A 72,089-nucleotide genomic window follows, 5' to 3' on the forward strand; every position below is an offset into this window, starting at 1 on the left:
CACTCTGTTTTAGAGAAAACAGCATTCTTTCACTCTACTGTGTTTCCTATAGGGCCAGTAAGTGAGCTAGCTCAGAACAAAAGAACTTTGCTTTCTACACAAACAGGGCATATCTAGTTCAACTCAGTATTGGAAACTGAGTAAAACAGGAGCTTCTCTTCAGTCCAATACACTGTACTGTCTCAGAACAGACGCGAATGCTATTTACACTGTATATGGCCAGAAAAGCACAAGTGTGCTATTCTTAGCCTGAATGAACACTTGCTGCTAGAACTTGAATCTCAACGTGATTCAACTTCGTTTAGGAACTTTAATTAAACCCTAGTGTGCCATGCAAGAAAAACACTCTGTTTTAGAGAAAACAGCATTCTTTCACTCTACTGTGTATCCTATAGGGCACGTACAGTGAGCTAGCTAAGAACAAAAGAACTGTGCTTCCTACACAAACGGGGCATATCTAGTTCAACTCAGTATTGGAAACTGAGTAAAACAGGAGCTTTCTTCAGTCAAATACACTGTACTGGCTGGGAACAGAGGCGAATGCTATTTGCACTGTATATGGCCAGAATAGCACAAGTGTGCTGTTCTTAGCCTGAATGAACACTTGCTGCTAGAACTTGAATCTCAACGTGATTCAACTCCGTTTAGGAAGTTTAATTGAACCCTAGTGTGCCATGCAAGAAAAACACTCTGTTTTAGAGGAAACAGCATTCTTTAACTCTACTGTTTTTCCTATAGGGCCCGTACAGTGAGCTAGCTCAGAACAAAAGAACTGTGCTTTCTACACAAACGGGGCATATCTAGTTCAACTCAGTATTGGAAACTGAGTAAAAGAGGAGCTTCTCTTCAGTCCAATACACTGTACTGGCTGGGAACAGACGCGAATGCTATTTGCACTGTATATGGCCAGAATAGCACAAGTGTGCTGTTCTTAGCCTGAATGAACACTTGCTGCTAGATCTTGAATCTCAATGTGATTCAACTCCGTTTAGGAAGTTTAATTGAACCCTAGTGTGCCATGCAAAAAAAGCACTCTGTTTTAGAGAAAACAGCATTCTTTCACTCTACTGTGTTTCCTATAGGGCCCGTACAGTTAGCTAGCTCAGAACAAAAGAACTGTGCTTTCTACCCAAACGGGGCATATCTAGTTCAACTCAGTATTGGAAACGGAGTAAAACAGGAGCTTCTCTTCAGTCCAATACACTGTACTGGCTGATAACAGACGCGAATGCTATTTGCACTGTATATGGCCAGAAAAGCACAAGTGTGCTGTTCTTAGCATGAATGAACACTTGCTGCTAGAATTTGAATCTAGAAGTGATTCAACTCCGTTTAGGAACTTTAATTAAACCCTAGTGTGCCATGCAAGAAAAACACTCTGTTTTAGAGAAAACAGCATTCTTTCACTCTACTGTGTTTCCTATAGGGCACATACATTGAGCTAGTCAGAACAAAAGAACTGTGCTTCCTACACAAACGGGGCATATCTAGTTCAACTCAGTATTGGAAACTGAGTAAAACAGGAGCTTCTCTTCAGTCCAATACACTGTAATGGCTGGGAACAGACGCGAATGCTATTTGCACTGTATATGGCCAGAATAGTACAAGTGTGCTGTTCTTAGCCTGAATGAACACTTGCTGCTAGAACTTGAATCTCAACGTGATTCAACTCCGTTTAGGAAGTTTAATTGAACCCTAGTGTGCCATGCAAGAAAAACACTCTGTTTTAGAGAAAACAGCATTCTTTCACTCTACTGTGTTTCCTATAGGGCACGTACAGTGAGCTAGCTCAGAACAAAAGAAATGTGCTTTCTACACAAACGGGGCATATCTAGTTCAACTCAGTATTGGAAACTGAGTAAAACAGGAGCTTCTCTTCAGTCCAATACACTGTACTGTCTCGGAACAGACGCGAATGCTATTTACACTGTATATGGCCAGAAAAGCACAAGTGTGCTGTTCTTAGCCTGAATCAACACTTGCTGCTAGAACTTGAATCTCAACGTGATTCAACTCTGTTTAGGAACTTTAATTAAACCCTAGTGAGCCATGCAAGAAAAACGCTCTCTTTTAGAGCAAACAGCATTCTTTCACTCTACTGTGTTTCCTATAGGGCACGTACAGTGAGCTAGCTCAGAACAAAAGAACTGTGCTTCCTACACAAACGGGGCATATCTAGTTCAACTCAGTATTGGAAACTGAGTAAAACAGGAGCTTCTCTTCAGTCCAATACACTGTACTGGCTGGGAACAGACACGAATGCTATTTGCACTGTATATGGCCAGAAAAGCACAAGTGTGCTGTTCTTAGCCTGAATGAACACTTGCTGCTAGAACTTGAATCTCAACGTGATTCAACTCCGTTTAGGAAGTTTAATTGAACCCTAGTGTGCCATGCAAGAAAAACACTCTGTTTTAGAGAAAACAGCATTCTTTCACTCTACTGTGTTTTCTATAGGGCACGTACAGTGAGCTAGCTCAGAACAAAAGAAATGTGCTTCCTACACAAACGGGGCATATCTAGTTCAACTCAGTATTGGAAACTGAGTAAAACAGGAGCTTCTCTTCACTCCAATACACTGTACTGGCTGGGAACAGACGCAAATGCTATTTGCACTGTATATGGCCAGAATAGCACAAGTGTGCTGTTCTTAGCCTGAATGAACACTTGCTGCTAGAACTTGAATCTCAACGTGATTCAACTCCGTTTAGGAACGTTAATTGAACCCTAGAGTGCCATGCAAGAAAAACACTCTGTTTTAGAGAAAACAGCATTCTTTCACTCTACTGTGTTTCCTATAGGGCCCGTAAGTGAGCTAGCTCAGAACAAAAGAACTGTGCTTTCTACAAAAACGGGGCAAATCTAGTTCAACTTAGTATTGGAAACTGAGTAAAACAGGAGCTACTCTTCAGTCCAATACACTGTACTGTCTGGGAACAGACGCGAATGCTATTTGCACTGTATATGGCCAGAAAAGCACAAGTGTGCTGTTCTTAGCCTAAATGAACACTTGCTGCTAGAACTTGAATCTCAACGTGATTCAACTCCGTTTAGGAAGTTTAATTGAACCCTAGTGTGCCATGCAAGAAAAACACTCTGTTTGACAGAAAACAGCATTCATTCACTCTACTGTGTTTCCTATAAGGCCCGTAAGTGAGCTAGCTCAGAACAAAAGAACTGTGCTTTCTACACAAACGGGGCATATCTAGTTCAACTCAGTATTGGAAACTGAGTATAACAGGAGCTTCTCTTCAGTCCAATACACTGTACTCACTGGGAACAGACGCGAATGCTATTTGCACTGTATATGGCCAGAATAGCACAAGTGTGCTGTTCTTAGCCTGAATGAACACTTGCTGCTAGAACTTGAATCTCAACGTGATTCAACTCCGTTTAGGAAGTTTAATTGAACCCTAGTGTGCCATGCAAGAAAAACACTCTGTTTTAGAGAAAACAGCATTCTTTCACTCTACTGTGTTTCCTATAGGGCCAGTAAGTGAGCTAGCTCAGAACAAAAGAACTGTGCTTCCTACACAAACGGGGCATATCTAGTTCAACTCAGTATTGGAAACTGAGTAAAACAGGAGCTTCTCTTCAGTCCAATACACTGTACTGTCTCGGAACAGACGCGAATGCTATTTACACTGTATATGGCCAGAAAAGCACAAGTGTGCTGTTCTTAGCCTGAATGGACACTTGCTGCTAGAACTTGAATCTCAACGTGATTCAACTCCGTTTAGGAACTTTAATTAAACCCTAGTGTGCCATGCAAGAAAAACACTCTGTTTTAGAGAAAACAGCATTCTTTCACTCTACTGTGTTTTCTATAGGGCACGTACAGTGAGCTAGCTAAGAACAAAAGAACTGTGCTTCCTACACAAACGGGGCATATCTAGTTCAACTCAGTATTGGAAACTGAGTAAAACAGGAGCTTCTCTTCAGTCCAATACACTGTACTGGCTGGGAACAGACGCGAATGCTATTTGCACTGTATATGGCCAGAAAAGCACAAGTGTGCTGTTCTTAGTCTGAATGAACACTTGCTGCTAGAATTTGAATCTAAACGTGATTCAACTCCCTTTAGGAAGTTTAATTGAACCCTAGTGTGCCATGCAAGGAAAACACTCTGTTTTAGAGAAAACAGCATTCTTTCACTCCACTGTGTTTCCTATAGGGCCAGTAAGTGAGCTAGCTCAGAACAAAAGAACTGTGCTTTCTACACAAACGGGGCAAATCTAGTTCAACTCAGAATTGGAAACTGAGTAAAACAGGAGCTTCTCTTCAGTCCAATACACTGTACTGTCTGGGAACAGACGCGAATGCTATTTGCACTGTATATGGCCAGAAAAGCACAAGTGTGCTGTTCTTAGCCTAAATGAACACTTGGTGCTAGAACTTGAATCTCAACGTGATTCAACTCCGTTTAGGAAGTTTAATTGAACCCTAGTGTGCCATGCAAGAAAAACACTCTGTTTTAGAGAAAACAGCATTCATTCACTCTACTGTGTTTCCTATAGGGCCCGTAAGTGAGCTAGCTCAGAACAAAAGAACTGTGCTTTCAACACAAACGGGGCATATCTAGTTCAACTCAGTATTGGAAACTGAGTAAAACAGAAGCTTATCTTCAGTCCAATACACTGTACTGGCTGGGAACAGACGCGAATGCTATTTGCACTGTATATGGCCAGAAAAGCACAAGTGTGCTGTTCTTAGCCTGAATGAACACTTGCTGCTAGAACTTGAATCTCAACGTGATTCAACTCCGTTTAGGAAGTTTAATTGAACCCTAGTGTGCCATGCAAGAAAAACACTCTGTTTTAGAGAAAACAGCATTCTTTCACTCTACTGTGTTTCCTATAGGGCCAGTAAGTGAGCTAGCTCAGAACAAAAGAACTGTGCTTTCTACACAAACGGGGCATATCTAGTTCAACTCAGTATTGGAAACTGAGTAAAACAGGAGCTTCTCTTCAGTCCAATACACTGTACTGTCTCAAAACAGACGCGAATGCTATTTACACTGTATATGGCCAGAAAAGCACAAGTGTGCTGTTCTTAGCCTGAATGAACACTTGCTGCTAGAACTTGAATCTCAACGTGATTCAACTCCGTTTAGGAACTTTAATTAAACCCTAGTGTGCCATGCAAGAAAAACACTCTGTTTTAGAGAAAACAGCATTCTTTCACTCTACTGTGTATCCTATAGGGCACGTACAGTGAGCTAGCTAAGAACAAAAGAACTGTGCTTCCTACACAAACGGGGCATATCTAGTTCAACTCAGTATTGGAAACTGAGTAAAACAGGAGCTTCTCTTCAGTCAAATACACTGTACTGGCTGGGAACAGAGGCGAATGCTATTTGCACTGTATATGGCCAGAATAGCACAAGTGTGCTGTTCTTAGCCTGAATGAACACTTGCTGCTAGAACTTGAATCTCAACGTGATTCAACTCCGTTTAGGAAGTTTAATTGAACCCTAGTGTGCCATGCAAGAAAAACACTCTGTTTTAGAGAAAACAGCATTCTTTCACTCTACTGTTTTTCCTATAGGGCCCGTACAGTGAGCTAGCTCAGAACAAAAGAACTGTGCTTTCTACACAAACGGGGCATATCTAGTTCAACTCAGTATTGGAAACTGAGTAAAAGAGGAGCTTCTATTCAGTCCAATACACTGTACTGGCTGGGAACAGACGCGAATGCTATTTGCACTGTATATGGCCAGAAAAGCACAAGTGTGCTGTTCTTAGCATGAATGAACACTTGCTGCTAGAATTTGAATCTAGAAGTGATTCAACTCCGTTTAGGAACTTTAATTAAACCCTAGTGTGCCATGCAAGAAAAACACTCTGTTTTAGAGAAAACAGCATTCTTTCACTCTACTGTGTTTCCTATAAGGCACATACAGTGAGCTAGTCAGAACAAAAGAACTGTGCTTCCTACACAAACAGGGCATATCTAGTTCAACTCAGTATTGGAAACTGAGTAAAACAGGAGCTTCTCTTCAGTCCAATACACTGTACTGGCTGGGAACAGACGCGAATGCTATTTGCACTGTATATGGCCAGAATAGCACAAGTGTGCTGTTCTTAGCCTGAATGAACACTTGCTGCTAGAACTTGAATCTCAACGTGATTCAACTCCGTTTAGGAAGTTTAATTGAACCCTAGTGTGCCATGCAAGAAAAACACTCTGTTTTAGAGAAAACAGCATTCTTTCACTCTACTGTGTTTCCTATAGGGCACGTACAGTGAGCTAGCTCAGAACAAAAGAAATGTGCTTCCTACACAAACGGGGCATATCTAGTTCAACTCAGTATTGGAAACTGAGTAAAACAGGAGCTTCTCTTCAGTCCAATACACTGTACTGGCTGGGAACAGACGCAAATGCTATTTGCACTGTATATGGCCAGAATAGCACAAGTGTGCTGTTCTTAGCCTGAATGAACACTTGCTGCTAGAACTTGAATCTCAACATGATTCAACTCCGTTTAGGAACTTTAATTGAACCCTAGTGTGCCATGCAAGAAAAACACTCTGTTTTAGAGAAAACAGCATTCTATCACTCCACTGTGTTTCCTATAGGGCCCGTAAGTGAGCTAGCTCAGAACAAAAGAACTGTGCTTTCTACACAAACGGGGCATATCTAGTTCAACTCAGTATTGGAAACTGAGTATAAAAGGAGCTTCTCTTCAGTCCAATACACTGTACTCAATGGGAACAGACGCAAATGCTATTTGCACTGTATATGGCCAGAATAGCACAAGTGTGCTGTTCTTAGCCTGAATGAACACTTGCTGCTAGAACTTGAATCTCAACGTGATTCAACTCCGTTTAGGAAGTTTAATTTAACCCTAGTGTGCCATGCAAGAAAAACACTCTGTTTTAGAGAAAACAGCATTCTTTCACTCTACTGTGTTTTCTATAGGGCACGTACAGTGAGCTAGCTAAGAACAAAAGAACTGTGCTTCCTACACAAACGGGGCATATCTAGTTCAACTCAGTATTGGAAACTGAGTAAAACAGGAGCTTCTCTTCAGTCCAATACACTGTACTGGCTGGGAACAGAGGCGAATGCTATTTGCACTGTATATGGCCAGAAAAGCACAAGTGTGCTGTTCTTAGCCTGAATGAACACTTGCTGCTAGAACTTGAATCTCAACGTGATTCAACTCCGTTTAGGAAGTTTAATTGAACCCTAGTGTGCCATGCAAGAAAAACACTCTGTTTTAGAGAAAACAGCATTCTTTCACTCTACTGTGTTTCCTATAGGGCCAGTAAGTGAGCTAGCTCAGAACAAAAGAACTGTGCTTTCTACACAAACGGGGCATATCTAGTTCAACTCAGTATTGGAAACTGAGTAAAACAGGAGGTTCTCTTCAGTCCAATACACTGTACTGTCTCAGAACAGACGCGAATGCTATTTACACTGTATATGGCCAGAAAAGCACAAGTGTGCTGTTCTTAGCCTGAATGAACACTTGCTGCTAGAACTTGAATCTCAACGTGATTCAACTCCGTTTAGGAACTTTAATTAAACCCTAGTGTGCCATGCAAGAAAAACACTCTGTTTTAGAGAAAACAGCATTCTTTCACTCTACTGTGTATCCTATAGGGCACGTACAGTGAGCTAGCTAAGAACAAAAGAACTGTGCTTCCTACACAAACGGGGCATATCTAGTTCAACTCAGTATTGGAAACTGAGTAAAAGAGGAGCTTCTCTTCAGTCCAATACACTGTACTGGCTGGGAACAGACGCGAATGCTATTTGCACTGTATATGGCCAGAATAGCACAAGTGTGCTGTTCTTAGCCTGAATGAACACTTGCTGCTAGATCTTGAATCTCAATGTGATTCAACTCCGTTTAGGAAGTTTAATTGAACCCTAGTGTGCCATGCAAAAAAACACTCTGTTTTAGAGAAAACAGCATTCTTTCACTCTACTGTGTTTCCTATAGGGCACATACAGTGAGCTAGTCAGAACAAAAGAACTGTGCTTCCTACACAAACGGGGCATATCTAGTTCAACTCAGTATTGGAAACTGAGTAAAACAGGAGCTTCTCTTCAGTCCAATACACTGTACTGGCTGGGAACAGACGCGAATGCTATTTGCACTGTATATGGCCCGAATAGCACAAGTGTGCTGTTCTTAGCCTGAATGAACACTTGCTGCTAGAACTTGAATCTCAACGTGATTCAACTCCGTTTAGGAAGTTTAATTGAACCCTAGTGTGCCATGCAAAAAAAACACTCTGTTTTAGAGAAAACAGCATTCTTTCACTCTACTGTGTTTCCTATAGGGCACGTACAGTGAGCTAGCTCAGAACAAAAGAAATGTGCTTCCTACACAAACGGGGCATATCTAGTTCAACTCAGTATTGGAAACTGAGTAAAACAGGAGCTTCTCTTCAGTCCAATACACTGTACTGGCTGGGAACAGACGCAAATGCTATTTGCACTGTATATGGCCAGAATAGCACAAGTGTGCTGTTCTTAGCCTGAATGAACACTTGCTGCTAGAACTTGAATCTCAACATGATTCAACTCCGTTTAGGAACTTTAATTGAACCCTAGTGTGCCATGCAAGAAAAACACTCTGTTTTAGAGAAAACAGCATTCTTTCACTCCACTGTGTTTCCTATAGGGCCCGTAAGTGAGCTAGCTCAGAACAAAAGAACTGTGCTTTCTACACAAACGGGGCAAATCTAGTTCAACTCAGTATTGGAAACTGAGTAAAACAGGAGCTTCTCTTCAGTCCAATACACTGTACTGTCTGGGAACAGACGCGAATGCTATTTGCACTGTATATGGCCAGAAAAGCACAAGTGTGCTGTTCTTAGCCTAAATGAACACTTGCTGCTAGAACTTGAATCTCAACGTGATTCAACTCCGTTTAGGAAGTTTAATTGAACCCTAGTGTGCCATGCAAGAAAAACACTCTGTTTGACAGAAAACAGCATTTATTCACTCTACTGTGTTTCCTATAAGGCCCGTAAGTGAGCTAGCTCAGAACAAAAGAACTGTGCTTTCTACACAAACGGGGCATATCTAGTTCAACTCAGTATTGGAAACTGAGTATAACAGGAGCTTCTCTTCAGTCCAATACACTGTACTCGCTGGGAACAGACGCGAATGCTATTTGCACTGTATATGGCGAGAATAGCACAAGTGTGCTGTTCTTAGCCTGAATGAACACTTGCTGCTAGAACTTGAATCTCAACGTGATTCAACTCCGTTTAGGAAGTTTAATTGAACCCTAGTGTGCCATGCAAGAAAACCACTCTGTTTTAGAGAAAACAGCATTCTTTCACTCTACTGTGTTTCCTATAGGGCCCGTAAGTGAGCTAGCTCAGAACAAAAGAACTGTGCTTTCAACACAAACGGGGCATATCTAGTTCAACTCAGTATTGGAAACTGAGTAAAACAGAAGCTTCTCTTCAGTCCAATACAGTGTACTGGCTGGGAACAGAGGCGAATGCTATTTGCACTGTATATGGCCAGAAAAGCATAAGTGTGCTGTTCTTAGCCTGAATGAACACTTGCTGCTAGAACTTGAATCTCAACGTGATTCAATTCCGTTTAGGAAGTTTAATTGAACCCTAGTGTGCCATGCAAGAAAAACACTCTGTTTTAGAGAAAACAGCATTCTTTCACTCTACTGTGTTTCCTATAGGGCCAGTAAGTGAGCTAGCTCAGAACAAAAGAACTGTGCTTTCTACACAAACGGGGCAAATCTAGTTCAACTCAGAATTGGAAACTGAGTAAAACAGGAGCTTCTCTTCAGTCCAATACACTGTACTGTCTGGGAACAGACGCGAATGCTATTTGCACTGTATATGGCCAGAAAAGCACAAGTGTGCTGTTCTTAGCCTAAATGAACACTTGGTGCTAGAACTTGAATCTCAACGTGATTCAACTCCGTTTAGGAAGTTTAATTGAACCCTAGTGTGCCATGCAAGAAAAACACTCTGTTTTAGAGAAAACCGCATTCATTCACTCTACTGTGTTTCCTATAGGGCCCGTAAGTGAGCTAGCTCAGAACAAAAGAACTGTGCTTTCAACACAAACGGGGCATATCTAGTTCAACTCAGTATTGGAAACTGAGTAAAACAGAAGCTTATCTTCAGTCCAATACACTGTACTGGCTGGGAACAGAGGCGAATGCTATTTGCACTGTATATGGCCAGAAAAGCACAAGTGTGCTGTTCTTAGCCTGAATGAACACTTGCTGCTAGAACTTGAATCTCAACGTGATTCAACTCCGTTTAGGAAGTTTAATTGAACCCTAGTGTGATATGCAAGAAAAACACTCTGTTTTAGAGAAAACAGCATTCTTTCACTCTACTGTGTTTCCTATAGGGCCAGTAAGTGAGCTAGCTCAGAACAAAAGAACTGTGCTTTCTACACAAACGGGGCATATCTAGTTCAACTCAGTATTGGAAACTGAGTAAAACAGGAGCTTCTCTTCAGTCCAATACACTGTACTGTCTCAGAACAGACGCGAATGCTATTTACACTGTATATGGCCAGAAAAGCACAAGTGTGCTGTTCTTGGCCTGAATGAACACTTGCTGCTAGAACTTGAATCTCAACGTGATTCAACTCCGTTTAGGAACTTTAATTAAACCCTAGTGTGCCATGCAAGAAAAACACTCTGTTTTAGAGAAAACAGTATTCTTTCACTCTACTGTGTATCCTATAGGGCACGTACAGTGAGCTAGCTAAGAACAAAAGAACTGTGCTTCCTACACAAACGGGGCATATCTAGTTCAACTCAGTGTGGAAACTGAGTAAAACAGGAGCTTCTCTTCAGTCAAATACACTGTACTGGCTGGGAACAGAGGCGAATGCTATTTGCACTGTATATGGCCTGAATAGCACAAGTGTGCTGTTCTTAGCCTGAATGAACACTTGCTGCTAGAACTTGAATCTCAACGTGATTCATCTCCGTTTAGGAAGTTTAATTGAACCCTAGTGTGCCATGCAAGAAAAACACTCTGTTTTAGAGAAAACAGCATTCTTTCACTCTACTGTTTTTCCTATAGGGCCCGTACAGTGAGCTAGCTCAGAACAAAAGAACTGTGCTTTCTACACAAACGGGGCATATCTAGTTCAACTCAGTATTGGAAACTGAGTAAAAGAGGAGCTTCTCTTCAGTCCAATACACTGTACTGGCTGGGAACAGACGCGAATGCTATTTGCACTGTATATGGCCAGAATAGCACAAGTGTGCTGTTCTTAGCCTGAATGAACACTTGCTGCTAGATCTTGAATCTCAATGTGATTCAACTCCGTTTAGGAAGTTTAATTGAACCCTAGTGTGCCATGCAAAAAAACACTCTGTTTTAGAGAAAACAGCATTCTTTCACTCTACTGTGTTTCCTATAGGGCACATACAGTGAGCTAGTCAGAACAAAAGAACTGTGCTTCCTACACAAACGGGGCATATCTAGTTCAACTCAGTATTGGAAACTGAGTAAAACAGGAGCTTCTCTTCAGTCCAATACACTGTACTGGCTGGGAACAGACGCGAATGCTATTTGCACTGTATTTGGCCCGATTAGCACAAGTGTGCTGTTCTTAGCCTGAATGAACACTTGCTGCTAGAACTTGAATCTCAACGTGATTCAACTCCGTTTAGGAAGTTTAATTGAACCCTAGTGTGCCATGCAAGAAAAACACTCTGTTTTAGAGAAAACAGCATTCTTTCACTCTACTGTGTTTTCTATATGGCCCGTAAGTGAGCTAGCTCAGAACAAAAGAACTGTGCTTTCAACACAAACGGGGCATATCTAGTTCAACTCAGTATTGGAAACTGAGTAAAACAGAAGCTTATCTTCAGTCCAATACACTGTACTGGCTGGGAACAGAGGCGAATGCTATTTGCACTGTATATGGCCAGAAAAGCACAAGTGTGCTGTTCTTAGCCTGAATGAACACTTGCTGCTAGAACTTGAATCTCAACGTGATTCAACTCCGTTTAGGAAGTTTAATTGAACCCTAGTGTGATATGCAAGAAAAACACTCTGTTTTAGAGAAAACAGCATTCTTTCACTCTACTGTGTTTCCTATACGGCCAGTAAGTGAGCTAGCTCAGAACAAAAGAACTGTGCTTTCTACACAAACGGGGCATATCTAGTTCAACTCAGTATTGGAAACTGAGTAAAACAGGAGCTTCTCTTCAGTCCAATACACTGTACTGTCTCAGAACAGACGCGAATGCTATTTACACTGTATATGGCCAGAAAAGCACAAGTGTGCTGTTCTTAGCCTGAATGAACACTTGCTGCTAGAACTTGAATCTCAACGTGATTCAACTCCGTTTAGGAACTTTAATTAAACCCTAGTGTGCCATGCAAGAAAAACACTCTGTTTTAGAGAAAACAGTATTCTTTCACTCTACTGTGTATCCTATAGGGCACGTACAGTGAGCTAGCTAAGAACAAAAGAACTGTGCTTCCTACACAAACGGGGCATATCTAGTTCAACTCAGTATTGGAAACTGAGTAAAACAGGAGCTTCTCTTCAGTCAAATACACTGTACTGGCTGGGAACAGAGGCGAATGCTATTTGCACTGTATATGGCCTGAATAGCACAAGTGTGCTGTTCTTAGCCTGAATGAACACTTGCTGCTAGTACTTGAATCTCAACGTGATTCATCTCCGTTTAGGAAGTTTAATTGAACCCTAGTGTGCCATGCAAGAAAAACACTCTGTTTTAGAGAAAACAGCATTCTTTCACTCTACTGTTTTTCCTATAGGGCCCGTACAGTGAGCTAGCTCAGAACAAAAGAACTGTGCTTTCTAAGCAAACGGGGCATATCTAGTTCAACTCAGTATTGGAAACTGAGTAAAAGAGGAGCTTCTCTTCAGTCCAATACACTGTACTGGCTGGGAACAGACGCGAATGCTATTTGCACTGTATATGGCCAGAATAGCACAAGTGTGCTGTTCTTAGCCTGAATGAACACTTGCTGCTAGATCTTGAATCTCAATGTGATTCAACTCCGTTTAGGAAGTTTAATTGAACCCTAGTGTGCCATGCAAAAAAACACTCTGTTTTAGAGAAAACAGCATTCTTTCACTCTACTGTGTTTCCTATAGGGCACATACAGTGAGCTAGTCAGAACAAAAGAACTGTGCTTCCTACACAAACGGGGCATATCTAGTTCAACTCAGTATTGGAAACTGAGTAAAACAGGAGCTTCTCTTCAGTCCAATACACTGTACTGGCTGGGAACAGACGCGAATGCTATTTGCACTGTATTTGGCCCGAATAGCACAAGTGTGCTGTTCTTAGCCTGAATGAACACTTGCTGCTAGAACTTGAATCTCAACGTGATTCAACTCCGTTTAGGAAGTTTAATTGAACCCTAGTGTGCCATGCAAGAAAAACACTCTGTTTTAGAGAAAACAGCATTCTTTCACTCTACTGTGTTTCCTATAGGGCACGTACAGTGAGCTAGCTCAGAACAAAAGAAATGTGCTTCCTACACAAACGGGGCATATCTAGTTCAACTCAGTATTGGAAACTGAGTAAAACAGGAGCTTCTCTTCAGTCCAATACACTGTACTGGCTGGGAACAGACGCAAATGCTATTTGCACTGTATATGGCCAGAATAGCACAAGTGTGCTGTTCTTAGCCTGAATGAACACTTGCTGCTAGAACTTGAATCTCAACATGATTCAACTCCGTTTAGGAACTTTAATTGAACCCTAGTGTGCCATGCAAGAAAAACACTCTGTTTTAGAGAAAACAGCATTCTTTCACTCCACTGTGTTTCCTATAGGGCCCGTAAGTGAGCTAGCTCAGAACAAAAGAACTGTGCTTTCTACACAAACGGGGCAAATCTAGTTCAACTCAGTATTGGAAACTGAGTAAAACAGGAGCTTCTCTTCAGTCCAATACAGTGTACTGGCTGGGAACAGAGGCGAATGCTATTTGCACTGTATATGGCCAGAAAAGCATAAGTGTGCTGTTCTTAGCCTGAATGAACACTTGCTGCTAGAACTTGAATCTCAACGTGATTCAACTCCGTTTAGGAAGTTTAATTGAACCCTAGTGTGCCATGCAAGAAAAACACTCTGTTTTAGAGAAAACAGCATTCTTTCACTCTACTGTGTTTCCTATAGGGCCAGTAAGTGAGGTAGCTCAGAACAAAAGAACTGTGCTTCCTACACAAACGGGGCATATCTAGTTCAACTCAGTATTGGAAACTGAGTAAAACAGGAGCTTCTCTTCAGTCCAATACACTGTACTGTCTCGGAACAGACGCGAATGCTATTTACACTGTATATGGCCAGAAAAGCACAAGTGTGCTGTTCTTAGCCTGAATGAACACTTGCTGCTAGAACTTGAATCTCAACGTGATTCAACTCCGTTTAGGAACTTTAATTAAACCCTAGTGTGCCATGCAAGAAAAACACTCTGTTTTAGAGAAAACAGCATTCTTTCACTCTACTGTGTTTTCTATAGGGCACGTACAGTGAGCTAGCTCAGAACAAAAGAACTGTGCTTCCTACACAAACGGGGCATATCTAGTTCAACTCAGTATTGGAAACTGAGTAAAACAGGAGCTTCTCTTCAGTCCAATACACTGTACTGGCTGGGAACAGAGGCGAATGCTATTTGCACTATATATGGCCAGAATAGCACAAGTGTGCTGTTCTTAGCCTGAATGAACACTTGCTGCTAGAACTTGAATCTCAACGTGATTCAACTCCGTTTAGGAAGTTTAATTGAACCCTAGTGTGCCATGCAAGAAAAACACTCTGTTTTAGAGAAAACAGCATTCTATCACTCTACTGTTTTTCCTATAGGGCCCGTACAGTGAGCTAGCTCAGAACAAAAGAACTGTGCTTTCTACACAAACGGGGCATATCTAGTTCAACTCAGTATTGGAAACTGAGTAAAACAGGAGCTTCTCTTCAGTCCAATACACTGTACTGGCTGGGAACAGACGCGAATGCTATTTGCACTGTATATGGCCAGAAAAGCACAAGTGTGCTGTTCTTAGTCTGAATGAATACTTGCTGCTAGAATTTGAATCTAAACGTGATTCAACTCCCTTTAGGATGTTTAATTGAACCCTAGTGTGCCATGCAAGAAAAACACTCTGTTTTAGAGAAAACAGCATTCTTTCACTCCACTGTGTTTCCTATAGGGCCCGTAAGTGAGCTAGCTCAGAACAAAAGAACTGTGCTTTCTACACAAACGGGGCAAATCTAGTTCAACTCAGAATTGGAAACTGAGTAAAACAGGAGCTATTCTTCAGTCCAATACACTGTACTGTCTTGGAACAGACGCGAATGCTATTTGCACTGTATATGGCCAGAAAAGCACAAGTGTGCTGTTCTTAGCCTAAATGAACACTTGGTGCTAGAACTTGAATCTCAACGTGATTCAACTCCGTTTAGGAAGTTTAATTGAACCCTAGTGTGCCATGCAAGAAAATCACTCTGTTTTAGAGAAAACAGCATTCATTCACTCTACTGTGTTTCCTATAGGGCCCGTAAGTGAGCTAGCTCAGAACAAAAGAACTGTGCTTTCAACACAAACGGGGCATATCTATTTCAACTCCGTATTGGAAACTGAGTAAAACAGAAGCTTATCTTCAGTCCAATACACTGTACTGGCTGGGAACAGAGGCGAATGCTATTTGCACAGTATATGGCCAGAAAAGCACAAGTGTGCTGTTCTTAGCCTGAATGAACACTTGCTGCTAGAACTTGAATCTCAACGTGATTCAACTCCGTTTAGGAAGTTTAATTGAACCCTAGTGTGCCATGCAAGAAAAACACTCTGTTTTAGAGAAAACAGCATTCTTTCACTCTACTGTGTTTCCTATAGGGCACGTACAGTGAGCTAGCTCAGAACAAAAGAACTGTGCTTTCTACACAAACGGGGCATATCTAGTTCAACTCAGTATTGGAAACTGAGTAAAACAGGAGCTTCTCTTCAGTCCAATACACTGTACTGTCTCAGAACAGACGCGAATGCTATTTACACTGTATAGGGCCAAAAAGCACAAGTGTGCTGTTCTTAGCCTGAATGAACACTTGCTGCTAGAACTTGAATCTCAACGTGATTCAACTCCGTTTAGGAAGTTTAATTGAACCCTAGTGTGCCATGCAAGAAAAACACTCTGTTTTAGAGAAAACAGCATTCTTTCACTCTACTGTGTTTCCTATAGGGCACGTACAGTGAGGTAGCTCAGAACAAAAGAACTGTGCTTCCTACACAAACCGGGCATATCTTGTTCAACTCAGTATGGGAAACTGAGTAAAACAGGAGCTTCTCTTCAGTCCAATACACTGTACTGGCTGGGAACATACGCGAATGCTATTTGCACTGTATATGGACAGAATAGCACAACTGTGCTGTTCTTAGCCTGAATGAACACTTGCTGCTAGAACATGAAACTCAAAGTGATTCAACTCTGTTTAGGAAGTTTAAATGAACCCTAGTGTGCCATGCAAGAAAAACACTCTGTTTTTGAGAAAACAGCATTCTTTCACTCTACTGTGTTTCCTATAGGGCACGTACAGTGAGCTAGCTCAGAACAAAAGAACTGTGCTTCCTACACAAACGGGGCATATCTAGTTCAACTCAGTATTGGAAACTGAGTAAAACAGGAGCTTCTCTTCAGTCCAATACACTGTACTGGCTGATAACAGACGCGAATGCTATTTGTACTATATATGGCCAGAAAAGCACAAGTATGCTGTTCTTAGCATGAATGAACACTTGCTGCTAGAATTTGAATCTAGAAGTGATTCAACTCCGTTTAGGAACATTAATTAAACCCTAGTGTGCCATGCAAGAAAAACACTCTGTTTTAGAGAAAACAGCATTCTTTCACTCTACTGTGTTTCCTATAGGGCACGTATAGTGAGCTAGCTCAGAACAAAAGAACTGTGCTTCCTACACAAACGGGGCATATCTAGTTCAACTCAGTATTGGAAACTGAGTAAAACAGGAGCTTCTCTTTAGTCCAATACACTGTACAGGCTGGGAACAGACGCGAATGCTATTTGCACTGTATATGGCCAGAAAAGCACAAGTGTGCTGTTCTTAGCCTGAATGAACACTTGCTGCTAGAACTTGAATCTCAACGTGATTCAACTCCGTTTAGGAAGTTTAATTGAACCCTAGTGTGCCATGCAAGAAAAACACTCTGTTTTAGAGAAAACAGCATTCTTTCACTCTACTGTGTTTCCTATAGGGCACATACAGTGAGCTAGCTCAGAACAAAAGAACTGTGCTTCCTACACAAACCGGGCATATCTAGTTCAACTCAGTATTGGAAACTGAATAAAACAGGAGCTTCTCTTCAGTCCAATACACTGTACTGGCTGGGAACAGACGCGAATGCTATTTGCACTGTATATGGCCAGAATAGCACAAGTGTGCTGTTCTAAGCCTGAATGAACACTTGCTGCTAGAACTTGAATCTCAACGTGATTCAACTCCGTTTAGGAAGTTTAATTGAACCCTAGTGTGCCATGCAAGAAAAACACTCTGTTTTAGAGAAAACAGCATTCTTTCACTCTACTGTGTTTCCTATAGGGCCCGTAAGTGAGCTAGCTCAGAACAAAAGAACTGTGCTTTCTACACAAACGGGGCATATCTAGTTCAACTCAGTATTGGAAACTGAGTAAAACAGGAGCTTCTCTTCAGTCCAATACACTGTACTGGCTGATAACAGACGCGAATGCTATTTGTACTATATATGGCCAGAAAAGCACAAGTGTGCTGTTCTTAGCATGAATGAACACTTGCTGCTAGAATTTGAATCTAGAAGTGATTCAACTCCGTTTAGGAACATTAATTAAACCCTAGTGTGCCATGCAAGAAAACACTCTGTTTTAGAAAAAACAGCATTCTTTCACTCTACTGTGTTTCCTATAGGGCACATACAGTGAGCTAGCTAAGAACAAAAGAACTGTGCTTCCTACACAAACGGGGCATATCTAGTTCAACTCAGTATTGGAAACTGAGTAAAACAGGATCTTCGCTTCAGTCCAATACACTGTACTGGCTGGGAACAGACGCGAATGCTATTTGCACTGTATATGGCCAGAATACCACAAGTGTGCAGTTTTTAGCCTGAATGAACACTTGCTGCTAGAACCTGAATCTCAACGTGATTCAACTCCGTTTAGGAAGTTTAATTGAACCCTAGTGTGCCATGCAAGAAAAACAGTCTGTTTTAAAGAAAACAGCATTCTTTCACTCTACTGTGTTTCCTATAGGGCACATATAGTGAGCTAGCTCAGAACAAAAGAACTGTGCTTCCTACACAAACGGGGCATATCTAGTTCAACTCAGTATTGGAAACTGAGTAAAACAGGAGCTTCTCTTTAGTCCAACACACTGTAGAGGCTGGGACAGACGCGAATGCTATTTGCACTGTATATGGCCAGAAAAGCACAAGTGTGCTGTTCTTAGCCTGAATGAACACTTGCTGCTAGAACTTGAATCTCAACGTGATTCAACTCCGTTTAGGAAGTTTAATTGAACCCTAGTGTGCCATGCAAGAAAAACACTCTGTTTTAGATAAAACAGCATTCTTTCACTCTACTGTGTTTCCTATAGGGCACGTACAGTGAGGTAGCTCAGAAAAAAAGAACTGTGCGTCCTAAACAAACCGGGCATATCTAGTTCAACTCAGTATTGGAAACTGAGTAAAACAGGAGCTTATCTTCAGTCCAATACACTGTACTGGCTGGGGACAGACGCGAATGCTATTTGCACTGTATATGGCCAGAATAGCACAAGTGTGCTGTTCTTAGCCTGAATGAACACTTGCTTCTAGAACTTGAATCTCAACGTGATTCAACTCCGTTTAGGAAGTTTAATTGAACCCTAGTGTGCCATGCAAGAAAAACACTCTGTTTTAGAGAAAACAGCATTCTTTCACTCTACTGTGTTTCCTATAGGGCACGTACAGTGAGCTAGCTCAGAACAAAAGAACTGTGCTTCCTACACAAACGGGGCATAGTTAGTTCAACTCAGTATTGAAAATTGAGTAAAACAGGAGCTTCTCTTCAGTCCAATACACTGTAATGGCTGGGAACAGACGCGAATGCTATTTGCACTGTATATGGCCAGAAGAGCACAATTGTGCTGTTCTTAGCCTGAATGAACACTTGCTGCTAGAACATGAATCTCAAAGTGATTCAACTCTGTTTAGGAAGTTTAAATGAACCCTAGTGTGCCATGCAAGAAAAACACTCTGTTTTTGAGAAAACAGCATTCTTTCACTCTACTGTGTTTCCTATAGGGCCCGTAAGTGGGCTAGCTCAGAACAAAAGAACTGTGCTTCCTACACAAACGGGGCATATCTAGTTCAACTCAGTATTGGAAACTGAGTAAAACAGGAGCTTCTCTTCAGTCCAATACACTGTACATGCTGGGAACAGATGCGAATGCTATTTGCACTGTATAAGGCCAGAATAGCACAAGTGTGCTGTTCTTAGCCTGAATGAACACTTGCTGCTAGAACTTGAATCTCAACGTGATTCAACTCCGTTTAGGAAGTTTAATTGAACCCTAGTGTGCCATGCAAGAAAAACACTCTGTTTTAGAGAAAACAGCATTCTTTCACTCTACTGTGTTTCCTATATGGCCAGTAAGTGAGCTAGCTCAGAACAAAAGAACTGTGCTTTCTACACAAGCGGGGCATATCTAGTTCAACTCAGTATTGGAAACTGAGTAAAACAGGAGCTTCTCTTCAGTCCAATACACTGTACTGGCTGGGAACAGACGCGAATGCTATTTGCACTGTATATGGCCAGAAAAGCACAAGAGTGCTGTTCTTAGCCTGAATGAACACTTGCTGCTAGAACTTGAATCTCAACGTGATTCAACTCCGTTTAGGAAGTTTAATTGAACCCTAGTGTGCCATGCAAGAAAAACACTCTGTTTTAGAGAAAACAGCATTCTTTCACTCTACTGTGTTTCCTATAGGGCCCGTAAGTGAGCTAGCTCAGAACAAAAGAACTGTGCTTTCTACACAAACGGGGCATATCTAGTTCAACTCAGTATTGGAAACTGAGTAAAACAGGAGCTTCTCTTCAGTCCAATACACTGTACTGGCTGGGTACAGACGCGAATGCTTTTTGCACTGTATATGGCCAGAAAAGCACAAGTGTGCTGTTCTTAGCCTGAATGAACACTTGCTGCTAGAACTTGAATCTAAACGTGATTCAACTGCGTTTAAGAACTTTAATTAAACCCTAGTGTGCCATGCAAGAAAAACACTCTGTTTTAGAGAAAACAGCATTCTTTCACTCTACTGTGTTTCCTATAGATCACGTACAGTGAGCTAGCTCAGAACAAAAGAACTGTGCTTTCTACACAAACGGGGCATATCTAGTTCAACTCAGTATTGGAAACTGAGTAAAACAGGAGCTTCTCTTCAGTCCAATACACTGTACTGGCTGGGAACAGACGTGAATGCTATTTGCACTCTATATGGCCAGAAGCGCACAAGTGTGCTGTTCTTAGCCTGAATGAATACTTGCTGCTAGAACTTGAATCTCAACGTGATTCAACTCCGTTTAGGAAGTTTAATTGAACCCTAGTGTGCCATGCAAGAAAAACACTCTGTTTTAGAGAAAACAGCATTCTTTCACTCTACTGTGTTTCCTATAGGGCACGTACAGTGAGCTAGCTCAGAACAAAAGAACTGTGCTTCCTACACAAACGGGGCATATCTAGTTCAACTCAGTATTGAAAATTGAGTAAAACAGGAGCTTCTCTTCAGTCCAATACACTGTACTGGCTGGGAACAGACGCGAATGCTATTTGCACTGTATATGGCCAGAAAAGCACAAGAGTGCTGTTCTTAGCCTGAATGAACACTTGCTGCTAGAACTTGAATCTCAACGTGATTCAACTCCGTTTAGGAAGTTTAATTGAACCCTAGTGTGCCATGCAAGAAAAACACTCTGTTTTAGAGAAAACAGCATTCTTTCACTCTACTGTGTTTCCTATAGGGCCCGTAAGTGGGCTAGCTCAGAACAAAAGAACTGTGCTTCCTACACAAACGGGGCATATCTAGTTCAACTCAGTATTGGAAACTGAGTAAAACAGGAGCTTCTCTTCAGTCCAATACACTGTACTGGCTGGGAACAGACGCGAATGCTATTTGCACTGTATATGGCCAGAAAAGCACAAGAGTGCTGTTCTTAGCCTGAATGAACACTTGCTGCTAGAACTTGAATCTCAACGTGATTCAACTCCGTTTAGGAAGTTTAATTGAACCCTAGTGTGCCATGCAAGAACAACACTCTGTTTTAGAGAAAACAGCATTCTTTCACTCTACTGTGTTTCCTATAGGGCCCGTAAGTGAGCTAGCTCAGAACAAAAGAACTGTGCTTTCTACACAAACGGGGCATATCTAGTTCAACTCAGTATTGGAAACTGAGTAAAACAGGAGCTTCTCTTCAGTCCAATACACTGTACTGGCTGGGAACAGACGCGAATGCTATTTGCACTGTATATGGCCAGAATAGCACAAGTGTGCTGTTCTTAGCCTCAATGAACACTTGCTGCTAGAACATGAATCTCAACGTGATTCAACTCCGTTTAGGAAGTTTAATTGAACCCTAGTGTGCCATGCAAGAAAAACACTCTGTTTTAGAGAAAACAGCATTCTTACACTCTACTGTGTTTCCTATAGGGCACGTACAGTGAGCTAGCTCAGAACAAAAGAACTGTGCTTCCTACACAAACGGGGCATATCTAGTTCAACTCAGTATTGGAAACTGAGTAAAACAGGAGCTTCTCTTCAGTCCAATACACTGTACTGGCTGGGAACAGACGCGAATGCTATTTGCACTGTATATGGCCAGAATAGCACAAGTGTGCTGTTCTTAGCCTGAATGAACACTTGCTGCTATAACTTGAATCTCAACGTGATTCAACTCCGTTTAGGAAGTTTAATTGAACCCTAGTGTGCCATGCAAGAAAAACACTCTGTTTTAAAGAAAACGGCATTCTTTCACTCTACTGTGTTTCCTATAGGGCCCGTAAGTGAGCTAGGTCAGAACAAAAGAACTGTGCTTTCTACACAAACGGGGCATATCTAGTTCAACTCAGTATTGGAAACTGAGTAAAACAGGAGCTTCTCTTCAGTCCAATACACTGTACTGGCTGGGAACAGACGCGAATGCTATTTGCACTGTATATGGCCAGAAATGCACAAGTGTGCTGTCCTTAGTCTTAATGAACACTTGCTGCTAGAACTTGAATCTCAACGTGATTCAACTCCGTTTAGGAAGTTTAATTGAACCCTAGTGTGCCATGCAAGAAAAACACTCTGTTTTAGAGAAAACAGCATTCTTTCACTCTACTGTGTTTCCTATAGGGCACGTACAGTGAGCTAGCTCAGAACAAAAGAACTGTGCTTCCTACACAAACGGGGCATATCTAGTTCAACTCAGTATTGAAAATTGAGTAAAACAGGAGCTTCTCTTCAGTCCAATACACTGTAATGGCTGGGAACAGACGCGAATGCTATTTGCACTGTATATGGCCAGAAGAGCACAATTGTGCTGTTCTTAGCCTGAATGAACACTTGCTGCTAGAACTTGAATCTCATCGTGATTCTACTCCGTTTAGGAAGTTTAATTGAACCCTAGTGTGCCATGCAAGAAAAACACTCTGTTTTAGAGAAAACAGCATTCTTTCACTCTACTGTGTTTCCTATAGGGCCCGTAAGTGAGCTAGCTCAGAACAAAAGAACTCTGCTTCCTACACAAACGGGGCATATCTAGTTCAACTCAGTATTGGAAACTGAGTAAAACAGGTGCTTCTCTTCAGTCCAATACACTGTACTGGCTGGGAACAGACGCGAATGCTATTTGCACTGTATATGGCCAGAATAGCACAAGTGTGCTGTTCTTAGCCTGAATGAACACTTGCCTCTAGAACTTGAATCTCAACGTGATTCAACTCCGTTTAGGAAGTTTAATTGAACCCTAGTGTGCCATGCAAGAAAAACACTCTGTTTTAGAGAAAACAGCATTCTTTCACTCTACTGTGTTTCCTATAGGGCACGTATAGTGAACTAGCTCAGAACAAAAGAATTGTGCTTCCTACACAAACGGGGCATATCTAGTTCAACTCAGTATTGGAAACTGAGTAAAACAGGAGCTTCTCTTCAGTCCAATACACTGTACAGGCTGGGAACAGACGCGAATGCTATTTGCACTGTATATGGCCAGAAAAGCACAAGTGTGCTGTTCTTAGCCTGAATGAACACTTGCTGCTAGAACATGAATCTCAAAGTGATTCAACTCTGTTTAGGAAGTTTAAATGAACCCTAGTGTGCCATGCAAGAAAAACACTCTGTTTTTGAGAAAACAGCATTCTTTCACTCTACTGTGTTTCCTATAGGGCCCGTAAGTGGGCTAGCTCAGAACAAAAGAACTGTGCTTCCTACACAAACGGGGCATATCTAGTTCAACTCAGTATTGGAAACTGAGTAAAACAGGAGCTTCTCTTCAGTCCAATACACTGTACATGCTGGGAACAGATGCGAATGCTATTTGCACTGTATAAGGCCAGAATAGCACAAGTGTGCTGTTCTTAGCCTGAATGAACACTTGCTGCTAGAACTTGAATCTCAACGTGATTCAACTCCGTTTAGGAAGTTTAATTGAACCCTAGTGTGCCATGCAAGAAAAACACTCTGTTTTAGGGAAAACAGCATTCTTTCACTCTACTGTGTTTCCTATATGGCCAGTAAGTGAGCTAACTCAGAACAAAAGAACTGTGCTTTCTACACAAGCGGGGCATATCTAGTTCAACTCAGTATTGGAAACTGAGTAAAACAGGAGCTTCTCTTCAGTCCAATACACTGTACTGGCTGGGAACAGACGCGAATGCTATTTGCACTGTATATGGCCAGAAAAGCACAAGAGTGCTGTTCTTAGCCTGAATGAACACTTGCTGCTAGAACTTGAATCTCAACGTGATTCAACTCCGTTTAGGAAGTTTAATTGAACCCTAGTGTGCCATGCAAGAAAAACACTCTGTTTTAGAGAAAACAGCATTCTTTCACTCTACTGTGTTTCCTATAGGGCCCGTAAGTGAGCTAGCTCAGAACAAAAGAACTGTGCTTTCTACACAAACGGGGCATATCTAGTTCAACTCAGTATTGGAAACTGAGTAAAACAGGAGCTTCTCTTCAGTCCAATACACTGTACTGGCTGGGTACAGACGCGAATGCTTTTTGCACTGTATATGGCCAGAAAAGCACAAGTGTGCTGTTCTTAGCCTGAATGAACACTTGCTGCTAGAACTTGAATCTAAACGTGATTCAACTGCGTTTAAGAACTTTAATTAAACCCTAGTGTGCCATGCAAGAAAAACACTCTGTTTTAGAGAAAACAGCATTCTTTCACTCTACTGTGTTTCCTATAGATCACGTACAGTGAGCTAGCTCAGAACAAAAGAACTGTGCTTTCTACACAAACGGGGCATATCTAGTTCAACTCAGTATTGGAAACTGAGTAAAACAGGAGCTTCTCTTCAGTCCAATACACTGTACTGGCTGGGAACAGACGTGAATGCTATTTGCACTCTATATGGCCAGAAGCGCACAAGTGTGCTGTTCTTAGCCTGAATGAATACTTGCTGCTAGAACTTGAATCTCAACGTGATTCAACTCCGTTTAGGAAGTTTAATTGAACCCTAGTGTGCCATGCAAGAAAAACACTCTGTTTTAGAGAAAACAGCATTCTTTCACTCTACTGTGTTTCCTATAGGGCACATACAGTGAGCTAGCTCAGAACAAAAGAACTGTGCTTCCTACACAAACGGGGCATATCTAGTTCAACTCAGTATTGAAAATTGAGTAAAACAGGAGCTTCTCTTCAGTCCAATACACTGTACTGGCTGGGAACAGACGCGAATGCTATTTGCACTGTATATGGCCAGAAGAGCACAATTGTGCTGTTCTTAGCCTGAATGAACACTTGCTGCTAGAACTTGAATCTCATCGTGATTCTACTCCGTTTAGGAAGTTTAATTAAACCCTAGTGTGCCATGCAAGAAAAACACTCTGTTTTAGAGAAAACAGCATTCTTTCACTCCTCTGTGTTTCCTATAGGGCCCGTAAGTGAGCTAGCTCAGAACAAAAGAACTCTGCTTCCTACACAAACGGGGCATATCTAGTTCAACTCAGTATTGGAAACTGAGTAAAACAGGAGCTTCTCTTCAGTCCAATACACTGTACTGGCTGGGAACAGACGCGAATGCTATTTGCACTGTATATGGCCAGAATAGCACAAGTGTGCTGTTCTTAGCCTGAATGAACACTTGCCTCTAGAACTTGAATCTCAACGTGATTCAACTCCGTTTAGGAAGTTTAATTGAACCCTAGTGTGCAATGCAAGAAAAACACTCTGTTTTAGAGAAAACAGCATTCTTTCACTCTACTGTGTTTCCTATAGGGCAAGTACAGTGAGCTAGCTCAGAACAAAAGAACTGTGCTTCCTACACAAACGGGGCATATCTAGTTCAACTCAGTATTGAAAATTGAGTAAAACAGGAGCTTCTCTTCAGTCCAATACACTGTACTGGCTGGGAACAGACGCGAATGCTATTTGCACTGTATATGGCCAGAAAAGCACAAGAGTGCTGTTCTTAGCCTGAATGAACACTTGCTGCTAGAACTTGAATCTCAACGTGATTCAACTCCGTTTAGGAAGTTTAATTGAACCCTAGTGTGCCATGCAAGAAAAACACTCTGTTTTAGAGAAAACAGCATTCTTTCACTCTACTGTGTTTCCTATAGGGCCCGTAAGTGGGCTAGCTCAGAACAAAAGAACTGTGCTTCCTACACAAACGGGGCATATCTAGTTCAACTCAGTATTGGAAACTGAGTAAAACAGGAGCTTCTCTTCAGTCCAATACACTGTACATGCTGGGAACAGATGCGAATGCTATTTGCACTGTATAAGGCCAGAATAGCACAAGTGTGCTGTTCTTAGCCTGAATGAACACTTGCTGCTAGAACTTGAATCTCAACGTGATTCAACTCCGTTTAGGAAGTTTAATTGAACCCTAGTGTGCCATGCAAGAAAAACACTCTGTTTTAGAGAAAACAGCATTCTTTCACTCTACTGTGTTTCCTATATGGCCAGTAAGTGAGCTAACTCAGAACAAAAGAACTGTGCTTTCTACACAAACGGGGCATATCTAGTTCAACTCAGTATTGGAAACTGAGTAAAACAGGAGCTTCTCTTCAGTCCAATACACTGTACTGGCTGGGAACAGACGTGAATGCTATTTGCACTCTATATGGCCAGAAGCGCACAAGTGTGCTGTTCTTAGCCTGAATGAACACTTGCTGCTAGAACTTGAATCTCAACGTGATTCAACTCCGTTTAGGAAGTTTAATTGAACCCTAGTGTGCCATGCAAGAAAAACACTCTGTTTTAGAGAAAACAGCATTCTTTCACTCTACTGTGTTTCCTATAGATCACGTAGAGTGAGCTAGCTCAAAACAAAACAACTGTGCTTTCTACACAAACGGGGCACATCTAGTTAAACTCAGTATTGGAAACTGAGTAAAACAGGAGCTTCTCTTCAGTCCAATACACTGTACTGGCTGGGAACAGACACGAATGCTATTTGTACTGTATATGGCCAGAATAGCACAAGTGTGCTGTTCTTAGCCTGAATGAACACTTGCTGCTAGAACTTGAATCTCAACGTGATTCAACTCCGTTTAGGAAGTTTAATTGAACCCTAGTGTGCAATGCAAGAAAAACACTCTGTTTTAGAGAAAACAGCATTCTTTCACTCTACTGTGTTTCCTATAGGGCACGTACAGTGAGCTAGCTCAGAACAAAAGAACTGTGCTTCCTACACAAACGGGGCATATCTAGTTCAACTCAGTATTGAAAATTGAGTAAAACAGGAGCTTCTCTTCAGTCCAATACACTGTACTGGCTGGGAACAGACGCGAATGCTATTTGCACTGTATATGGCCAGAAAAGCACAAGAGTGCTGTTCTTAGCCTGAATGAACACTTGCTGCTAGAACTTGAATCTCAACGTGATTCAACTCCGTTTAGGAAGTTTAATTGAACCCTAGTGTGCCATGCAAGAAAAACACTCTGTTTTAGAGAAAACAGCATTCTTTCACTCTACTGTGTTTCCTATAGGGCCCGTAAGTGGGCTAGCTCAGAACAAAAGAACTGTGCTTCCTACACAAACGGGGCATATCTAGTTCAACTCAGTATTGGAAACTGAGTAAAACAGGAGCTTCTCTTCAGTCCAATACACTGTACATGCTGGGAACAGATGCGAATGCTATTTGCACTGTATAAGGCCAGAATAGCACAAGTGTGCTGTTCTTAGCCTGAATGAACACTTGCTGCTAGAACTTGAATCTCAACGTGATTCAACTCCGTTTAGGAAGTTTAATTGAACCCTAGTGTGCCATGCAAGAAAAACACTCTGTTTTAGAGAAAACAGCATTCTTTCACTCTACTGTGTTTCCTATATGGCCAGTAAGTGAGCTAACTCAGAACAAAAGAACTGTGCTTTCTACACAAACGGGGCATATCTAGTTCAACTCAGTATTGGAAACTGAGTAAAACAGGAGCTTCTCTTCAGTCCAATACACTGTACTGGCTGGGAACAGACGTTAATGCTATTTGCACTCTATATGGCCAGAAGCGCACAAGTGTGCTGTTCTTAGCCTGAATGAACACTTGCTGCTAGAACTTGAATCTCAACGTGATTCAACTCCGTTTAGGAAGTTTAATTGAACCCTAGTGTGCCATGCAAGAAAAACACTCTGTTTTAGAGAAAACAGCATTCTTTCACTCTACTGTGTTTCCTATAGATCACGTACAGTGAGCTAGCTCAAAACAAAACAACTGTGCTTTCTACACAAACGGGTCACATCTAGTTAAACTCAGTATTGGAAACTGAGTAAAACAGGAGCTTCTCTTCAGTCCAATACACTGTACTGGCTGGGAATAGACACGAATGCTATTTGTACTGTATATGGCCAGAATAGCACAAGTGTGCTGTTCTTAGCCTGAATGAACACTTGCCTCTAGAACTTGAATCTCAACGTGATTCAACTCAGTTTAGGAAGTTTAATTGAACCCTAGTGTGCAATGCAAGAAAAACACTCTGTTTTAGAGAAAACAGCATTCTTTCACTCTACTGTGTTTCCTATAGGGCACGTACAGTGAGCTAGCTCAGAACAAAAAAACTGTGCTTCCTACACAAACGGGGCATATCTAGTTCAACTCAGTATTGGAAACTGAGTAAAACAGGAGCTTCTCTTCTGTCCAATACACTGTACTGGCTGGGAACAGACGCGAATGCTATTTGCACTGTATATGGCCAGAAAAGCACAAGAGTGCTGTTCTTAGCCTGAATGAACACTTGCTGCTAGAACTTGAATCTCAACGTGATTCAACTCCGTTTAGGAAGTTTAATTGAACCCTAGTGTGCCATGCAAGAAAAACACTCTGTTTTAGAGAAAACAGCATTCTTTCACTCTACTGTGTTTCCTATAGGGCCCGTAAGTGGGCTAGCTCAGAACAAAAGAACTGTGCTTCCTACACAAACGGGGCATATCTAGTTCAACTCAGTATTGGAAACTGAGTAAAACAGGAGCTTCTCTTCAGTCCAATACACTGTACATGCTGGGAACAGATGCGAATGCTATTTGCACTGTATAAGGCCAGAATAGCAAAAGTGTGCTGTTCTTAGCCTGAATGAACACTTGCTGCTAGAACTTGAATCTCAACGTGATTCAACTCCGTTTAGGAAGTTTAATTGAACCCTAGTGTGCCATGCAAGAAAAACACTCTGTTTTAGAGAAAACAGCATTCTTTCACTCTACTGTGTTTCCTATATGGCCAGTAAGTGAGCTAACTCAGAACAAAAGAACTGTGCTTTCTACACAAACGGGGCATATCTAGTTCAACTCAGTATTGGAAACTGAGTAAAACAGGAGCTTCTCTTCAGTCCAATACACTGTACTGGCTGGGAACAGACGCGAATGCTATTTGCACTGTATATGGCCAGAAAAGCACAAGAGTGCTGTTCTTAGCCTGAATGAACACTTGCTGCTAGAACTTGAATCTCAACGTGATTCAACTCCGTTTAGGAAGTTTAATTGAACCCTAGTGTGCCATGCAAGAACAACACTCTGTTTTAGAGAAAACAGCATTCTTTCACTCTACTGTGTTTCCTATAGGGCCCGTAAGTGAGCTAGCTCAGAACAAAAGAACTGTGCTTTCTACACAAACGGGGCATATCTAGTTCAACTCAGTATTGGAAACTGAGTAAAACAGGAGCTTCTCTTCAGTCCAATACACTGTACTGGCTGGGAACAGACGCGAATGCTATTTGCACTGTATATGGCCAGAATAGCACAAGTGTGCTGTTCTTAGCCTCAATGAACACTTGCTGCTAGAACATGAATCTCAACGTGATTCAACTCCGTTTAGGAAGTTTAATTGAACCCTAGTGTGCCATGCAAGAAAAACACTCTGTTTTAGAGAAAACAGCATTCTTACACTCTACTGTGTTTCCTATAGGGCACGTACAGTGAGCTAGCTCAGAACAAAAGAACTGTGCTTCCTACACAAACGGGGCATATCTAGTTCAACTCAGTATTGGAAACTGAGTAAAACAGGAGCTTCTCTTCAGTCCAATACACTGTACTGGCTGGGAACAGACGCGAATGCTATTTGCACTGTATATGGCCAGAATAGCACAAGTGTGCTGTTCTTAGCCTGAATGAACACTTGCTGCTATAACTTGAATCTCAACGTGATTCAACTCCGTTTAGGAAGTTTAATTGAACCCTAGTGTGCCATGCAAGAAAAACACTCTGTTTTAAAGAAAACGGCATTCTTTCACTCTACTGTGTTTCCTATAGGGCCCGTAAGTGAGCTAGGTCAGAACAAAAGAACTGTGCTTTCTACACAAACGGGGCATATCTAGTTCAACTCAGTATTGGAAACTGAGTAAAACAGGAGCTTCTCTTCAGTCCAATACACTGTACTGGCTGGGAACAGACGCGAATGCTATTTGCACTGTATAGGGCCAGAATAGCACAAGTGTGCTGTTCTTAGCCCTAATGAACACTTGCTGTTAGAACTTGAATCTCAATGTGATTCAACTCCCTTTAGGAAGTTTAATTGAAATCTAGTGTGCCATGCAAGAAAAACACTCTGTTTTAGAGAAAACAGCATTCTTTCACTCTACTGTGTTTCCTATAGGGCACGTACAGTGAGCTAGCTCAGAACAAAAGAACTGTGCTTCATACACAAACGGGGCATATCTAGTTCAACTCAGTATTGGAAACTGAGTAAAACAGGAGCTTCTCTTCAGTCCAATACACTGTACTGGCTGGGAACAGACGCGAATGCTATTTGCACTGTATATGGCCAGAAAAGCACAAGGCTGCTGTTCTTAGCCCTAATGAACACTTGTTGTTAGAACTTGAATGTAAACGTGATTCAACTCCGTTTAAGAACTTTAATTGAACCCTAGTGTGCCATGCAAGAAAAACACTCTGTTTTAGAGAAAACAGCATTCTTTCACTCTACTGTGTTTCCTATATGGCCAGTAAGTGAGCTAACTCAGAACAAAAGAACTGTGCTTTCTACACAAACGGGGCATATCTAGTTCAACTCAGTATTGGAAACTGAGTAAAACAGGAGCTTCTCTTCAGTCCAATACACTGTACTGGCTGGGAACAGACGCGAATGCTATTTGCACTGTATATGGCCAGAAAAGCACAAGAGTGCTGTTCTTAGCCTGAATGAACACTTGCTGCTAGAACTTGAATCTCAACGTGATTCAACTCCGTTTAGGAAGTTTAATTGAACCCTAGTGTGCCATGCAAGAACAACACTCTGTTTTAGAGAAAACAGCATTCTTTCACTCTACTGTGTTTCCTATAGGGCCCGTAAGTGAGCTAGCTCAGAACAAAAGAACTGTGCTTTCTACACAAACGGGGCATATCTAGTTCAACTCAGTATTGGAAACTGAGTAAAACAGGAGCTTCTCTTCAGTCCAATACACTGTACTGGCTGTGAACAGACGCGAATGCTTTTTGCACTGTATATGGCCAGAAAAGCACAAGTGTGCTGTTCTTAGCCTGAATGAACACTTGCTGCTAGAACTTGAATCTAAACGTGATTCAACTGCGTTTAGAACTTTAATTAAACCCTAGTGTGCCATGCAAGAAAAACACTCTGTTTTAGAGAAAACAGCATTCTTTCACTCTACTGTGTTTCCTATAGATCACGAACAGTGAGCTAGCTCAGAACAAAAGAACTGTGCTTTCTACACAAACGGGGCATATCTAGTTCAACTCAGTATTGGAAACTGAGTAAAACAGGAGCTTCTCTTCAGTCCAATACACTGTACTTGCTGGGAACAGACGTGAATGCTATTTGCACTCTATATGGCCAGAAGCGCACAAGTGTGCTGTTCTTAGCCTGAATGAACACTTGCTGCTAGAACTTGAATCTCAACGTGATTCAACTCCGTTTAGGAAGTTTAATTGAACCCTAGTGTGCCATGCAAGAAAAACACTCTGTTTTAGAGAAAACAGCATTCTTTCACTCTACTGTGTTTCCTATATGGCCAGTATTGAGCTAACTCAGAACAAAAGAACTGTGCTTTCTACACAAACGGGGCATATCTAGTTCAACTCAGTATTGGAAACTGAGTAAAACAGGAGCTTCTCTTCAGTCCAATACACTGTACTGGCTGGGAACAGACGCGAATGCTATTTGCACTGTATATGGCCAGAATAGCACAAGTGTGCTGTTCTTAGCCTGAATGAACACTTGCTGCTAGAACTTGAATCTCAACGTGATTCAACTCCGTTTAGGAAGTTAAATTGAACCCTAGTGTGCCATGCAAGAAAAACACTCTGTTTTAGAGAAAACAGCATTCTTTCACTCTACTGTGTTTCCTATAGGGCCCGTAAGTGAGCTAGCTCAGAAAAAAAGAACTGTGCTTTCTACACAAACGGGGCATATGTAGTTCAACTAAGTATTGGAAACTGAGTAAAACAGGAGCTTCTCTTCAGTCCAATACACTGTACTGGCTGGGAACAGAGGCGAATGCTATTTGCACTGTATATGGCCAGAAAAGCACAAGTGTGCTGTTCTTAGCCTGAATGAACACTTGCTGCTAGAACTTCAATCTAAACGTGATTCAACTGCATTTAAGAACTTTAATTAAACCCTAGTGTGCCATGCAAGAAAAACACTCTGTTTTAGAGAAAACAGCATTCTTTCACTCTACTGTGTTTCCTATAGATCACGTACAGTGAGCTAGCTCAGAACAAAAGAACTGTGCTTTCTACACAAACGGGGCATATCTAGTTCAACTCAGTATTGGAAACTGAGTAAAACAGGAGCTTCTCTTCAGTCCAATACACTGTACTGGCTGGGAACAGACGTGAATGCTATTTGCACTGTATATGGCCAGAAGCGCACAAGTGTGCTGTTCTTAGCCTGAATGAACACTTGCTGCTAGAACTTGAATCTCAACGTGATTCAACTCCGTTTAGGAAGTTTAATTGAACCCTAGTGTGCCATGCAAGAAAAACACTCTGTTTTAGAGAAAACAGCATTCTTTCACTCTACTGTGTTTCCTATAGGTCCTGTAAGTGAGCTAGCTCAGAACAAAAGAACTGTGCTTTCCACACAAACGGGGCATATCTAGTTCAACTCAGTATTGGAAACTGAGTAAAACAGGAGCTTCTCTTCAGTCCAATACACTGTAATGGCTGGGAACAGACGCGAATGCTATTTGTACTGTATATGGCCAGAAAAGCACAAGTGTGCTGTTCTTAGCATGAATGAACACTTGCTGCTAGAATTTGAATCTAGAAGTGATTCAACTCCGTTTAGGAACATTAATTAAACCCTAGTGTGCCATGCAAGAAAACACTCTGTTTTAGAAAAAACAGCATTCTTTCACTCTACTGTGTTTCCTATAGGGCACATACAGTGAGCTAGCTAAGAACAAAAGAACTGTGCTTCCTACACAAACGGGGCATATCTAGTTCAACTCAGTATTGGAAACTGAGTAAAACAGGATCTTCGCTTCAGTCCAATACACTGTACTGGCTGGGAACAGACGCGAATGCTATTTGCACTGTATATGGCCAGAATACCACAAGTGTGCAGTTTTTAGCCTGAATGAACACTTGCTGCTAGAACCTGAATCTCAACGTGATTCAACTCCGTTTAGGAAGTTTAATTGAACCCTAGTGTGCCATGCAAGAAAAACAGTCTGTTTTAAAGAAAACAGCATTCTTTCACTCTACTGTGTTTCCTATAGGGCACATATAGTGAGCTAGCTCAGAACAAAAGAACTGTGCTTCCTACACAAACGGGGCATATCTAGTTCAACTCAGTATTGGAAACTGAGTAAAACAGGAGCTTCTCTTTAGTCCAACACACTGTAGAGGCTGGGACAGACGCGAATGCTATTTGCACTGTATATGGCCAGAAAAGCACAAGTGTGCTGTTCTTAGCCTGAATGAACACTTGCTGCTAGAACTTGAATCTCAACGTGATTCAACTCCGTTTAGGAAGTTTAATTGAACCCTAGTGTGCCATGCAAGAAAAACACTCTGTTTTAGATAAAACAGCATTCTTTCACTCTACTGTGTTTCCTATAGGGCACGTACAGTGAGGTAGCTCAGAAAAAAAGAACTGTGCGTCCTAAACAAACCGGGCATATCTAGTTCAACTCAGTATTGGAAACTGAGTAAAACAGGAGCTTATCTTCAGTCCAATACACTGTACTGGCTGGGGACAGACGCGAATGCTATTTGCACTGTATATGGCCAGAATAGCACAAGTGTGCTGTTCTTAGCCTGAATGAACACTTGCTTCTAGAACTTGAATCTCAACGTGATTCAACTCCGTTTAGGAAGTTTAATTGAACCCTAGTGTGCCATGCAAGAAAAACACTCTGTTTTAGAGAAAACAGCATTCTTTCACTCTACTGTGTTTCCTATAGGGCACGTACAGTGAGCTAGCTCAGAACAAAAGAACTGTGCTTCCTACACAAACGGGGCATAGTTAGTTCAACTCAGTATTGAAAATTGAGTAAAACAGGAGCTTCTCTTCAGTCCAATACACTGTAATGGCTGGGAACAGACGCGAATGCTATTTGCACTGTATATGGCCAGAAGAGCACAATTGTGCTGTTCTTAGCCTGAATGAACACTTGCTGCTAGAACATGAATCTCAAAGTGATTCAACTCTGTTTAGGAAGTTTAAATGAACCCTAGTGTGCCATGCAAGAAAAACACTCTGTTTTTGAGAAAACAGCATTCTTTCACTCTACTGTGTTTCCTATAGGGCCCGTAAGTGGGCTAGCTCAGAACAAAAGAACTGTGCTTCCTACACAAACGGGGCATATCTAGTTCAACTCAGTATTGGAAACTGAGTAAAACAGGAGCTTCTCTTCAGTCCAATACACTGTACATGCTGGGAACAGATGCGAATGCTATTTGCACTGTATAAGGCCAGAATAGCACAAGTGTGCTGTTCTTAGCCTGAATGAACACTTGCTGCTAGAACTTGAATCTCAACGTGATTCAACTCCGTTTAGGAAGTTTAATTGAACCCTAGTGTGCCATGCAAGAAAAACACTCTGTTTTAGAGAAAACAGCATTCTTTCACTCTACTGTGTTTCCTATATGGCCAGTAAGTGAGCTAGCTCAGAACAAAAGAACTGTGCTTTCTACACAAGCGGGGCATATCTAGTTCAACTCAGTATTGGAAACTGAGTAAAACAGGAGCTTCTCTTCAGTCCAATACACTGTACTGGCTGGGAACAGACGCGAATGCTATTTGCACTGTATATGGCCAGAAAAGCACAAGAGTGCTGTTCTTAGCCTGAATGAACACTTGCTGCTAGAACTTGAATCTCAACGTGATTCAACTCCGTTTAGGAAGTTTAATTGAACCCTAGTGTGCCATGCAAGAAAAACACTCTGTTTTAGAGAAAACAGCATTCTTTCACTCTACTGTGTTTCCTATAGGGCCCGTAAGTGAGCTAGCTCAGAACAAAAGAACTGTGCTTTCTACACAAACGGGGCATATCTAGTTCAACTCAGTATTGGAAACTGAGTAAAACAGGAGCTTCTCTTCAGTCCAATACACTGTACTGGCTGGGTACAGACGCGAATGCTTTTTGCACTGTATATGGCCAGAAAAGCACAAGTGTGCTGTTCTTAGCCTGAATGAACACTTGCTGCTAGAACTTGAATCTAAACGTGATTCAACTGCGTTTAAGAACTTTAATTAAACCCTAGTGTGCCATGCAAGAAAAACACTCTGTTTTAGAGAAAACAGCATTCTTTCACTCTACTGTGTTTCCTATAGATCACGTACAGTGAGCTAGCTCAGAACAAAAGAACTGTGCTTTCTACACAAACGGGGCATATCTAGTTCAACTCAGTATTGGAAACTGAGTAAAACAGGAGCTTCTCTTCAGTCCAATACACTGTACTGGCTGGGAACAGACGTGAATGCTATTTGCACTCTATATGGCCAGAAGCGCACAAGTGTGCTGTTCTTAGCCTGAATGAATACTTGCTGCTAGAACTTGAATCTCAACGTGATTCAACTCCGTTTAGGAAGTTTAATTGAACCCTAGTGTGCCATGCAAGAAAAACACTCTGTTTTAGAGAAAACAGCATTCTTTCACTCTACTGTGTTTCCTATAGGGCACGTACAGTGAGCTAGCTCAGAACAAAAGAACTGTGCTTCCTACACAAACGGGGCATATCTAGTTCAACTCAGTATTGAAAATTGAGTAAAACAGGAGCTTCTCTTCAGTCCAATACACTGTACTGGCTGGGAACAGACGCGAATGCTATTTGCACTGTATATGGCCAGAAAAGCACAAGAGTGCTGTTCTTAGCCTGAATGAACACTTGCTGCTAGAACTTGAATCTCAACGTGATTCAACTCCGTTTAGGAAGTTTAATTGAACCCTAGTGTGCCATGCAAGAAAAACACTCTGTTTTAGAGAAAACAGCATTCTTTCACTCTACTGTGTTTCCTATAGGGCCCGTAAGTGGGCTAGCTCAGAACAAAAGAACTGTGCTTCCTACACAAACGGGGCATATCTAGTTCAACTCAGTATTGGAAACTGAGTAAAACAGGAGCTTCTCTTCAGTCCAATACACTGTACTGGCTGGGAACAGACGCGAATGCTATTTGCACTGTATATGGCCAGAAAAGCACAAGAGTGCTGTTCTTAGCCTGAATGAACACTTGCTGCTAGAACTTGAATCTCAACGTGATTCAACTCCGTTTAGGAAGTTTAATTGAACCCTAGTGTGCCATGCAAGAACAACACTCTGTTTTAGAGAAAACAGCATTCTTTCACTCTACTGTGTTTCCTATAGGGCCCGTAAGTGAGCTAGCTCAGAACAAAAGAACTGTGCTTTCTACACAAACGGGTCATATCTAGTTCAACTCAGTATTGGAAACTGAGTAAAACAGGAGCTTCTCTTCAGTCCAATACACTGTACTGGCTGGGAACAGACGCGAATGCTATTTGCACTGTATATGGCCAGAATAGCACAAGTGTGCTGTTCTTAGCCTCAATGAACACTTGCTGCTAGAACATGAATCTCAACGTGATTCAACTCCGTTTAGGAAGTTTAATTGAACCCTAGTGTGCCATGCAAGAAAAACACTCTGTTTTAGAGAAAACAGCATTCTTACACTCTACTGTGTTTCCTATAGGGCACGTACAGTGAGCTAGCTCAGAACAAAAGAACTGTGCTTCCTACACAAACGGGGCATATCTAGTTCAACTCAGTATTGGAAACTGAGTAAAACAGGAGCTTCTCTTCAGTCCAATACACTGTACTGGCTGGGAACAGACGCGAATGCTATTTGCACTGTATATGGCCAGAATAGCACAAGTGTGCTGTTCTTAGCCTGAATGAACACTTGCTGCTATAACTTGAATCTCAACGTGATTCAACTCCGTTTAGGAAGTTTAATTGAACCCTAGTGTGCCATGCAAGAAAAACACTCTGTTTTAAAGAAAACGGCATTCTTTCACTCTACTGTGTTTCCTATAGGGCCCGTAAGTGAGCTAGGTCAGAACAAAAGAACTGTGCTTTCTACACAAACGGGGCATATCTAGTTCAACTCAGTATTGGAAACTGAGTAAAACAGGAGCTTCTCTTCAGTCCAATACACTGTACTGGCTGGGAACAGACGCGAATGCTATTTGCACTGTATATGGCCAGAAATGCACAAGTGTGCTGTCCTTAGTCTTAATGAACACTTGCTGCTAGAACTTGAATCTCAACGTGATTCAACTCCGTTTAGGAAGTTTAATTGAACCCTAGTGTGCCATGCAAGAAAAACACTCTGTTTTAGAGAAAACAGCATTCTTTCACTCTACTGTGTTTCCTATAGGGCACGTACAGTGAGCTAGCTCAGAACAAAAGAACTGTGCTTCCTACACAAACGGGGCATATCTAGTTCAACTCAGTATTGAAAATTGAGTAAAACAGGAGCTTCTCTTCAGTCCAATACACTGTAATGGCTGGGAACAGACGCGAATGCTATTTGCACTGTATATGGCCAGAAGAGCACAATTGTGCTGTTCTTAGCCTGAATGAACACTTGCTGCTAGAACTTGAATCTCATCGTGATTCTACTCCGTTTAGGAAGTTTAATTGAACCCTAGTGTGCCATGCAAGAAAAACACTCTGTTTTAGAGAAAACAGCATTCTTTCACTCTACTGTGTTTCCTATAGGGCCCGTAAGTGAGCTAGCTCAGAACAAAAGAACTCTGCTTCCTACACAAACGGGGCATATCTAGTTCAACTCAGTATTGGAAACTGAGTAAAACAGGTGCTTCTCTTCAGTCCAATACACTGTACTGGCTGGGAACAGACGCGAATGCTATTTGCACTGTATATGGCCAGAATAGCACAAGTGTGCTGTTCTTAGCCTGAATGAACACTTGCCTCTAGAACTTGAATCTCAACGTGATTCAACTCCGTTTAGGAAGTTTAATTGAACCCTAGTGTGCCATGCAAGAAAAACACTCTGTTTTAGAGAAAACAGCATTCTTTCACTCTACTGTGTTTCCTATAGGGCACGTATAGTGAACTAGCTCAGAACAAAAGAATTGTGCTTCCTACACAAACGGGGCATATCTAGTTCAACTCAGTATTGGAAACTGAGTAAAACAGGAGCTTCTCTTCAGTCCAATACACTGTACAGGCTGGGAACAGACGCGAATGCTATTTGCACTGTATATGGCCAGAAAAGCACAAGTGTGCTGTTCTTAGCCTGAATGAACACTTGCTGCTAGAACATGAATCTCAAAGTGATTCAACTCTGTTTAGGAAGTTTAAATGAACCCTAGTGTGCCATGCAAGAAAAACACTCTGTTTTTGAGAAAACAGCATTCTTTCACTCTACTGTGTTTCCTATAGGGCCCGTAAGTGGGCTAGCTCAGAACAAAAGAACTGTGCTTCCTACACAAACGGGGCATATCTAGTTCAACTCAGTATTGGAAACTGAGTAAAACAGGAGCTTCTCTTCAGTCCAATACACTGTACATGCTGGGAACAGATGCGAATGCTATTTGCACTGTATAAGGCCAGAATAGCACAAGTGTGCTGTTCTTAGCCTGAATGAACACTTGCTGCTAGAACTTGAATCTCAACGTGATTCAACTCCGTTTAGGAAGTTTAATTGAACCCTAGTGTGCCATGCAAGAAAAACACTCTGTTTTAGGGAAAACAGCATTCTTTCACTCTACTGTGTTTCCTATATGGCCAGTAAGTGAGCTAACTCAGAACAAAAGAACTGTGCTTTCTACACAAGCGGGGCATATCTAGTTCAACTCAGTATTGGAAACTGAGTAAAACAGGAGCTTCTCTTCAGTCCAATACACTGTACTGGCTGGGAACAGACGCGAATGCTATTTGCACTGTATATGGCCAGAAAAGCACAAGAGTGCTGTTCTTAGCCTGAATGAACACTTGCTGCTAGAACTTGAATCTCAACGTGATTCAACTCCGTTTAGGAAGTTTAATTGAACCCTAGTGTGCCATGCAAGAAAAACACTCTGTTTTAGAGAAAACAGCATTCTTTCACTCTACTGTGTTTCCTATAGGGCCCGTAAGTGAGCTAGCTCAGAACAAAAGAACTGTGCTTTCTACACAAACGGGGCATATCTAGTTCAACTCAGTATTGGAAACTGAGTAAAACAGGAGCTTCTCTTCAGTCCAATACACTGTACTGGCTGGGTACAGACGCGAATGCTTTTTGCACTGTATATGGCCAGAAAAGCACAAGTGTGCTGTTCTTAGCCTGAATGAACACTTGCTGCTAGAACTTGAATCTAAACGTGATTCAACTGCGTTTAAGAACTTTAATTAAACCCTAGTGTGCCATGCAAGAAAAACACTCTGTTTTAGAGAAAACAGCATTCTTTCACTCTACTGTGTTTCCTATAGATCACGTACAGTGAGCTAGCTCAGAACAAAAGAACTGTGCTTTCTACACAAACGGGGCATATCTAGTTCAACTCAGTATTGGAAACTGAGTAAAACAGGAGCTTCTCTTCAGTCCAATACACTGTACTGGCTGGGAACAGACGTGAATGCTATTTGCACTCTATATGGCCAGAAGCGCACAAGTGTGCTGTTCTTAGCCTGAATGAATACTTGCTGCTAGAACTTGAATCTCAACGTGATTCAACTCCGTTTAGGAAGTTTAATTGAACCCTAGTGTGCCATGCAAGAAAAACACTCTGTTTTAGAGAAAACAGCATTCTTTCACTCTACTGTGTTTCCTATAGGGCACGTACAGTGAGCTAGCTCAGAACAAAAGAACTGTGCTTCCTACACAAACGGGGCATATCTAGTTCAACTCAGTATTGAAAATTGAGTAAAACAGGAGCTTCTCTTCAGTCCAATACACTGTACTGGCTGGGAACAGACGCGAATGCTATTTGCACTGTATATGGCCAGAAGAGCACAATTGTGCTGTTCTTAGCCTGAATGAACACTTGCTGCTAGAACTTGAATCTCATCGTGATTCTACTCCGTTTAGGAAGTTTAATTAAACCCTAGTGTGCCATGCAAGAAAAACACTCTGTTTTAGAGAAAACAGCATTCTTTCACTCCTCTGTGTTTCCTATAGGGCCCGTAAGTGAGCTAGCTCAGAACAAAAGAACTCTGCTTCCTACACAAACGGGGCATATCTAGTTCAACTCAGTATTGGAAACTGAGTAAAACAGGAGCTTCTCTTCAGTCCAATACACTGTACTGGCTGGGAACAGACGCGAATGCTATTTGCACTGTATATGGCCAGAATAGCACAAGTGTGCTGTTCTTAGCCTGAATGAACACTTGCCTCTAGAACTTGAATCTCAACGTGATTCAACTCCGTTTAGGAAGTTTAATTGAACCCTAGTGTGCAATGCAAGAAAAACACTCTGTTTTAGAGAAAACAGCATTCTTTCACTCTACTGTGTTTCCTATAGGGCAAGTACAGTGAGCTAGCTCAGAACAAAAGAACTGTGCTTCCTACACAAACGGGGCATATCTAGTTCAACTCAGTATTGAAAATTGAGTAAAACAGGAGCTTCTCTTCAGTCCAATACACTGTACTGGCTGGGAACAGACGCGAATGCTATTTGCACTGTATATGGCCAGAAAAGCACAAGAGTGCTGTTCTTAGCCTGAATGAACACTTGCTGCTAGAACTTGAATCTCAACGTGATTCAACTCCGTTTAGGAAGTTTAATTGAACCCTAGTGTGCCATGCAAGAAAAACACTCTGTTTTAGAGAAAACAGCATTCTTTCACTCTACTGTGTTTCCTATAGGGCCCGTAAGTGGGCTAGCTCAGAACAAAAGAACTGTGCTTCCTACACAAACGGGGCATATCTAGTTCAACTCAGTATTGGAAACTGAGTAAAACAGGAGCTTCTCTTCAGTCCAATACACTGTACATGCTGGGAACAGATGCGAATGCTATTTGCACTGTATAAGGCCAGAATAGCACAAGTGTGCTGTTCTTAGCCTGAATGAACACTTGCTGCTAGAACTTGAATCTCAACGTGATTCAACTCCGTTTAGGAAGTTTAATTGAACCCTAGTGTGCCATGCAAGAAAAACACTCTGTTTTAGAGAAAACAGCATTCTTTCACTCTACTGTGTTTCCTATATGGCCAGTAAGTGAGCTAACTCAGAACAAAAGAACTGTGCTTTCTACACAAACGGGGCATATCTAGTTCAACTCAGTATTGGAAACTGAGTAAAACAGGAGCTTCTCTTCAGTCCAATACACTGTACTGGCTGGGAACAGACGTGAATGCTATTTGCACTCTATATGGCCAGAAGCGCACAAGTGTGCTGTTCTTAGCCTGAATGAACACTTGCTGCTAGAACTTGAATCTCAACGTGATTCAACTCCGTTTAGGAAGTTTAATTGAACCCTAGTGTGCCATGCAAGAAAAACACTCTGTTTTAGAGAAAACAGCATTCTTTCACTCTACTGTGTTTCCTATAGATCACGTAGAGTGAGCTAGCTCAAAACAAAACAACTGTGCTTTCTACACAAACGGGGCACATCTAGTTAAACTCAGTATTGGAAACTGAGTAAAACAGGAGCTTCTCTTCAGTCCAATACACTGTACTGGCTGGGAACAGACACGAATGCTATTTGTACTGTATATGGCCAGAATAGCACAAGTGTGCTGTTCTTAGCCTGAATGAACACTTGCTGCTAGAACTTGAATCTCAACGTGATTCAACTCCGTTTAGGAAGTTTAATTGAACCCTAGTGTGCAATGCAAGAAAAACACTCTGTTTTAGAGAAAACAGCATTCTTTCACTCTACTGTGTTTCCTATAGGGCACGTACAGTGAGCTAGCTCAGAACAAAAGAACTGTGCTTCCTACACAAACGGGGCATATCTAGTTCAACTCAGTATTGAAAATTGAGTAAAACAGGAGCTTCTCTTCAGTCCAATACACTGTACTGGCTGGGAACAGACGCGAATGCTATTTGCACTGTATATGGCCAGAAAAGCACAAGAGTGCTGTTCTTAGCCTGAATGAACACTTGCTGCTAGAACTTGAATCTCAACGTGATTCAACTCCGTTTAGGAAGTTTAATTGAACCCTAGTGTGCCATGCAAGAAAAACACTCTGTTTTAGAGAAAACAGCATTCTTTCACTCTACTGTGTTTCCTATAGGGCCCGTAAGTGGGCTAGCTCAGAACAAAAGAACTGTGCTTCCTACACAAACGGGGCATATCTAGTTCAACTCAGTATTGGAAACTGAGTAAAACAGGAGCTTCTCTTCAGTCCAATACACTGTACATGCTGGGAACAGATGCGAATGCTATTTGCACTGTATAAGGCCAGAATAGCACAAGTGTGCTGTTCTTAGCCTGAATGAACACTTGCTGCTAGAACTTGAATCTCAACGTGATTCAACTCCGTTTAGGAAGTTTAATTGAACCCTAGTGTGCCATGCAAGAAAAACACTCTGTTTTAGAGAAAACAGCATTCTTTCACTCTACTGTGTTTCCTATATGGCCAGTAAGTGAGCTAACTCAGAACAAAAGAACTGTGCTTTCTACACAAACGGGGCATATCTAGTTCAACTCAGTATTGGAAACTGAGTAAAACAGGAGCTTCTCTTCAGTCCAATACACTGTACTGGCTGGGAACAGACGTGAATGCTATTTGCACTCTATATGGCCAGAAGCGCACAAGTGTGCTGTTCTTAGCCTGAATGAACACTTGCTGCTAGAACTTGAATCTCAACGTGATTCAACTCCGTTTAGGAAGTTTAATTGAACCCTAGTGTGCCATGCAAGAAAAACACTCTGTTTTAGAGAAAACAGCATTCTTTCACTCTACTGTGTTTCCTATAGATCACGTACAGTGAGCTAGCTCAAAACAAAACAACTGTGCTTTCTACACAAACGGGTCACATCTAGTTAAACTCAGTATTGGAAACTGAGTAAAACAGGAGCTTCTCTTCAGTCCAATACACTGTACTGGCTGGGAATAGACACGAATGCTATTTGTACTGTATATGGCCAGAATAGCACAAGTGTGCTGTTCTTAGCCTGAATGAACACTTGCCTCTAGAACTTGAATCTCAACGTGATTCAACTCAGTTTAGGAAGTTTAATTGAACCCTAGTGTGCAATGCAAGAAAAACACTCTGTTTTAGAGAAAACAGCATTCTTTCACTCTACTGTGTTTCCTATAGGGCACGTACAGTGAGCTAGCTCAGAACAAAAAAACTGTGCTTCCTACACAAACGGGGCATATCTAGTTCAACTCAGTATTGGAAACTGAGTAAAACAGGAGCTTCTCTTCTGTCCAATACACTGTACTGGCTGGGAACAGACGCGAATGCTATTTGCACTGTATATGGCCAGAAAAGCACAAGAGTGCTGTTCTTAGCCTGAATGAACACTTGCTGCTAGAACTTGAATCTCAACGTGATTCAACTCCGTTTAGGAAGTTTAATTGAACCCTAGTGTGCCATGCAAGAAAAACACTCTGTTTTAGAGAAAACAGCATTCTTTCACTCTACTGTGTTTCCTATAGGGCCCGTAAGTGGGCTAGCTCAGAACAAAAGAACTGTGCTTCCTACACAAACGGGGCATATCTAGTTCAACTCAGTATTGGAAACTGAGTAAAACAGGAGCTTCTCTTCAGTCCAATACACTGTACATGCTGGGAACAGATGCGAATGCTATTTGCACTGTATAAGGCCAGAATAGCAAAAGTGTGCTGTTCTTAGCCTGAATGAACACTTGCTGCTAGAACTTGAATCTCAACGTGATTCAACTCCGTTTAGGAAGTTTAATTGAACCCTAGTGTGCCATGCAAGAAAAACACTCTGTTTTAGAGAAAACAGCATTCTTTCACTCTACTGTGTTTCCTATATGGCCAGTAAGTGAGCTAACTCAGAACAAAAGAACTGTGCTTTCTACACAAACGGGGCATATCTAGTTCAACTCAGTATTGGAAACTGAGTAAAACAGGAGCTTCTCTTCAGTCCAATACACTGTACTGGCTGGGAACAGACGCGAATGCTATTTGCACTGTATATGGCCAGAAAAGCACAAGAGTGCTGTTCTTAGCCTGAATGAACACTTGCTGCTAGAACTTGAATCTCAACGTGATTCAACTCCGTTTAGGAAGTTTAATTGAACCCTAGTGTGCCATGCAAGAACAACACTCTGTTTTAGAGAAAACAGCATTCTTTCACTCTACTGTGTTTCCTATAGGGCCCGTAAGTGAGCTAGCTCAGAACAAAAGAACTGTGCTTTCTACACAAACGGGGCATATCTAGTTCAACTCAGTATTGGAAACTGAGTAAAACAGGAGCTTCTCTTCAGTCCAATACACTGTACTGGCTGGGAACAGACGCGAATGCTATTTGCACTGTATATGGCCAGAATAGCACAAGTGTGCTGTTCTTAGCCTCAATGAACACTTGCTGCTAGAACATGAATCTCAACGTGATTCAACTCCGTTTAGGAAGTTTAATTGAACCCTAGTGTGCCATGCAAGAAAAACACTCTGTTTTAGAGAAAACAGCATTCTTACACTCTACTGTGTTTCCTATAGGGCACGTACAGTGAGCTAGCTCAGAACAAAAGAACTGTGCTTCCTACACAAACGGGGCATATCTAGTTCAACTCAGTATTGGAAACTGAGTAAAACAGGAGCTTCTCTTCAGTCCAATACACTGTACTGGCTGGGAACAGACGCGAATGCTATTTGCACTGTATATGGCCAGAATAGCACAAGTGTGCTGTTCTTAGCCTGAATGAACACTTGCTGCTATAACTTGAATCTCAACGTGATTCAACTCCGTTTAGGAAGTTTAATTGAACCCTAGTGTGCCATGCAAGAAAAACACTCTGTTTTAAAGAAAACGGCATTCTTTCACTCTACTGTGTTTCCTATAGGGCCCGTAAGTGAGCTAGGTCAGAACAAAAGAACTGTGCTTTCTACACAAACGGGGCATATCTAGTTCAACTCAGTATTGGAAACTGAGTAAAACAGGAGCTTCTCTTCAGTCCAATACACTGTACTGGCTGGGAACAGACGCGAATGCTATTTGCACTGTATAGGGCCAGAATAGCACAAGTGTGCTGTTCTTAGCCCTAATGAACACTTGCTGTTAGAACTTGAATCTCAATGTGATTCAACTCCCTTTAGGAAGTTTAATTGAAATCTAGTGTGCCATGCAAGAAAAACACTCTGTTTTAGAGAAAACAGCATTCTTTCACTCTACTGTGTTTCCTATAGGGCACGTACAGTGAGCTAGCTCAGAACAAAAGAACTGTGCTTCATACACAAACGGGGCATATCTAGTTCAACTCAGTATTGGAAACTGAGTAAAACAGGAGCTTCTCTTCAGTCCAATACACTGTACTGGCTGGGAACAGACGCGAATGCTATTTGCACTGTATATGGCCAGAAAAGCACAAGGCTGCTGTTCTTAGCCCTAATGAACACTTGTTGTTAGAACTTGAATGTAAACGTGATTCAACTCCGTTTAAGAACTTTAATTGAACCCTAGTGTGCCATGCAAGAAAAACACTCTGTTTTAGAGAAAACAGCATTCTTTCACTCTACTGTGTTTCCTATATGGCCAGTAAGTGAGCTAACTCAGAACAAAAGAACTGTGCTTTCTACACAAACGGGGCATATCTAGTTCAACTCAGTATTGGAAACTGAGTAAAACAGGAGCTTCTCTTCAGTCCAATACACTGTACTGGCTGGGAACAGACGCGAATGCTATTTGCACTGTATATGGCCAGAAAAGCACAAGAGTGCTGTTCTTAGCCTGAATGAACACTTGCTGCTAGAACTTGAATCTCAACGTGATTCAACTCCGTTTAGGAAGTTTAATTGAACCCTAGTGTGCCATGCAAGAACAACACTCTGTTTTAGAGAAAACAGCATTCTTTCACTCTACTGTGTTTCCTATAGGGCCCGTAAGTGAGCTAGCTCAGAACAAAAGAACTGTGCTTTCTACACAAACGGGGCATATCTAGTTCAACTCAGTATTGGAAACTGAGTAAAACAGGAGCTTCTCTTCAGTCCAATACACTGTACTGGCTGTGAACAGACGCGAATGCTTTTTGCACTGTATATGGCCAGAAAAGCACAAGTGTGCTGTTCTTAGCCTGAATGAACACTTGCTGCTAGAACTTGAATCTAAACGTGATTCAACTGCGTTTAGAACTTTAATTAAACCCTAGTGTGCCATGCAAGAAAAACACTCTGTTTTAGAGAAAACAGCATTCTTTCACTCTACTGTGTTTCCTATAGATCACGAACAGTGAGCTAGCTCAGAACAAAAGAACTGTGCTTTCTACACAAACGGTGCATATCTAGTTCAACTCAGTATTGGAAACTGAGTAAAACAGGAGCTTCTCTTCAGTCCAATACACTGTACTTGCTGGGAACAGACGTGAATGCTATTTGCACTCTATATGGCCAGAAGCGCACAAGTGTGCTGTTCTTAGCCTGAATGAACACTTGCTGCTAGAACTTGAATCTCAACGTGATTCAACTCCGTTTAGGAAGTTTAATTGAACCCTAGTGTGCCATGCAAGAAAAACACTCTGTTTTAGAGAAAACAGCATTCTTTCACTCTACTGTGTTTCCTATATGGCCAGTATTGAGCTAACTCAGAACAAAAGAACTGTGCTTTCTACACAAACGGGGCATATCTAGTTCAACTCAGTATTGGAAACTGAGTAAAACAGGAGCTTCTCTTCAGTCCAATACACTGTACTGGCTGGGAACAGACGCGAATGCTATTTGCACTGTATATGGCCAGAATAGCACAAGTGTGCTGTTCTTAGCCTGAATGAACACTTGCTGCTAGAACTTGAATCTCAACGTGATTCAACTCCGTTTAGGAAGTTAAATTGAACCCTAGTGTGCCATGCAAGAAAAACACTCTGTTTTAGAGAAAACAGCATTCTTTCACTCTACTGTGTTTCCTATAGGGCCCGTAAGTGAGCTAGCTCAGAAAAAAAGAACTGTGCTTTCTACACAAACGGGGCATATGTAGTTCAACTAAGTATTGGAAACTGAGTAAAACAGGAGCTTCTCTTCAGTCCAATACACTGTACTGGCTGGGAACAGAGGCGAATGCTATTTGCACTGTATATGGCCAGAAAAGCACAAGTGTGCTGTTCTTAGCCTGAATGAACACTTGCTGCTAGAACTTCAATCTAAACGTGATTCAACTGCATTTAAGAACTTTAATTAAACCCTAGTGTGCCATGCAAGAAAAACACTCTGTTTTAGAGAAAACAGCATTCTTTCACTCTACTGTGTTTCCTATAGATCACGTACAGTGAGCTAGCTCAGAACAAAAGAACTGTGCTTTCTACACAAACGGGGCATATCTAGTTCAACTCAGTATTGGAAACTGAGTAAAACAGGAGCTTCTCTTCAGTCCAATACACTGTACTGGCTGGGAACAGACGTGAATGCTATTTGCACTGTATATGGCCAGAAGCGCACAAGTGTGCTGTTCTTAGCCTGAATGAACACTTGCTGCTAGAACTTGAATCTCAACGTGATTCAACTCCGTTTAGGAAGTTTAATTGAACCCTAGTGTGCCATGCAAGAAAAACACTCTGTTTTAGAGAAAACAGCATTCTTTCACTCTACTGTGTTTCCTATAGGTCCTGTAAGTGAGCTAGCTCAGAACAAAAGAACTGTGCTTTCCACACAAACGGGGCATATCTAGTTCAACTCAGTATTGGAAACTGAGTAAAACAGGAGCTTCTCTTCAGTCCAATACACTGTACTGTCTGGGAACAGACGCGAATGCTATTTGCACTGTATATGGCCAGAAAAGCACAAGTGTGCTGTTCTTAGCCTGAATGAACACTTGCTGCTAGAACTTGAATCTCAACGTGATTCAACTCCGTTTAGGAAGTTTAATTGAACCCTAGTGTGCCATGCAAGAAAAACACTCTGTTTTAGAGAAAACAGCATTCTTTCACTCTACTGTGTTTCCTATAAGGCCCGTAAGTGAGCTAGCTCAGAACAAAAGAACTGTGCTTTCTACACAAACGGGGCATATCTAGTTCAACTCAGCATTGGAAATTGAGTATAACAGGAGCTTCTCTTCAGTCCAATACACTGTACTGGCTGGGAACAAACGCGAATGCTATTTGCACTGTATATGGCCAGAATAGCACAAGTGTGCTGTTCTTAGCCTGAATGAACACTTGCTGCTAGAACTTGAATCTCAACGTGATTCAACTCCGTTTAGGAAGTTTAATTGAACCCTAGTGTGCCATGCAAGAAAAACACTCTGTTTTAGAGAAACAGCATTCTTTCACTCTACTGTGTTTCCTATAGGGCCAGTAAGTGAGCTAACTCAGAACAAAAGAACTGTGCTTTCTACACAAACGGGGCATATCTAGTTCAACTCAGTATTGGAAACTGAGTAAAACAGGAGCTTCTCTTCAGTCCAATACACTGTACTGGCTGGGAACAGAGGCGAATGCTATTTGCACTGTATATGGCCAGAATAGCACAAGTGTGCTGTTCTTAGCCTGAATGAACACTTGCTGCTAGAACTTGAATCTCAACGTGATTCAACTCCGTTTAGGAAGTTTAATTGAACCCTAGTGTGCCATGCACCAAAAACACACTGTTTTAGAGAAAACAGCATTCTTTCACTCTACTGTGTTTCCTATAGATCACGTACAGTGAGCTAGCTCAAAACAAAACAACTGTGCTTTCTACACAAACGGGGCACATCTAGTTCAACTCAGTATTGGAAACTGAGTAAAACAGGAGCTTCTCTTCAGTCCAATACACTGTACTGGCTGGGAACAGACACGAATGCTATTTGTACTGTATATGGCCAGAATAGCACAAGTGTGCTGTTCTTAGCCTGAATGAACACTTGCTGCTAGAACACGAATCTCAACGTGATTCAACTCCGTTTAGGAAGTTTAATTGAACCCTAGTGTGCCATGCAAGAAAAACACTCTGTTTTAGAGAAAACAGCATTCTATCACTCTACTGTGTTTCCTATAGGTCCCGTAAGTGAGCTAGCTCAGAACAAAAGAACTGTGCTTCCTACACAAACGGGGCATATCTAGTTCAACTCAGTATAGGAAAATGAGTAAAACAGGAGCTTCTCTTCTGTCCAATACACTGTACTGTCTGGGAACAGACGGAATGCTAATTGCACTGTATATGGCCAGAAAATCACAAATGTGCTGTTCTTAGCCTGAATGAACACTTGCTGCTAGAACTTGATTCTCAACGTGATTCAACTCCGTTTAGGAAGTTTAATTGAACCCTAGTGTGCCATGCAAGAAAAACACTCTGTTTTAGAGAAAACAGCATTCTTTCACTCTACTGTGTTTCCTATAGATCACATACAGTGAGCTAGCTCAAAACAAAACAACTGTTTTTTCTACACAAACGGGGCACATCTAGTTCAACTCAGTATTGGAAACTGAGTAAAACAGGAGCTTCTCTTCAGTCCAATACACTGTACTGCCTGGGAACAGACGCGAAAGCTATTTGCACTGTATATGGCCAGAATAGCACAAGTGTGCTGTTCTTAGCCTGAATGAACACTTGCTGCTGGAACTTGAATCTCAACGTGATTCAATGCGGTTTAGGAAGTTTAATTGAACCCTAGTGTGCCATGCAAGAAAAACACTCTGTTTTAGAAAAAACAGCATTCTTTCACTCTACTGTGTTTCCTATAGGGCCCGTAAGTGAGCTAGCTCAGAACAAAAGAACTGTGCTTTCTACAAAAACGGGGCATATCTAGTTCAACTCAGTATTGGAAACTGAGTAAAACAGGAGCTTCTCTTCAGTCCAATACACTGTACTGGCTGGGAACAGACGCGAATGCTATTTGCACTGTATATGGCCAGAATAGCACAAGTGTGCTGTTCTTATCCTTAATGAACACTTGCTGCTAGAACTTGAATCTCAACGTGATTCAACTCCGTTTAGGAACTTTAATTGAACCCTAGTGTGCCATGCAAGAAAAACACTCTGTTTTCGAGAAAACAGCATTCTTTCACTCTACTGTGTTTCCTATAGGGCCCGTAAGTGAGCTAGCTCAGAACAAAAGAACTGTGCTTTCTACAAAAACGGGGCATATCTAGTTCAACTCAGTATTGGAAACTGAGTAAAACAGGAGCTTCTCTTCAGTCCAATACACTGTACTGGCTGGGAACAGACGCGAATGCTATTTGCACTGTATATGGCCAGAATAGCACAAGTGTGCTGTTCTTATCCTTAATGAACACTTGCTGCTAGAACTTGAATCTCAACGTGATTCAACTCCGTTTAGGAAGTTTAATTGAACCCTAGTGTGCCATGCAAGAAAAACACTCTGTTTTAGAGAAAACAGCATTCTTTCACTATACTGTGTTTCCTATAGGGCCAGTAAGTGAGCTAACTCAGAAAAAAGAACTGTGCTTTCTACACAAACGGGGCATATCTAGTTCAACTCAGTATTGGAAACTGAGTAAAACAGGAGCTTCTCTTCAGTCCAATACACTGTACTGTCTGGGAACAGACGTGAATGCTATTTGCACTGTATTTGGCCAGAAAAGCACAAGTGTGCTGTTCTTAGCCTGAATGAACACTTGCTGCTTGAAATTAAATCTCAACATGATTCAACTCGGTTTAGGAACTTTAATTAATCCCTAGTGTGCCATGCAAGAAAAACACTCTGTTTTAGAGAAAACCGCATTCTTTCACTCTACTGTGTTTCCTATAGGGCACGTACAGTGAGCTAGCTAAGAACAAAAGAACTGTGCTTCCTACACAAACGGGGCATATCTAGTTCAACTCAGTATTGGAAACTGAGTAAAACAGGAGCTTCTCTTCAGTCCAATACACTGTACTGGCTGGGAACAGACGCGAATGCTATTTGCACTGTATATGGCCAGAAAAGCACAAGTGTGCTGTTCTTAGCCTGAATGAACACTTGCTGCTAGAACTTGAATCTAAACGTGATTCAACTCCGTTTAGGAACTTTAATTAAACCCTAGTGTGCCATGCAAGAAAAACACTCTGTTTTAGAGAAAACAGCATTCTTTCACTCTACTGTGTTTCCTATAGGGCCCGTAAGTGAGCTAGCTCAGAACAGAAGAACTTTGCTTTCTACACAAACGGGGCATATCTAGTTCAACTCAGTATTGGAAACTGAGTAAAACAGGAGCTTCTCTTCAGTCCAATACACTGTACTGGCTGGGAACAGACGCGAATGCTATTTGCACTGTATATGGCCAGAAAAGCACAAGTGTGCTGTTCTTAGCCTGAATGAACACTTGCTGCTAGAACTTGAATCTAAACGTGATTCAACTCCGTTTAGGAAGTTTAATTGAACCCTAGTTTGCCATGCAAGGAAAACACTCTGTTTTAGAGAAAACAGCATTCTTTAACTCTACTGTGTTTCCTATAGGGCCCGTAAGTGAGCTAGCTCAGAAAAAAAGAACTGTGCTTTCTACACAAACGGGGCATATCTAGTTCAACTCAGTATTGGAAACTGAGTAAAACAGGAGCTTCTCTTCAGTCCAATACACTGAACTGGCTGGGAACAGACGCGAATGCTATTTGCACTGTATATGGCCAGAAAAGCACAAGTGTGCAGTTCTTAGCCTGAATGAACACTTGCTGCTAGAACTTAAATCTCAACGTGATTCAACTCCGTTTAGGAAGTTTAATTGAACCCTAGTGTGCCATGCAAGAAAAACACTCTGTTTTAGAGAAAACAGCATTCTTTCACTCTACTGTGTTTCCTATAGGGCCAGTAAGTGAGCTAACTCAGAAAAAAGAACTGTGCTTTCTACACAAACGGGGCATATCTAGTTCAACTCAGTATTGGAAACTGAGTAAAACAGGAGCTTCTCTTCAGTCCAATACACTGTACTGGCTGGGAACAGACGCGAATGCTATTTGCACTGTATATGGCCAGAATAGCACAAGTGTGCTGTTCTTAGCCTGAATGAACACTTGCTGCTAGAACTTGAATCTCAACGTGATTCAACTCCGTTTAGGAAGTTTAATTGAACCCTAGTGTGCCATGCAAGAAAAACACTCTGTTTTAGAGAAAACAGCATTCTTTCACTCTACTGTGTTTCCTATAGGGCACGTACAGTGAGCTAGATCAGAACAAAAGAACTGTGCTTTCTACACAAACGGGGCATATCTAGTTCAACTCAGTATTGGAAACTGAGTAAAACAGGAGCTTCTCTTCAGTCCAATACACTGTACTGACTGGGAACAGACGCGAATGCTATTTGTACTGTATATGGCCAGAATAGCACAAGTGTGCTGTTCTTAGCCTGAATGAACACTTGCTGCTAGAACTTGAATCTCAACGTGATTCAACTCCGTTTAGGAAGTTTAATTGAATCCTAGTGTGCCATGCAAGAAAAACACTCTGTTTTAGAGAAAACAGCATTCTTTCACTCTACTGTGTTTCCTATAGGGCCCGTAAGTAAGCTAACTCAGAACAAAAGAACTGTGCTTTCTACACAAACGGGGCATATCTAGTTCAACTCAGTATTGGAAACTGAGTAAAACAGGAGCTTCTCTTCAGTCCAATACACTGTACTGGCTGGGAACAGACGCGAATGCTATTTGCACTGTATATGGCCAGAAAAGCACAAGTGTGCTGTTCTTAGCCTGAATGAACACTTGCTGCTATAACTTGAATCTCAACGTGATTCAACTCCGTTTAGGAAGTTTAATTGAACCCTAGTGTGCCATGCAAGGAAAACACTCTGTTTTAGAGAAAACAGCATTCTTTCACTCTACTGTGTTTCCTATAGGGCCCGTAAGTGAGTTAGCTCAGAACAAAAGAACTGTGCTTTCTACACAAACGGGGCATATCTAGTTCAACTCAGTATTGGAAACTGAGTAAAACAGGAGCTTCTCTTCAGTCCAATACACTGTACTGGCTGGGAACAGACGCGAATGCTATTTGCACTGTATATGGCCAGAAAAGCACAAGTGTGCTGTTCTTAGCCTGAATGAACACTTGCTGCTAGAACTTGAATCTCAACGTGATTCAACTCCATTTAGGAACTTTAATTAAACCCTAGTGTGCCATGCAAGAAAAACACTCTGTTTTAGAGAAAACAGCATTCTTTCACTCTACTGTGTTTCCTATATGGCACGGACAGTGAGCTAGCTCAAAACAAAACAACTGTTTTTTCTACACAAACGGGGCACATCTAGTTCAACTCAGTATTGGAAACTGAGTAAAACAGGAGCTTCTCTTCAGTCCAATACACTGTACTGCCTGGGAACAGACGCGAAAGCTATTTGCACTGTATATGGCCAGAATAGCACAAGTGTTCTGTTCTTAGCCTGAATGAACACTTGCTGCTGGAACTTGAATCTCAACGTGATTCAATGCCGTTTAGGAAGTTTAATTGAACCCTAGTGTGCCATGCAAGAAAAACACTCTGTTTTAGAGAAAACAGCATTCTTTCACTCTACTGTGTTTCCTATAGGGCCCGTAAGTGAGCTAGCTCAGAACAAAAGAACTGTGCTTTCTACAAAAACGGGGCATATCTAGTTCAACTCAGTATTGGAAACTGAGTAAAACAGGAGCTTCTCTTCAGTCCAATACACTGTACTGGCTGGGAACAGACGCGAATGCTATTTGCACTGTATATGGCCAGAATAGCACAAGTGTGCTGTTCTTATCCTTAATGAACACTTGCTGCTAGAACTTGAATCTCAACGTGATTCAACTCCGTTTAGGAACTTTAATTGAACCCTAGTGTGCCATGCAAGAAAAACACTCTGTTTTAGAGAAAACAGCATTCTTTCACTCTACTGTGTTTCCTATAGGGCCCGTAAGTGAGCTAGCTCAGAACAAAAGAACTGTGCTTTCTACAAAAACGGGGCATATCTAGTTCAACTCAGTATTGGAAACTGAGTAAAACAGGAGCTTCTCTTCAGTCCAATACACTGTACTGGCTGGGAACAGACACGAATGCTATTTGCACTGTATATGGCCAGAATAGCACAAGTGTGCTGTTCTTATCCTTAATGAACACTTGCTGCTAGAACTTGAATCTCAACGTGATTCAACTCCGTTTAGGAAGTTTAATTGAACCCTAGTGTGCCATGCAAGAAAAACACTCTGTTTTAGAGAAAACAGCATTCTTTCACTATACTGTGTTTCCTATAGGGCCAGTAAGTGAGCTATCTCAGAAAAAAGAACTGTGCTTTCTACACAAACGGGGCATATCTAGTTCAACTCAGTATTGGAAACTGAGTAAATCAGGAGCTTCTCTTCAGTCCAATACACTGTACTGTCTGGGAACAGACGCGAATGCTATTTGCACTGTATATGGCCAGAAAAGCACAAGTGTGCTGTTCTTAGCCTGAATGAACACTTGCTGCTAGAACTTGAATCTCAACGTGATTCAACTCCGTTTAGGAACTTTAATTAAACCCTAGTGTGCCATGCAAGAAAAACACTCTGTTTTAGAGAAAACAGCATTCTTTCACTCTACTGTGTTTCCTATAGGGCCCGTAAGTGAGCTAGCTCAGAACAGAAGAACTTTGCTTTCTACACAAACGGGGCATATCTAGTTCAACTCAGTATTGGAAACTGAGTAAAACAGGAGCTTCTCTTCAGTCCAATACACTGTACTGGCTGGGAACAGACGCGAATGCTATTTGCACTGTATATGGCCAGAAAAGCACAAGTGTGCTGTTCTTAGCCTGAATGAACACTTGCTGCTAGAACTTGAATCTCAACGTGATTCAACTCCGTTTAGGAAGTTTAATTGAACCCTAGTGTGCCATGCACCAAAAACACACTGTTTTAGAGAAAACAGCATTCTTTCACTCTACTGTGTTTCCTATAGATCACGTACAGTGAGCTAGCTCAAAACAAAACAACTGTGCTTTCTACACAAACGGGGCACATCTAGTTCAACTCAGTATTGGAAACTGAGTAAAACAGGAGCTTCTCTTCAGTCCAATACACTGTACTGGCTGGGAACAGACACGAATGCTATTTGTACTGTATATGGCCAGAATAGCACAAGTGTGCTGTTCTTAGCCTGAATGAACACTTGCTGCTAGAACTCGAATCTCAACGTGATTCAACTCCGTTTAGGAAGTTTAATTGAACCCTAGTGTGCCATGCAAGAAAAACACTCTGTTTTAGAGAAAACAGCATTCTATCACTCTACTGTGTTTCCTATAGGGCCCGTAAGTGAGCTAGCTCAGAACAAAAGAACTGTGCTTCCTACACAAACGGGGCATATCTAGTTCAACTCAGTATAGGAAAATGAGTAAAACAGGAGCTTCTCTTCTGTCCAATACACTGTACTGTCTGGGAACAGACGGAATGCTAATTGCACTGTATATGGCCAGAAAATCACAAATGTGCTGTTCTTAGCCTGAATGAACACTTGCTGCTAGAACTTGATTCTCAACGTGATTCAACTCCGTTTAGGAAGTTTAATTGAACCCTAGTGTGCCATGCAAGAAAAACACTCTGTTTTAGAGAAAACAGCATTCTTTCACTCTACTGTGTTTCCTATAGATCACGTACAGTGAGCTAGCTCAAAACAAAACAACTGTTTTTTCTACACAAACGGGGCACATCTAGTTCAACTCAGTATTGGAAACTGAGTAAAACAGGAGCTTCTCTTCAGTCCAATACACTGTACTGCCTGGGAACAGACGCGAAAGCTATTTGCACTGTATATGGCCAGAATAGCACAAGTGTGCTGTTCTTAGCCTGAATGAACACTTGCTGCTGGAACTTGAACCTCAACGTGATTCAATGCCGTTTAGGAAGTTTAATTGAACCCTAGTGTGCCATGCAAGAAAAACACTCTGTTTTAGAGAAAACAGCATTCTTTCACTATACTGTGTTTCCTATAGGGCCAGTAAGTGAGCTAACTCAGAAAAAAGAACTGTGCTTTCTACACAAACGGGGCATATCTAGTTCAACTCAGTATTGGAAACTGAGTAAATCAGGAGCTTCTCTTCAGTCCAATACACTGTACTGTCTGGGAACAGACGCGAATGCTATTTGCACTGTATATGGCCAGAAAAGCACAAGTGTGCTGTTCTTAGCCTGAATGAACACTTGCTGCTAGAACTTGAATCTAAACGTGATTCAACTCCGTTTAGGAACTTTAATTAAACCCTAGTGTGCCATGCAAGAAAAACACTCTGTTTTAGAGAAAACAGCATTCTTTCACTCTACTGTGTTTCCTATAGGGCCCGTAAGTGAGCTAGCTCAGAACAGAAGAACTTTGCTTTCTACACAAACGGGGCATATCTAGTTCAACTCAGTATTGGAAACTGAGTAAAACAGGAGCTTCTCTTCAGTCCAATACACTGTACTGGCTGGGAACAGACGCGAATGCTATTTGCACTGTATATGGCCAGAAAAGCACAAGTGTGCTGTTCTTAGCCTGAATGAACACTTGCTGCTATAACTTGAATCTCAACGTGATTCAACTCCGTTTAGGAAGTTTAATTGAACCCTAGTTTGCCATGCAAGGAAAACACTCTGTTTTAGAGAAAACAGCATTCTTTAACTCTACTGTGTTTCCTATAGGGCCCGTAAGTGAGCTAGCTCAGAAAAAAAGAACTGTGCTTTCTACACAAACGGGGCATATCTAGTTCAACTCAGTATTGGAAACTGAGTAAAACAGGAGCTTCTCTTCAGTAAAATACACTGAAATGGCTGGGAACAGACGCGAATGCTATTTGCACTGTATATGGCCAGAAAAGCACAAGTGTGCAGTTCTTAGCCTGAATGAACACTTGCTGCTAGAACTTGAATCTCAACGTGATTCAACTCAGTTTAGGAATTTTAATTGAACCCTAGTGTGCCATGCCAGAAAAACACTCTGTTTTAGAGAAAACAGCATTCTTTCACTCTACTGTGTTTCCTATAGGACCCGTAAGTGAGCTAGCTCAGAACAAAAGAACTGTGCTTTCTACACAAACGGGGCATATCTAGTTCAACTCAGTATTGGAAACTGAGTGAAACAGGAGCTTCTCTTCAGTCCAATACACTGTACTGGCTGGGAACAGACGCGAATGCTATTTGCACTGTATATGGCCAGAAAAGCACAAGTGTGCTGTTCTTAGCCTGAATGAACACTTGCTGCTAGAACTTGAATCTCAACGTGATTCAACTCCGTTTAGGAAGTTTAATTGAACCCTAGTGTGCCATGCAAGAAAAACACTCTGTTTTAAAGAAAACAGCATTCTTTCACTCTACAGTGTTTCCTATAGGGCCCGTAAGTGAGCTAGCTCAGAACAAAAGAACTGTGCTTCCTACACAAACGGGGCATATCTAGTTCAACTCAGTATTGGAAACTGAGTAAAACAGGAGCTTCTCTTCAGTCCAATACACTGTACTGGCTGGGAACAGACGCGAATGCTATTTGCACTGTATATGGCCAGAAAAGCACAAGTGTGCTGTTCTTAGCCTGAATGAACACTTGCTGCTAGAACTTGAATCTCAACGTGATTCAACTCTGTTTAGGAACTTTAATTAAACCCTAGTGTGCCATGCAATAAAAACACTCTGTTTTAGAGAAAACAGCATTCTTTCACTCTACTGTGTTTCCTATATGGCACGGACAGTGAGCTAGCTAAGAACAAAAGAACTGTGCTTCCTACAAAAACGGGGCATATCTAGTTCAACTCAGTATTGGAAACTGAGTAAAACAGGAGCTTCTCTTCAGTCCAATACACTGTACTGGCTGGGAACAGACGCGAATGCTATTTGCACTGTATATGGCCAGAATAGCACAAGTGTGCTGTTCTTAGCCTGAATGAACACTTGCTGCTAGAACTTGAATCTCAACGTGATTCAACTCCGTTTAGGAAGTTTAATTGAACCCTAGTGTGCCATGCAAGAAAAACACTCTGTTTTAGAGAAAACAGCATTCTTTCACTCTACTGTGTTTCCTATAGGGCACGTACAGTGAGCTAGATCAGAACAAAAGAACTGTGCTTTCTACACAAACGGGGCATATCTAGTTCAACTCAGTATTGGAAACTGAGTAAAACAGGAGCTTCTCTTCAGTCCAATACACTGTACTGGCTGGGAACAGACGCGAATGCTATTTGTACTGTATATGGCCAGAATAGCACAAGTGTGCTGTTCTTATCCTGAATGAACACTTGCTGCTAGAACTTGAATCTCAACGTGATTCAACTCCGTTTAGGAAGTTTAATTGAATCCTAGTGTGCCATGCAAGAAAAACACTCTGTTTTAGAGAAAACAGCATTCTTTCACTCTACTGTGTTTCCTATAGGGCTCATAAGTAAGCTAACTCAGAACAAAAGAACTGTGCTTTCTACACAAACGGGGCATATCTAGTTCAACTCAGTATTGGAAACTGAGTAAAACAGGAGCTTCTCTTCAGTCCAATACACTGTACTGGCTGGGAACAGACGCGAATGCTATTTGCACTGTTTATGGCCAGAAAAGCACAAGTGTGCTGTTCTTAGCCTGAATGAACACTTGCTGCTATAACTTGAATCTCAACGTGATTCAACTCCGTTTAGGAAGTTTAATTGAACCCTAGTGTGCCATGCAAGGAAAACACTCTGTTTTAGAGAAAACAGCATTCTTTCACTCTACTGTGTTTCCTATAGGGCCCGTAAGTGAGTTAGCTCAGAACAAAAGAACTGTGCTTTCTACACAAACGGGGCATATCTAGTTCAACTCAGTATTGGAAACTGAGTAAAACAGGAGCTTCTCTTCAGTCCAATACACTGTACTGGCTGGGAACAGACGCGAATGCTATTTGCACTGTATATGGCCAGAAAAGCACAAGTGTCCAGTTCTTAGCCTGAATGAACACTTGGTGTTAGAACTTGAATCTCAACATGATTCAACTCCGTTTAGGAAGTTTAATTGAACCCTAGTGTGCCATGCAAGAAAAACACTCTGTTTTAGAGAAAACAGCATTCTTTCACTCTACTGTGTTTCCTATAGGGCCCGTAAGTAAGCTAGCTCAGAACAAAAGAACTGTGCTTTCTACACAAACGGGGCATATCTAGTTCAACTCAGTATTGGAAACTGAGTAAAACAGGAGCTTCTCTTCAGTCCAATACACTGTACTGGCTGGGAACAGACGCGAATGCTATTTGCACTGTATATGGCCAGAATAGCACAAGTGTGCTGTTCTTAGCCTGAATGAACACTTGCTGCTAGAACTTGAATCTCAACGTGATTCAACTCAGTTTAGGAATTTTAATTGAACCCTAGTGTGCCATGCCAGAAAAACACTCTGTTTTAGAGAAAACAGCATTCTTTCACTCTACTGTGTTTCCTATAGGACCCGTAAGTGAGCTAGCTCAGAACAAAAGAACTGTGCTTTCTACACAAACGGGGCATATCTAGTTCAACTCAGTATTGGAAACTGAGTGAAACAGGAGCTTCTCTTCAGTCCAATACACTGTACTGGCTGGGAACAGACGCGAATGCTATTTGCACTGTATATGGCCAGAAAAGCACAAGTGTGCTGTTCTTAGCCTGAATGAACACTTGCTGCTAGAACTTGAATCTCAACGTGATTCAACTCCGTTTAGGAAGTTAAATTGAACCCTAGTGTGCCATGCAAGAAAAACACTCTGTTTTAGAGAAAACAGCATTCTTTCACTCTACAGTGTTTCCTATAGGGCCCGTAAGTGAGCTAGCTCAGAACAAAAGAACTGTGCTTCCTACACAAACGGGGCATATCTAGTTCAACTCAGTATTGGAAACTGAGTAAAACAGGAGCTTCTCTTCAGTCCAATACACTGTACTGGCTGGGAACAGACGCGAATGCTATTTGCACTGTATATGGCCAGAAAAGCACAAGTGTGCTGTTCTTAGCCTGAATGAACACTTGCTGCTAGAACTTGAATCTCAACGTGATTCAACTCCGTTTAGGAACTTTAATTAAACCCTAGTGTGCCATGCAAGAAAAACACTCTGTTTTAGAGAAAACAGCATTCTTTCACTCTACTGTGTTTCCTATATTGCACGGACAGTGAGCTAGCTAAGAACAAAAGAACTGTGCTTCCTACACAAACGGGGCATATCTAGTTCAACTCAGTATTGGAAACTGAGTAAAACAGGAGCTTCTCTTCAGTCCAATACACTGTACTGGCTGGGAACAGACGCGAATGCTATTTGCACTGTATATGGCCAGAATAGCACAAGTGTGCTGTTCTTAGCCTGAATGAACACTTGCTGCTAGAACTTGAATCTCAACGTGATTCAACTCCGTTTAGGAAGTTTAATTGAACCCTAGTGTGCCATGCAAGAAAAACACTCTGTTTTAGAGAAAACAGCATTCTTTCACTCTACTGTGTTTCCTATAGGGCCCGTAAGTAAGCTAGCTCAGAACAAAAGAACTGTGCTTTCTACACAAACGGGGCATATCTAGTTCAACTCAGTATTGGAAACTGAGTAAAACAGGAGCTTCTCTTCAGTCCAATACACTGTACTGGCTGGGAACAGACGCGAATGCTATTTGAACTGTTTATGGCCAGAAAAGCACAAGTGTGCTGTTCTTAGCCTGAATGAACACTTGCTGCTATAACTTGAATCTCAACGTGATTCAACTCCGTTTAGGAAGTTTAATTGAACCCTAGTGTGCCATGCAAGGAAAACACTCTGTTTTAGAGAAAACAGCATTCTTTCACTCTACTGTGTTTCCTATAGGGCCCGTAAGTGAGTTAGCTCAGAACAAAAGAACTGTGCTTTCTACACAAACGGGGCATATCTAGTTCAACTCAGTATTGGAAACTGAGTAAAACAGGAGCTTCTCTTCAGTCCAATACACTGTACTGGCTGGGAACAGACGCGAATGCTATTTGCACTGTATATGGCCAGAAAAGCACAAGTGTCCAGTTCTTAGCCTGAATGAACACTTGGTGTTAGAACTTGAATCTCAACATGATTCAACTCCGTTTAGGAAGTTTAATTGAACCCTAGGGTGCCATGCAAGAAAAACACTCTGTTTTAGAGAAAACAGCATTCTTTCACTCTACTGTGTTTCCTATAGGGCCAGTAAGTGAGCTAACTCAGAAAAAAGAACTGTGCTTTCTACACAACGGGGCATATCTAGTTCAACTCAGTATTGGAAACTGAGTAAAACAGGAGCTTCTCTTCAGTCCAATACACTGTACTGTCTGGGAACAGACGCGAATGCTATTTGCACTGTATATGGCCAGAAAAGCACAAGTGTGCTGTTCTTAGCCTGAATGAACACTTGCTGCTAGAACTTGAATCTCAACGTGATTCAACTCGGTTTAGGAACTTTAATTAATCCCTAGGGTGCCATGCAAGAAAAACACTCTGTTTTAGAGAAAACCGCATTCTATCACTCTACTGTGTTTCCTATAGGGCACGTACAGTGAGCTAGCTAAGAACAAAAGAACTGTGCTTCCTACACAAACGGGGCATATCTAGTTCAACTCAGTATTGGAAACTGAGTAAAACAGGAGCTTCTCTTCAGTCCAATACACTGTACTGTCTTGGAACAGACGCGAATGCTATTTGCACTGTACATGGCCAGAAAAGCACAAGTGTGCTGTTCTTAGCCTGAATGAACACTTGCTGCTAGAACTTGAATCTCAACGTGATTCAACTCCGTTAGGAAGTTGAATTGAACCCTAGTGTGCCATGCAAGAATAACACTCTGTTTTGGAGAAAACAGCATTCTTTCACTCTACCGTGTTTCCTATAGGGCCCGTAAGTGAGCTAGCTCAGAACAGAAGAACTGTGCTTTCTACACAAACGGGGCATATCTAGTTCAACTCAGTATTGGAAACTGAGTAAAACAGGAGCTTCTCTTCAGTCCAATACACTGTACTGGCTGGGAAAAGACGTGAATGCTATTTGCACAGTATATGGCCAGAAAAGCACAAGTGTGCTGTTCTTAGCCTGAATGAACACTTGCTGCTAGAACTTGAATCTCAACGTGATTCAACTCCGTTTAGGAAGTTTAATTGAACCCTAGTGTGCCATGAAAGAAAAACACTCTGTTTTAGAGAAAACAGCATTCTTTCACTCTACTGTGTTTCCTATAGGGCTGGTAAGTGAGCTAGCTAAGAAAAAAGAACTGTGCTTTCTACACAAACGGGGCATATCTAGTTCAACTCAGTATTGGAAACTGAGTAAAACAGGAGCTTCTCTTCAGTCCAATACACTGTACTGGCTGGGAACAGACGCGAATGCTATTTGCACTGTATATGGCCAGAAAAGCACAAGTGTGCTGTTCTTAGCCTGAATGAACACTTGCTGCTTGAACTTGAATCTCAACGTGATTCAACTCGGTTTAGGAACTTTAATTAATCCCTAGTGTGCCATGCAAGAAAAACACTCTGTTTTAGAGAAAACCGCATTCTTTCACTCTACTGTTTTTCCTATAGGGCACGTACAGTGAGCTAGCTCAGAACAAAAGAACTGTGCTTCCTACACAAACGGGGCATATCTAGTTCAACTCAGTATTGGAAACTGAGTAAAACAGGAGCTTCTCTTCAGTCCAATACACTGTACTGGCTGGGAACAGACGCGAAAGCTATTTGCACTGTATATGGCCAGAAAAGCACAAGTGTGCTGTTCTTAGCCTGAATGAACACTTGCTGCTAGAACTTGAATCTCAACGTGACTCAACTCCGTTTAGGAACTTTAATTAAACCCTAGTGTGCCATGCAAGAAAAACACTCTGTTTTAGAGAAAACAGCATTCTTTCACTCTACTGTGTTTCCTATATGGCACGTACAGTGAGCTAGCTAAGAACAAAAGAACTGTGCTTCCTACACAAACGGGGCATATCTAGTTCAACTCAGTATTGGAAACTGAGTAAAACAGGAGCTTCTCTTCAGTCCAATACACTGTACTGGCTGGGAACAGACGCGAATGCTATTTGCACTGTATATGGCCAGAATAGCACAAGTGTGCTGTTCTTAGCCTGAATGAACACTTGCTGCTAGAACTTGAATCTCAACGTGATTCAACTCCGTTTAGGAAGTTTAATTGAATCCTAGTGTGCCATGCAAGAAAAACACTCTGTTTTAGAGAAAACAGCATTCTTTCACTCTACTGTGTTTCCTATAGGGCCAGTAAGTGAGCTAACTCAGAAAAAAGAACTGTGCTTTCTACACAACGGGGCATATCTAGTTCAACTCAGTATTGGAAACTGAGTAAAACAGGAGCTTCTCTTCAGTCCAATACACTGTACTGTCTGGGAACAGACGCGAATGCTATTTGCACTGTATATGGCCAGAAAAGCACAAGTGTGCTGTTCTTAGCCTGAATGAACACTTGCTGCTAGAACTTGAATCTCAACGTGATTCAACTCGGTTTAGGAACTTTAATTAATCCCTAGGGTGCCATGCAAGAAAAACACTCTGTTTTAGAGAAAACCGCATTCTATCACTCTACTGTGTTTCCTATAGGGCACGTACAGTGAGCTAGCTAAGAACAAAAGAACTGTGCTTCCTACACAAACGGGGCATATCTAGTTCAACTCAGTATTGGAAACTGAGTAAAACAGGAGCTTCTCTTCAGTCCAATACACTGTACTGTCTTGGAACAGACGCGAATGCTATTTGCACTGTATATGGCCAGAAAAGCACAAGTGTGCTGTTCTTAGCCTGAATGAACACTTGCTGCTAGAACTTGAATCTCAACGTGATTCAACTCCGTTAGGAAGTTGAATTGAACCCTAGTGTGCCATGCAAGAATAACACTCTGTTTTGGAGAAAACAGCATTCTTTCACTCTACCGTGTTTCCTATAGGGCCCGTAAGTGAGCTAGCTCAGAACAGAAGAACTGTGCTTTCTACACAAACGGGGCATATCTAGTTCAACTCAGTATTGGAAACTGAGTAAAACAGGAGCTTCTCTTCAGTCCAATACACTGTACTGGCTGGGAAAAGACGTGAATGCTATTTGCACAGTATATGGCAAGAAAAGCACAAGTGTGCTGTTCTTAGCCTGAATGAACACTTGCTGCTAGAACTTGAATCTCAACGTGATTCAACTCCGTTTAGGAAGTTTAATTGAACCCTAGTGTGCCATGAAAGAAAAACACTCTGTTTTAGAGAAAACAGCATTCTTTCACTCTACTGTGTTTCCTATAGGGCTGGTAAGTGAGCTAGCTAAGAAAAAAGAACTGTGCTTTCTACACAAACGGGGCATATCTAGTTCAACTCAGTATTGGAAACTGAGTAAAACAGGAGCTTCTCTTCAGTCCAATACACTGTACTGGCTGGGAACAGACGCGAATGCTATTTGCACTGTATATGGCCAGAAAAGCACAAGTGTGCTGTTCTTAGCCTGAATGAACACTTGCTGCTTGAACTTGAATCTCAACGTGATTCAACTCGGTTTAGGAACTTTAATTAATCCCTAGTGTGCCATGCAAGAAAAACACTCTGTTTTAGAGAAAACCGCATTCTTTCACTCTACTGTTTTTCCTATAGGGCACGTACAGTGAGCTAGCTCAGAACAAAAGAACTGTGCTTCCTACACAAACGGGGCATATCTAGTTCAACTCAGTATTGGAAACTGAGTAAAACAGGAGCTTCTCTTCAGTCCAATACACTGTACTGGCTGGGAACAGACGCGAAAGCTATTTGCACTGTATATGGCCAGAAAAGCACAAGTGTGCTGTTCTTAGCCTGAATGAACACTTGCTGCTAGAACTTGAATCTCAACGTGACTCAACTCCGTTTAGGAACTTTAATTAAACCCTAGTGTGCCATGCAAGAAAAACACTCTGTTTTAGAGAAAACAGCATTCTTTCACTCTACTGTGTTTCCTATATGGCACGTACAGTGAGCTAGCTAAGAACAAAAGAACTGTGCTTCCTACACAAACGGGGCATATCTAGTTCAACTCAGTATTGGAAACTGAGTAAAACAGGAGCTTCTCTTCAGTCCAATACACTGTACTGGCTGGGAACAGACGCGAATGCTATTTGCACTGTATATGGCCAGAATAGCACAAGTGTGCTGTTCTTAGCCTGAATGAACACTTGCTGCTAGAACTTGAATCTCAACGTGATTCAACTCCGTTTAGGAAGTTTAATTGAATCCTAGTGTGCCATGCAAGAAAAACACTCTGTTTTAGAGAAAACAGCATTCTTTCACTCTACTGTGTTTCCTATAGGGCCCGTAAGTTAGCTAGCTGAGAACAAAAGAACTGTGCTTCCTACACAAACGGGGCATATCTAGTTCAACTCAGTATTGGAAACTGAGTAAAACAGGAGCTTCTCTTCAGTCCAATACACTGTACTGGCTGGGAACAGACGCGAATGCTATTTGCACTGTATATGGCCAGAAAAGCACAAGTGTGCAGTTCTTAGCCTGAATGAACACTTGGTGTTAGAACTTGAATCTCAACGTGATTCAACTCCGTTTAGGAAGTTTAATTGAACCCTAGTGTGCCATGCAAGAAAAACACTCTGTTTTAGAGAAAACAGCATTCTTTCACTCTACTGTGTTTCCTATAGGGCCAGTAAGTGAGCTAACTCAGAAAAAAGAACTGTGCTTTCTACACAACGGGGCATATCTAGTTCAACTCAGTATTGGAAACTGAGTAAAACAGGAGCTTCTCTTCAGTCCAATACACTGTACTGTCTGGGAACAGACGCGAATGCTATTTGCACTGTATATGGCCAGAAAAGCACAAGTGTGCTGTTCTTAGCCTGAATGAACACTTGCTGCTAGAACTTGAATCTCAACGTGATTCAACTCGGTTTAGGAACTTTAATTAATCCCTAGGGTGCCATGCAAGAAAAACACTCTGTTTTAGAGAAAACCGCATTCTATCACTCTACTGTGTTTCCTATAGGGCACGTACAGTGAGCTAGCTAAGAACAAAAGAACTGTGCTTCCTACACAAACGGGGCATATCTAGTTCAACTCAGTATTGGAAACTGAGTAAAACAGGAGCTTCTCTTCAGTCCAATACACTGTACTGTCTGGGAACAGACGCGAATGCTATTTGCACTGTATATGGCCAGAAAAGCACAAGTGTGCTGTTCTTAGCCTGAATGAACACTTGCTGCTAGAACTTGAATCTCAACGTGATTCAACTCCGTTTAGGAAGTTTAATTGAACCCTAGTGTGCCATGCAAGAATAACACTCTGTTTTGGAGAAAACAGCATTCTTTCACTCTACCGTGTTTCCTATAGGGCCCGTAAGTGAGCTAGCTCAGAACAGAAGAACTGTGCTTTCTACACAAACGGGGCATATCTAGTTCAACTCAGTATTGGAAACTGAGTAAAACAGGAGCTTCTCTTCAGTCCAATACACTGTACTGGCTGGGAAAAGACGTGAATGCTATTTGCACAGTATATGGCCAGAAAAGCACAAGTGTGCTGTTCTAGCCTGAATGAACAGTTGCTGCTTGAACTTGAATCTCAACGTGATTCAACTCGGTTTAGGAACTTTAATTAATCCCTAGTGTGCCATGCAAGAAAAACACTCTGTTTTAGAGAAAACCGCATTCTTTCACTCTACTGTGTTTCCTATAGGGCACGTACAGTGAGCTAGCTAAGAACAAATGAACTGTGCTTCCTACACAAACGGGGCATATCTAGTTCAACTCAGTATTGGAAACTGAGTAAAACAGGAGTTCTCTTCAGTCCAATACACTGTACTGGCTGGGAACAGACGCGAATGCTATTTGCACTGTATATGGCCAGAAAAGCACAAGTGTGCTGTTCTTAGCCTGAATGAACACTTGCTGCTAGAACTTGAATCTCAACGTGATTCAACTCCGTTTAGGAACTTTAATTAAACTCTAGTGTGCCAAGCAAGAAAAACACTCTGTTTTAGAGAAAACCGCATTCTTTCACTCTACTGTGTTTCCTATAGGGCACGTACAGTGAGTTAGCTAAGAACAAAAGAACTGTGCTTCCTACACAAACGGGGCATATCTAGTTCAACTCAGTATTGGAAACTGAGTAAAACAGGAGCTACTCTTCAGTCCAATACACTGTACTGGCTGGGAACAGACGCGAATGCTATTTGCACTGTATATGGCCAGAATAGCACAAGTGTGCTGTTCTTAGCCTGAATGAACACTTGCTGCTAGAACTTGAATCTCAACGTGATTCAACTCAGTTTAGGAATTTTAATTGAACCCTAGTGTGCTATGCAAGAAAAACACTCTGTTTTAGAGAAAACAGCATTCTTTCACTCTACTGTGTTTCCTATAGGACCCGTAAGTGAGCTAGCTCAGAACAAAAGAACTGTGCTTTCTACACAAACGGGGCATATCTAGTTCAACTCCGTATTGGAAACTGAGTAAAACAGGAGCTTCTCTTCAGTCCAATACACTGTACTGGCTGGGAACAGACGCGAATGCTATTTGCACTGTATATGGCCAGAAAAGCACAAGAGTGCTGTTCTTAGCCTGAATGAACACTTGCTGCTAGAACTTGAATCTCAACGTGATTCAACTCCGTTTAGGAAGTTTAATTGAACCCTATTGTGCCATGCAAGAAAAACACTCTGTTTTAGAGAAAACAGCATTCTTTCACTCTACTGTGTTTCCTATAGGGCACGTACAGTGAGCTAGCTCAGAACAAAAGAACTGTGCTTCCTACACAAACGGGGCATATCTAGTTCAACTCAGTATTGGAAACTGAGTAAAACAGGAGCTTCTCTTCAGTCCAATACACTGTACTGGCTGGGAACAGACGCGAATGCTATTTGCACTGTATATGGCCAGAAAAGCACAAGTGTGCTGTTCTTAGCCTGAATGAACACTTGCTGCTAGAACCTGAATCTCAACGTGATTCAACTCCGTTTAGGAAGTTTAATTGAACCCTAGTGTGCCATGCAAGAAAAACACTCTGTTTTAGAGAAAACAGCATTCTTACACTCTACTGTGTTTCCTCTAGGGCACATACAGTGAGCTAGCTCAGAACAAAAGAACTGTGCTTCCTACACAAACGGGGCATATCTAGTTCAACTCAGTATTGGAAACTGAGTAAAACAGGAGCTTCTCTTCAGTCCAATACACTGTACTGGCTGGGAACAGACGCGAATGCTATTTGCACAGTATATGGCCAGAATAGCACAAGTGTGCTGTTCTTAGCCTGAATGAACACTTGCTGCTAGAACTTGAATCTCAACGTGATTCAACTCCGTTTAGGAAGTTTAATTGAACCCTAGTGTGCCATGCAAGAAAAACACTCTGTTTTAGAGAAAACAGCATTCTTTCACTCTACTGTGTTTCCTATAGGACCCGTAAGTGAGCTAGCTCAGAACAAAAGAACTGTGCTTTCTACACAAACGGGGCATATCTAGTTCAACTCCGTATTGGAAACTGAGTAAAACAGGAGCTTCTCTTCAGTCCAATACACTGTACTGGCTGGGAACAGACGCGAATGCTATTTGCACTGTATATGGCCAGAAAAGCACAAGTGTGCTGTTCTTAGCCTGAATGAACACTTGCTGCTAGAACTTGAATCTCAACGTGATTCAACTCCGTTTAGGAAGTTTAATTGAACCCTATTGTGCCATGCAAGAAAAACACTCTGTTTTAGAGAAAACAGCATTCTTTCACTCTACTGTGTTTCCTATAGGGCACGTACAGTGAGCTAGGTCAGAACAAAAGAACTGTGCTTCCTACACAAACGGGGCATATCTAGTTCAACTCAGTATTGGAAACTGAGTAAAACAGGAGCTTCTCTTCAGTCCAATACACTGTACTGGCTGGGAACAGACGCGAATGCTATTTGCACTGTATATGGCCAGAATAGCACAAGTGTGCTGTTCTTAGCCTGAATGAACACTTGCTGCTAGAACATGAATCTCAACGTGATTCAACTCCGTTTAGGAAGTTTAATTGAACCCTAGTGTGCCATGCAAGAAAAACACTCTGTTTTAGAGAAAACAGCATTCTTACACTCTACTGTGTTTCCTCTAGGGCACATACAGTGAGCTAGCTCAGAACAAAAGAACTGTGCTTCCTACACAAACGGGGCATATCTAGTTCAACTCAGTATTGGAAACTGAGTAAAACAGGAGCTTCTCTTCAGTCCAATACACTGTACTGGCTGGGAACAGACGCGAATGCTATTTGCACAGTATATGGCCAGAATAGCACAAGTGTGCTGTTCTTAGCCTGAATGAACACTTGCTGCTAGAACTTGAATCTCAACGTGATTCAACTCCGTTTAGGAAGTTTAATTGAACCCTAGTGTGCCATGCAAGAAAAACACTCTGTTTTAGAGAAAACAGCATTCTTTCACTCTACTGTGTTTCCTATAGGGCACGTACAGTGAGCTAGCTCAGAACAAAAGAACTGTGCTTTCTACACAAACGGGGCATATCTAGTTCAACTCAGTATTGGAAACTGAGTAAAACAGGAGCTTCTCTTCAGTCCAATACACTGTACTGGCTGGGAAGAGACGCGAATGCTATTTGCACTGTATATGGCCAGAAAAGCACAAGTGTGCTGTTCTTAGCCTGAATGAACACTTGCTGCTTGAACTTGAATCTCAACGTGATTCAACTCGGTTTAGGAACTTTAATTAATCCCTAGTGTGCCATGCAAGAAAAACACTCTGTTTTAGAGAAAACCGCATTCTTTCACTCTACTGTTTTTCCTATAGGGCACGTACAGTGAGCTAGCTAAGAACAAAAGAACTGTGCTTCCTACACAAACGGGGCATATCTAGTTCAACTCAGTATTGGAAACTGAGTAAAACAGGAGCTTCTCTTCAGTCCAATACACTGTACTGGCTGGGAACAGACGCGAATGCTATTTGCACTGTATATGGCCAGAAAAGCACAAGTGTGCTGTTCTTAGCCTGAATGAACACTTGCTGCTAGAACTTGAATCTCAACGTGATTCAACTCCGTTTAGGAACTTTAATTAAACCCTAGTGTGCCATGCAAGAAAAACACTCTGTTTTAGAGAAAACAGCATTCTTTCACTCTACTGTGTTTCCTATATGGCACGTACAGTGAGCTAGCTAAGAACAAAAGAACTGTGCTTCCTACACAAACGGGGCATATCTAGTTCAACTCAGTATTGGAAACTGAGTAAAACAGGAGCTTCTCTTCAGTCCAATACACTGTACTGGCTGGGAACAGACGCGAATGCTATTTGTACTGTATATGGCCAGAATAGCACAAGTGTGCTGTTCTTAGCCTGAATGAACACTTGCTGCTAGAACTTGAATCTCAACGTGATTCAACTCCGTTTAGGAAGTTTAATTGAACCCTAGTGTGCCATGCAAGAAAAACACTCTGTTTTAGAGAAAACAGCATTCTTTCACTCTACTGTGTTTCCTATAGGGCCCGTAAGTAAGCTAGCTCAGAACAAAAGAACTGTGCTTTCTACACAAACGGGGCATATCTAGTTCAACTCAGTATTGGAAACTGAGTAAAACAGGAGCTTCTCTTCAGTCCAATACACTGTACTGGCTGGGAACAGACGCGAATGCTATTTGCACTGTTTATGGCCAGAAAAGCACAAGTGTGCTGTTCTTAGCCTGAATGAACACTTGCTGCTATAACTTGAATCTCAACGTGATTCAACTCTGTTTAGGAAGTTTAATTGAACCCTAGTGTGCCATGCAAGAAAAACACTCTGTTTTAGAGAAAACAGCATTCTTTCACTCTACTGTGTTTCCTATAGGGCTGGTAAGTGAGCTAGCTAAGAAAAAAGAACTGTGGTTTCTACACAAACGGGGCATATCTAGTTCAACTCAGTATTGGAAACTGAGTAAAACAGGAGCTTCTCTTCAATCCAATACACTGTACTGGCTGGGAAGAGACGCGAATGCTATTTGCACTGTATATGGCCAGAAAAGCACAAGTGTGCTGTTCTAGCCTGAATGAACACTTGCTGCTTGAACTTGAATCTCAACGTGATTCAACTCGGTTTAGGAACTTTAATTAATCCCTAGTGTGCCATGCAAGAAAAACACTCTGTTTTAGAGAAAACCGCATTCTTTCACTCTACTGTGTTTCCTATAGGGCACATACAGTGAGCTAGCTAAGAACAAAAGAACTGTGCTTCCTACACAAACGGGGCATATCTAGTTCAACTCAGTATTGGAAACTGAGTAAAACAGGAGCTTCTCTTCAGTCCAATACACTGTACTGGCTGGGAACAGACGCGAATGCTATTTGCACTGTATATGGCCAGAAAAGCACAAGTGTGCTGTTCTTAGCCTGAATGAACACTTGCTGCTAGAACTTGAATCTCAACGTGATTCAACTCCGTTTAGGAACTTTAATTAAACCCTAGTGTGCCAAGCAAGAAAAACACTCTGTTTTAGAGAAAACCGCATTCTTTCACTCTACTGTGTTTCCTATAGGGCACGTACAGTGAGTTAGCTAAGAACAAAAGAACTGTGCTTCCTACACAAACGGGGCATATCTAGTTCAACTCAGTATTGGAAACTGAGTAAAACAGGAGCTACTCTTCAGTCCAATACACTGTACTAGCTGGGAACAGACACGAATGCTATTTGCACTGTATATGGCCAGAATAGCACAAGTGTGCTGTTCTTAGCCTGAATGAACACTTGCTGCTAGAACTTGAATCTCAACGTGATTCAACTCAGTTTAGGAATTTTAATTGAACCGTAGTGTGCTATGCAAGAAAAACACTCTGTTTTAGAGAAAACAGCATTCTTTCACTCTACTGTGTTTCCTATAGGACCCGTAGGTGAGCTAGCTCAGAAAAAAGAACTGTGCTTTCTACACAAACGGGGCATATCTAGTTCAACTCAGTATTGGAAACTGAGTAAAACAGGAGCTTCTCTTCAGTCCAATACACTGTACTGGCTGGGAACAGACGCGAATGCTATTTGCACTGTATATGGCCAGAAAAGCACAAGTGTGCTGTTCTTAGCCTGAATGAACACTTGCTGCTAGAACTTGAATCTCAACGTGATTCAACTCCGTTTAGGAAGTTTAATTGAACCCTATTGTGCCATGCAAGAAAAACA

The sequence above is a fragment of the Peromyscus maniculatus genome, chromosome 11 (assembly GCF_049852395.1).
Source record: "Peromyscus maniculatus bairdii isolate BWxNUB_F1_BW_parent chromosome 11, HU_Pman_BW_mat_3.1, whole genome shotgun sequence".
Taxonomy (NCBI): domain Eukaryota; kingdom Metazoa; phylum Chordata; class Mammalia; order Rodentia; family Cricetidae; genus Peromyscus; species Peromyscus maniculatus.